Source organism: Castanea sativa, chromosome 5 (assembly GCF_040712315.1).
Source record: "Castanea sativa cultivar Marrone di Chiusa Pesio chromosome 5, ASM4071231v1".
In the NCBI taxonomy this organism is placed as follows: Eukaryota; Viridiplantae; Streptophyta; class Magnoliopsida; order Fagales; family Fagaceae; genus Castanea; species Castanea sativa.
In genome coordinates this window covers 46196269-46260036 of record NC_134017.1, presented here as the reverse complement: position 1 = coordinate 46260036, position 63768 = coordinate 46196269, and the positions used below count along the sequence as shown (strand labels likewise).

At 33.4% G+C, this 63768-nt stretch overlaps 6 protein-coding genes across 9 annotated transcripts; all 6 read right to left on the bottom strand.

The window, feature by feature from the left end:
• Positions 1–6430: 6430 nt before the first annotated feature.
• Positions 6431–8696, bottom strand: LOC142633925 (protein AGENET DOMAIN (AGD)-CONTAINING P1-like). Its single transcript, XM_075808186.1, has 2 exons — positions 8237–8696; positions 6431–6678 (listed from the first exon to the last, which is right to left on the bottom strand). The coding sequence occupies exons 1-2, from the start codon at positions 8689–8691 to the stop codon at positions 6672–6674; spliced, it is 462 nt and encodes a 153-aa protein (XP_075664301.1). The 5' UTR covers positions 8692–8696; the 3' UTR covers positions 6431–6671.
• A 9313-nt stretch (positions 8697–18009) lies between these two features.
• Positions 18010–18895, bottom strand: LOC142633547 (olee1-like protein). Its single transcript, XM_075807788.1, has 2 exons — positions 18742–18895; positions 18010–18532 (listed from the first exon to the last, which is right to left on the bottom strand). Exons 1-2 carry the CDS (start codon positions 18893–18895, stop codon positions 18189–18191), a joined length of 498 nt encoding a protein of 165 aa, XP_075663903.1. The 3' UTR covers positions 18010–18188.
• Positions 18896–22785: 3890 nt separating this feature from the next.
• On the bottom strand, positions 22786–27999 carry LOC142636753 (14-3-3-like protein B). Of its 2 annotated transcripts, none has more exons than XM_075811039.1 (7): positions 27726–27999; positions 27176–27482; positions 26982–27069; positions 25983–26092; positions 25721–25869; positions 23231–23289; positions 22786–23148 (listed from the first exon to the last, which is right to left on the bottom strand). In XM_075811039.1, the coding sequence occupies exons 1-7, from the start codon at positions 27796–27798 to the stop codon at positions 23146–23148; spliced, it is 789 nt and encodes a 262-aa protein (XP_075667154.1). In that variant the 5' UTR covers positions 27799–27999; the 3' UTR covers positions 22786–23145. The 2 variants fall into 2 exon arrangements, with proteins under 2 accessions (XP_075667154.1, XP_075667153.1); XM_075811038.1 differs by having other exon boundaries at positions 23231–23292; positions 27726–27997.
• Positions 28000–30948: 2949 nt separating this feature from the next.
• LOC142633768 (14-3-3 protein 9-like) lies at positions 30949–35882 on the bottom strand. Its single transcript, XM_075808018.1, has 7 exons — positions 35707–35882; positions 35266–35584; positions 35091–35178; positions 33606–33715; positions 33332–33480; positions 31323–31381; positions 30949–31234 (listed from the first exon to the last, which is right to left on the bottom strand). The coding sequence occupies exons 1-7, from the start codon at positions 35783–35785 to the stop codon at positions 31232–31234; spliced, it is 807 nt and encodes a 268-aa protein (XP_075664133.1). The 5' UTR covers positions 35786–35882; the 3' UTR covers positions 30949–31231.
• A 6248-nt stretch (positions 35883–42130) lies between these two features.
• On the bottom strand, positions 42131–49022 carry LOC142636201 (putative lipase YDL109C). 3 transcript variants are annotated; one of them, XM_075810330.1, is made up of 11 exons: positions 48481–49022; positions 47657–47807; positions 46435–46502; positions 45875–45945; positions 45498–45764; positions 44252–44415; positions 44110–44165; positions 43950–44002; positions 42726–42897; positions 42524–42621; positions 42131–42434 (listed from the first exon to the last, which is right to left on the bottom strand). In XM_075810330.1, the coding sequence occupies exons 1-11, from the start codon at positions 48680–48682 to the stop codon at positions 42330–42332; spliced, it is 1407 nt and encodes a 468-aa protein (XP_075666445.1). In that variant the 5' UTR covers positions 48683–49022; the 3' UTR covers positions 42131–42329. The 3 variants fall into 3 exon arrangements, with proteins under 3 accessions (XP_075666445.1, XP_075666447.1, XP_075666446.1); XM_075810332.1 differs by having other exon boundaries at positions 47657–47821; positions 48481–48611; XM_075810331.1 differs by lacking the exon at positions 42131–42434 and having other exon boundaries at positions 42524–42633; positions 48481–49015.
• Positions 49023–56741: 7719 nt separating this feature from the next.
• Positions 56742–59039, bottom strand: LOC142636686 (heavy metal-associated isoprenylated plant protein 28-like). The gene is made up of 3 exons (XM_075810967.1): positions 58951–59039; positions 58197–58272; positions 56742–57322 (listed from the first exon to the last, which is right to left on the bottom strand). The coding sequence occupies exons 1-3, from the start codon at positions 58954–58956 to the stop codon at positions 56943–56945; spliced, it is 462 nt and encodes a 153-aa protein (XP_075667082.1). The 5' UTR covers positions 58957–59039; the 3' UTR covers positions 56742–56942.
• Between the last annotated feature and the right edge of the window lie 4729 nt (positions 59040–63768).

Genomic DNA, 63768 nt, shown 5'->3' with positions numbered 1-63768 from the left:
GGTCATGCTAACGAGTGTCATTAGGGTATTGGTTAACAATTTATTTTAGGAAAATTTTGACATCACTCTTATGAAAAATGAAAAAAGCTGTCAAAACATTAATTGTTTTTCTTTTTTTCTCCATAAAAACTTTCTCTAAATGGATTATTAAACAATGCTCTAAGGGCATTCGTTAGCATTTTCCTTTTTAAAAAACTTCAAATTTACTATTTTATCAGCACAAACATTTAAAAAACACCTTACATCTAAAATTGCAAACGCAAGTTGCTACTAGTAGCAACTTGCTATTTTGTTTTATTCTTTTTTATTCTCTCTCTCTCTCTCTCTCTCTCTCTCAGTGTAATGATTTTTTATTATGTTTTTTATATTACTCTCTCCGTTCCAGTTTGTTTGTCCTCTATTTTATTTTGAGATGCCCCAAAATATTGTCCAGCTTCTAAAAATAAAAGTCATTAATTTACTAATATTCCTATTATACTCCTATTTTATTTTCAAACTAGCTATTTGAAAAGAAAACTAACAAATATTTAAAAAAATCAATCTAATTAAGGCACCTTTTTAGCTGATAAATTTATTTAAAGGTAGTTTTGTAAACTTATACATTTTTATAAGGCAGACAAGACAATACATGATATTCCCTTAAAAAGTTTGACTTTTCAAACAGGAAAAACAAAATAGGACGGAGGGAATATTTTATTGAGTTATTTATATTATTTTAATGGGTTGTATAAGTATGAGATGGGATGTACGGTGTATTATTAAGTGATATATTAAAATAGATAAAATTATTTTTTAATGTACTAAAAGCTAGGGGTGGCAAAATCTGACACAATCCGCGAATTCGACATTACTAACCCGTTTATAAATAGGTCATGGGTTGAGGTTAAACGGGTTCGGGTCATATTCGGGTTGACACAACTAACCCGTTTAATAAACGGGTCGTGTTCGTGTTTAATATGTGAACCCGTCTAACCCATTTGACCTGTTTAGCTTATAAAATTATTAGTTATTTAAATATTATTGCTTAATTAATGGTTTTTTTATATGTTTATTACTATATTTATAGTTGCAATTATATTTTAAATATAGATATATAGGAATTGAGAAAAATTATATAGATTTGGGATGACCTATTCATCAAGTAGATTATTAAATGAGTTATTTGTATTGACATTTACATGACTTGTTAATTAAACGAGTTAAAAGCGATCAAAGGTGACCGGGGTTGCTGGCCAAAAACCCTCTGATGACAAAGTTAGTTTTCTCTCTATATTCTTGGAGTTCCAACTTTTTGGGAGTAGTAAAAAACGTACCTTTCATTGGTCTGAATGAGTGTTTATATAGTGTCCTAGGAGCAGTTATTGGAATTGTAACCTCTCCTGGATTTGAGGAGGTCGGGGGTTCATGGATAACTCCTACAACTGTTTATGAGTTATATCTTCTCATACAACGGTCACCGAAAGTTATGCGTAAGTTACAGAGTAAAATGTACTTAGTAATTCCCAAGTGTAGAGGTCTCGTCCAGGAGTCTTCATGTGGACGAATCCCTTCAGGACGGGGCTGTGCGTTTCCCTTGGACGAGTGATGTAGATTTGTTTTCATCCAAGGACGACCATGGGCATTAGCCTCGTCTTGATGCTAACTTCTGGACGGTTGCTGGTGTGATGACCATGGACGGTTTGAGTATCTTCATCCCTCATCATATGGGAATTGAGAAAATTATATAGATTTGGGATGACCTATTCATCAAGTAGATTATTAAATGGGTTATTTATATTGACATTTACATGACTTGTTAATTAAACGAGTTAAAAGTGTTGGGTCAGGTTGACCTGTTTAATAAACAAGTCGCGTTTGGGTTGAAGATTTCTGACACATTTACTAAACAGGTCGGGTTTAGGTCAACCCATATAGCCAAATACTCATGGCTCAATACGACACAAACCCGACCTGCAAACACGAATAGCCACCCTTACTAAAAGCTAAATTTTTTAGCAAGCTAGATATGAATGCTCTAAATAAGTTAAACATAAACTCAAGTTTAAGCTTGGCTATTAAATAAACCAACTTTGAGCATAATAATATATTTATAAACATACTCATAAATATGAGACTTGATTTAAATATAAATATATATAAGATAATATTTTTATATTTATACTTTTATAAAAATATACTTTTTACACTCAAACTGGACGACGTTAACCTGATCTAAGAAGCGGGTCATTGGATCATTGGTTCAATTAATGGACCACCAGTTGAACCACAAGGTTAAATAAGAAATAATAAATATAAAAAATAAGTTTGAGAAATTATAAAATAAATATGTAAATTGAATAAAAAGTATCCCTAAATTACAAACTAAAAAAACCAAGCCACCTAAAATAATTAAAACTCAAGGTTTCTCAAGTAACACCACTAAATAATATAAAATTAAAGTTCATAAAATTTTAACCAATGCTTTACTAAATAAAATCTTATTATTTTAGGAATAAAAGCATATCTTAACTCAAAAGTCATGTTTATGCGTATTGTATATCTCACTATTTCTATAATCCCATGGATTACGATTTAAGTTAAAGCTTGAAACTCTATCTTAATTTTTTGAAAAGCCCAAAATCAACCTCAATATAAAATCTCTTATTTTCATTACATTCCAATAGGGGTGGAAATTCGTGTTCGCGGGTCGAGTTTGTGTCGTGTCGAGCCATGAGTATTTGGCTATATTGGTTGACCCGAACCCAACCTATTTAATAAATGTGTCAAGAATCCTCAACCCGAACACGACATGTTTATTAAACAGGTTGACCTAACTCGACATGTTTAACTCGTTTAATTAACAAGTCATGTAAATGTCAATACAAGTGACCCATTTAATAATCTATTTGATTAATAGGTCATACCAAACCTATATAATTTTTATCAATTCTCATATATCTAAAATTAAAATACAATTACAACTATAAATATAATAATAAACATATAAAAACAACCATTAATTAAGCAATAATATCAAAATAACTAATAATTTATAAGCTAAACGGGTCAAATGGGTTCGCATGTTGAACATGAACACGGCCCGTTTATTAAACGAGTTAACCGTGTTAACCCGAATATGACCCAAACTCACTTAGTCTCAACTCATGACCTGTTTATAAATGGGTTAATCATGTTGGGTTCGCAGGTCATGTTAAATTATGCCGCCCCTACATTCCAACTTTAGAAAATGGTACTACAAGCCTATAATGGTAATTTTGTTCAAAATTACGAAATTGACTAGATCAAAACAACCTGCCCCAGTTGCATGGCTTGCAAAAAAATGTTGTGTTTTACCGATTCAATTGCATAAGTGGTCTAATTAAACAACTAAACCAACTTACGTCCCTATTCACTGGGTTACAGATCTGATTGGCTGGGCAAAATTGGGCTTAATAACTAGGATTTATTGTATAAATTCATTGATTTGTGAAAGTGGTAAAAACTTTTAGTCATGGTTTTACTTTGAATAACAAAGTGAGCCGATCTGCTTTGATTCAAGACAAAGTATATATATTTTTATATGTATACTTGTCCAAAATATACTTATAGCGACTTGAGATTGCAATGTATAATTTTGTAAATTGGTTCATATGATCATATTATTATTTGTAGTTTATTAATAACATAAACAAGCCATTCATAGTAAAAATTTATAAATTGTAAAGAGGAAAAAGAAATTTAGTCATAGTTTTATTATATATGGGAAAGGAAAATAGTTTAGCTTTAAGCTAGTTTGAAATTAAACTTTTTTCAACCTACCATGTGGCAATTGAAGGGTCAATTCATGTATAGTTTTAGTTACAATAATTTTTTAATGAGACATGATTTTTTTAAATAGTACATATGGATAATCTTATTAATAGCATGTAATGGGTTATAGGAGATAGCTCTATAATGTTTACAGCAAAACTTTGTTCTATGGAAAAGAATGAATATATCAAGTAGCTCGAGTTTTCTCAATAAAAAAAATGGAGCAAACTTAAAAATGTAATTTTTTTTTTTATGATGAGCTTAACCTTAGCTTGTATTTAAAATCAAATTTTATAAACAAATCTAAACTCTTAATACTCAGATTGACTTGACTCGTTTACAACTTTACAAGAGATGTTGGCTTTGAATACTTTCAATACAAATTATCCACCTAAAATCAGTGTTTGGGAATTAATTGTTGTGTTTATTTTGTTTCGTTAAATTACATGTCATTTTGGAGAGTTCCATTTATATATGGATTGAGGATTTATTCATTTATTTTAATTCCTTCAGGTCGTATAGAGAACAAAAGTGAGGCTGAGGAGGCTGTAAAAAGTTTAGAAAAGGAAGTCGAACATTTGCATTTTATTATGCTTCTTTTTTAAAAATAGGACACCAGAGAAACCCCGTGACTCATACCACACAAAGCCATTAAGCCACAAACACATACCAGTAATTTGACACCATCATTTCAACATTGTATTTTGTCTTTTTAGTTGTTCTTTTACTTTACCGAGATGTTGTCAGGAGTGTAGACTCAATTACGCATCAATAATTGAATTGTTTTTTGATAATCGCATCAATAATTGAATTGGTTCGTACAAGTTGTTGCTAGATTCATTGAAAATTATGTCTAGAATTAAAGATTTGATCGATATTAATTGAAGGAATTTCTATCATCAAATTGCATATTGCATTTGTCTTTGATAATACGTAGTTTTCGTGACACGTTGATTATGATTTTTAAATGGTAAACGCTGAACCACGATGATCTTGATGTGTTCTTACTCTTCAACTTTCCCAACTATTCCTTTCCTTTTTTCATGTTAATATAACTTTATCGGTAACGATTGGGAATATCCAAATGTTGATTCGTTTCAATTGAGTTTAGTTTTAGTGTAAATGGTACTGCTTTTGAGAAATACTAAAACAGTACTTGGACTGGTTTGTGAAAAATGAACTGAATTTTTTTTTTTTTAATGCCTGCCGTAATTTTAGCATAGAAGTGACTGCCAAGTGTCAAGTTGCCAACCGAGCCCAACACCCTTGACTTTTACAAGATGCTTTATTAAATTAAGGGTCCGTTTGGATAGAACTTATTGCTGAAAATTGAAAACTGAAAATACTGTAGCAAAATAATTTTTAAAGGGATAAAAAACATTGTTCATTCCAAAAGTTACTATTCATTGGCCTACAATCACTGTTCATGGCCAATGAACAGTAACAAACACGCGTTGAAAAAAAAAAAAAAAACGTGGACGCAGCTAAAATGCTGGATCCAAACGTATTCTAAATTTCTTTCTAAACTACATTTTTTGCTGAATGAAAAAAATAGTGTGAGCTCATTGATTCCACGCCACGTGATTACAATAAATAATACCACGTGTACTACACGGGTTTTGTTAGGGCTACATTTGAGATGAATAAAATCAGGTTTGCTTAATTGCTTTCCTTTATTAAAATTTGCCTATGATAGTAGAAACTAGCTAGAAAGTATTAATAAGCAAATTGCAGAAGCCAATCTATACTTATATATACATGATATATATTTATATATATATATTGTTAAAAGAGATATGAATAGTTTGGAACATAATTAACTTTTGCTTTTGTAGATGCCCTTATCTTGAAATTGGGGCTCTTTGTCAATTAAAATCAAGTAATATCCCATTCATGAATTAATTTATCATCAATTGTGGCAATCACTACAAGGTTAAAAAATCACAATACCAACTTTACAAAGGGTATCATATCAGAGCACAAGCATGAGATTCTGTGACAAGAATGATGCACTATTGGAAAGCCAATTCATATGCGATAAAGAAAAGGTCAACTTTATTCTAGACATGCCTTTGGTCTAACAATTGCAATCTCGTAATCAATTGAAGAACGGATTTAATTAATCACCGATTAATATGACGAAAATGGCAATTAATCACCACGGTGTCATATGATATCAAGTGCGTGAATGAGATTCTACAGAGATTATTGTGCTTCCATAAAGGCCATTGTTAAGTACTGGAATAATTGAGAATTGAAGAACAAAATGATGCCACTATCGAAAATTGACAAATAGGGATTTTTGGAATTATTGCTTAAAGTGCTGCAAGCAATGAAAGATCAAGAATAAAGCAATTTTAATGAGAGGACAATCTTCACCATATTAGCTAACAGGACCAGTCATATTTCAGCACGTGAATATCGCATTTTTCTTTTTCTATTTAAAGGCTAACATCTGTGGAGGAAATTGTACTAAAATGTTGTAAATTGAAGCGACTCTATAATTATATGTTCGCATGGACATATTAGAAGTAAAATATCCATTTTCAATTATCAATTGCCTACGTATAATCTTCATCTTGATATTCAGTTAATATATATATATATTTATTTATATATCAGGAGTAAAAAAGACATTCCATTAAAAAAAAAAAAAAAAAACATATAATCTAATTAGTAATAATTCTAGACGGAAATTCTGAAGAATCTGAAACATTATAATGAGTTTTAAGTTTTTAACTTCTAAACCATCACGTACCAGACAAGCCCATATTGTCATAGATCTGTGAAAGATACGGAAAGGAAAATTTTGATGATGGGAGTCCTAATATATATGAAGTCAATGCTCGCCTGCACTTGCTTGGCTATATATATCACTTGTTTCAAGGCCTGACAAAAAAGAAAAAAAAAAAAAAAAAAAGTCACCAATTTTGGTTAATTAAGAGGAAGGCCTAACTAAAATCCAAGTTATAAATCGTCCACAGAGAATATTTGATAAGTAAACAATGCAAATAAATGATAAGGAAAATGACAAATGTTAAATTATTGGTGCATCAATGGTAGATGAGTAAAGAAGGCAATTTGTCTTTATCGATCAGTACCAAAAAAAATCTGTACGTCTCAACCAATCTAACCCATCAAATATGGAACCTAGGATTTGCAAACTTAACAAACCTTTGGTTCATAAGAAAAGAATATAACCAATTAAACCCTTCAACACTAAGATGTGGGTTCAATTAGGGCTGGTCTGGAATTCATTGGGCTTAAGAATTAGATTCTTTTGCGTCTGGTGCAAACAGATTGATTCAATTTTTTCAATTTCCCTCAGGTCAAATTGAGGCCCTTCTGCTTCATGCATGCTGCATATGCATATATGTCTACACTCTAAAATCTACAATGGTCAACTACATATATTTGGTTAATTCAAATGTCCAGCACTCTCCACTGCCAATTCAGAAGTACATACAAACTGGGAAGCAAACTCTGAAATTACAGACTCAAGAAGAAAGTTAGATGATCCAATACAAGAGTAACTTAAAGAAGCACTTTCTTTTTTCCTGAAAAAATAATCGATCTAGTTGAATAAAACATATGATAACAGAATTCTAATTTAGGATCGATCCTACCAAGAAAATCATAAGACAATATTAGATATGTGAATGGGACATATTATTATTATTTCAAAAGATTGAATTTTTTATTAGCATTTTTTTTTTGGGGGGACAAATTAATTGTATAACATTTCTTTGCAACAATATCAAATTATAAGACATTAGATTTGTTAATTAAATTAAGATAAATTTTTTTATAGAAGAAATTCAATACATATTTGCATAATACATTTCTAATTAAGGTAATATACATGAGATTTACCCAAGGTTTATTAGCATCCAAAGTGAAATATAGCGTGTAAATATGCTACTTGCAACATAGGTCTTGGCATGGATTTCAAATTTTATTAAAGAGAAAAAGAAGGATGAAAAAGAGAGAGAAGAATATACTAGAAGTCTACCAAAGTTAAAGTGATACAAGCAATTTACAAGAATTTAAACTAATAATTCTAGGACTACACTTTTTCACACGCTATTTGTTACAACTCAACCTGAGTTGTGAAGATAAAATAATAAATTTATATAAAAATAACAAAAAATTAATCACAATTTACCACATACAAAAATTACAAAATTAAATTTGTGTAATAAAGACTATGACCTTGGAATAAGATCTAAAAAGTTTCAAAGTAGGACAAAAGCTAGTCAATAAAGAATAGATAGACATGAGAGAAAACCAAAAAGAAATAGAAATAAAAATAATAATAATTAAAACAAACAAACAAGCAACCCATTAATAAAACCCCAAAGAAATTAAGCAAATTAAGTAACAAAAGCATATATGTGTGTATATAAACATCAAATCGAAAACAAGAAAAATTAATTAACCCACATACCTATTGGCAATGGTATTGGTATTGGGATTGGTGTTGGTGTTGGTGTTGGTGTTGGGGGGCGAAACCCATCTCCCATCTTGCCAATCAAGGTGAATCCTAAGTTTATATGAAGGGACTAGAAACTCAGTTCCATTAGTGTCCAAGCGCACGAAGTAACGAACATCATCAAGTCTCTGCACAACCTTTGCGACCCACCAAGCATTATTCACGTACGCATCAATCTTGTCAGACACGGAGAAGTCGGTGCATGAAATAGTCGGTGGCAAAGGCCTAACTTCATCGGCATCAACCACTTCACTCAACTGCCTTGTCTTACATTCAGTCCACCGGGTTTCGTATCGCACTATGTACCGATTTATTCCAACAGCAGCCAAAACCTTCCCGCTGTAATAAGACCCCAAGAAACCCTCTTGTTTCTTGCATATTTCCACGTTTTCTAAGATCCGAAACGCCATTACAGTTTAACTTTCAAGACACAGAGAGAGAGAGAGAGAGAGAGAGAGAGAGAGAGAGAGAGAGATGAGGGGTTGAGAGAAATTGAATGTGGTTTTTGTTGTGTTGTGGTACTGGTACTGTTTCTGAGAAGGTTTTTGGAGAAATATATAGTTAGTGGAAGAAAAGACCTAACGACACCTTTTTGTGCCGACTTAGAAAAAGGAACGGTTGATATTGGTTTGGTTACACTAGGAGACTACTTTAAGCCGTCGGATGTATTTCTTAAACCACGTGGGATTGGTTGACACTTGTCCTTGTAGTGATGTATAATTAATTATGGGGGTTCTCTTGAGTCTTGACGTATATGACATGGGACCAATGAATGGTGCATATATGGTTAATACTTAATATGTAAGCTATATATATTGCTCTCTTACTCATCTCATCTCTTGTGCGTGTTTTGAGGGTTTTTCTTATCGTAAATAAATTTCAAAAAAAATTATTTATCTAAATTTGAGGTTTATGTTTATGCTAATTACCAAAATAGATAAGAGTGTTATGAGATATATAGTTTCAAAAGGATGAACACATCTATGCTGAAGACAAAATAATGACTTCAATAATATTTCGGTATTCATTTTTTGGTACATAGATTTTAATACATTTTTATCTATTTTAGTGATTGGTAGACACATAAATCCTCAATTGAGATGAATGGAAAGTTTGAACATAAATAAATAAATAATGACTTTAACGACAAGTCCACCTACGGCGTGAGATAAGGTTAATTCCTACCACAAAAATTATTTGATCTTACGTGAAAGTAGCTAGGAAGAAACATTTACGAGTTACATATTCTTACTACCATTTCTCGTAGTATGATCATTACTATTAATTGATTAAAAATGAGATCTAAATAAAATTTTAAAATAAATATACATAATTTTATGTATTTAATTGAAAACAACTATTAGTTAATAGATTGATGCACGCATGACATGAATTCCAATTGCGTAGTAGTAAGAACTAAAAAGTAATAGATAAATAAAAAAGACTTCCAATTGACTAGTAATAAAATTTAGGTAAATTACAAATTTAGTCCTTAACATTTTTTTCTGTGTGTTAATTTGGTCTCTAATTTTTCAAATGCACTAATTTAGTATATAACCTTTTGGTATTCTGTCAAATTAGTCAATACAATTAAGTAGTGGATGAAAAATGCTGAAGCGGGTAACAAACAAAATAAAAAATATTTATTTTGTAGACAAATACCTCTCCAATATCTGTTGGGGGGCTGATCTCCGAGTCGAAACCCATGCACTGATTCGATTAGCGCCTTCAAGGAGAAGCACAAAGAATTTGTTCCAGAAAATCAAATGGGACTACATCTTTTTGCAACAACTTGAGGTTAGTTTGAACTTGAATGTTGTGATTTGAAAATGGAGGACGTCAATGTTTGTTTTGGTGAAATACTGGAATTGAATTTTATGTTCTTCCAGACAAGCAGATATCTTGATGTTCGAGACCACTACTCATCAGCTTCAAGTCTTCAACTACTCTCCTTTTTCTTTTTCTTTTTTCTTTTCTTTTTCTCTTTTTTTTTTTTCTCTTTCTTTTTTTTTTTTTTTTTTTTTTGCCAAATCATTGGATTTGGAAATTTTTTATTTTAGAGGCATCTATATATCCATTTTGAAGATTTATTTGATTAAAGTAAGCTAATTGGTTGCTACTGATTTGGCGGAATAGATATTATTTAAAAGATAATTACGTATATGAAAAGAATTGAATCAAGGGTAGTCCGCATATTTTGCAATTGCATTCCGGTTTGTTTGCTTTAGGTATTTGATAGATTACAAAACGCGAAGCAGATTGGGGTTGGGGCGTGTTTGATTCCAACCATGAGACTTCATTAAGCTGGTTTTTTTAGTTTAATCCTAATTAGAGTACATGTGTCATCTGATAGTGAAAAAATTATTTTTTATTTTGACAGTTAATCACATCAGTATTTTCCATCCGGATTCAGATCCTCTAGAGTTCTTAGGGTACTCTACCAGTAGAGTTCATTAAATCCTAACCACTCTTTAATGATTTAATGGTTTAGATTCTGCCATGTCAGCATTTCATTAATAATATTCTTGAAATAATAAAATAATGTTGTAAACAAAACAATTAAGATGATTGTTAATGAAATGCTGACATGGCAAAATCTAGACTATTAAATCATTAAAGAGTGGTTAGGATTTAATGAACTCTACTTGGTAGAGTACCCTAGGAACTCTAGAAGATCCAAATCCCATCCATCCATCTATTTACGGTAAGAACTAACTTGACACAATACCAAAATGTTAAGAATAAATTGATGTACTCGAAATATTAGGGGTCAAATTGACACCAAAAAAAAGTTAGGAACTAAATTTGTAATTTAATCTAAAATCTAATTAATAGATTAAAAATTATAATAAAAAAAAAACTATCAATTTCAATCATTTTAAAGGAATTCTTTTGATCTGGCTATCTCTTAACATCCCTCTCATCCCTCTTTTTGTCAAAGTGAACTTCGATGCAGTTATTACCTCATTTGTGATGAAAAAGCATACTTAGTTGTAGTGGAAATATCATTTGGAAAAAAAAAAACTTAATCTTTACTTAGATAGAATTGCCACAAGAAACAATACTTGGAGATGCACGTTCTCCCAATTTAAAAATCTTGCTCGAAATCTCGGATCCTATTGAACTATCAAACATATCATAGACGATACTAGAGTTGTTTTAAAATTTTCACTAGTTGAACGGTAAATTATACTTATAGGTCAAATTTTGTTGCCCATAATTTAGTAAAGTGGCTCTACAAGAGTTGTTTTAAAATTTTCATCTCATCATACATGCATGAATTTTGCCAGTTGCCACAAGATAGAGATTTCCTAAGAAACTATTAAGTTTTAGACCCCTTAATACAATATCTAATGTTAGGCTACTGGATATATGCAAGTGTATAACTAGATGCATTAGTTTACTTGTACATTGTTAGTTAGTTAGGCTTGGCTTAATTGGGTAGTACTTTTTGTAGAAAGGGAAAATTCCTGGCCTATCACAAGTTGACATATCATACTACCAAGTCCACAAAATACAACCAATTACAAAGCGCCACGTACTGCTGCTAGGTTTTGTTATCACTATTCAGAAACCAATAAAAATTTGCCAAGTGTCATTGAAATAGAGGCATGAAACGCATCAGCATGCGTAAGCGATGACACAAGCAGCCCTGCATGTGTAAGCAATGACACAAGCAATCTAGCACGTATAAGCGATGACATGAGCGAACCAATCAGGCTGTGACATGTGTCACCAATCAGACTCCGCCACGTGTCGCTCACCCACCCCCAAACTCCTATAAATAGAAGCCTTCCTAAGACATTTGGGAGAGACACAGAAAAAGATATCGTGAGTTCAGAAATCCAGAAGCTCTGCCGGAATCAAACCCCGAAGCCTCCAGGAACTTCAAAAACTTCAACCTCGAATATAAACAACATTCGAAGCAAAATCATCCAAACTACTTGTCTAGATCTCAAAGGTCACTAAAATCAAGCTCAAAAGCCTCTAGAAACCTCAACAAACCACAAATTAGCGAAGCTCTAAGGATTCTAGCCTCTAAAGCCCTAAAGAACTTCCATCACAAACCTTCAGAAAAGAAGAACGCACGAAAAACATGAAGAACACATGAAGAACACAAAGAACAAAGAATTTTTAACAAGCTCATAGCCAAATTCATTGTAATTCCGTTTCAAAGATCTTCAATCCATTCCTCAGCCAAATTGAAGGATATCTTGTGTTCGAATCAAAATTATATTACCACAATTCCAATTAACAAATCTTTTAAGGAGATCAAATCAGAGGATCACTCTTTTGTAATTACAGAGAATTGTACCACATATTCATCAATACAAATTCGCATTTGTGAAACTATTCGTCTACATTTTTATCTTAACTGTCAAGTCCAATTGTAATTCTGTTAGACTATTATCAGCCAAGTATAAAGGTTGATCTGATTGTAGTCTGATGGTATGAGAATGATAATGCAATCGATTAGTTTCTCATTGAGAGTCTAATTAAGAGGTTGATTCCCTTGAAAGAATCATTAGAGGCCTAGTTCTCTCTAAGAACTACCATAACTGTGAGATTGTGAGTTGAAGAACTAGAAGGTTCTTATCATTTAACCTAATAATAAGCCAAGTTTATTAACGAGTTTGTTAATTAAGTATAGGTTAAACAAATATGTGTAAAATAAAAAATAATGCGGAAAGTAAATAATACAAAGATCTGATGACTTAGGAAAACCAAACCGGTAAAAAACTTAAGGAGAATTTAACGTAGCTATCTTTAAAATAAAAATAAATCCACTATGAAAGAATTGAAGTTTGTACAATATGATTTAGACCACTAACATCCTATTACTACCTCGTGTAAAAAATTTACTACCACTACCACGACCACATGACAGCTCTGAGTCCTCAGACTATTTCTTTCCTTGATCTGCAGCAACCACAAGTTCACCTACTTGTGACTTTGAGACTCCATTCAAAGGTTTAAGATCTTCTTTAAAGTTCTTTATACAGAAATGGAAACAACCATCAAGTTCTTGATGTGAATTTTGATCTTGATAGTTCAAAGTGTATGTATGAAGGTAAACACCTCTAGATCTCACAAAAGATTCAACACACAACTCAACAAAAGACTTCTAAAACGTAGCTAGGGTCTTTCCTTTTATACTTGAAATAAAGCACTTAACCCTACATGTCATATGGGCTTGGGCTAGTTTGATAATATTGCAGAAAACGCTTGTTCTGCGAGATTCGATCGATCGAGTCTAATTTTCGATTGATCGAGCCTTGCAGAATTTGTCCATTGAATTCATGCAATTACTCGATTCAAACCTTATATAAAACCAACCTTTGAGCAAGTCTAAACCTAGACTAAATGTTTTTATCATGGTTTGCCAACATATACAAATTGAAGTTCTAATACATTAGTTCCTAAAATCTAAGAACCTAACAGAAATGATAGCTTTCTTACTGAATCTTAATCTTATTGATTAGAAAATGAAGAATGAGAAAAATTAATTAATAAAATGTACGGTCTCTGTTTTATATACAACTAATAGCTCTTTGAAGAAATCCTTTTTGTTTTGTGTAACACAATCACAGAGTTAAAAACCTAGATGTAGAGCAAGGTAAGATTTGTTTGTGAAGTGAGAAAGATTGATAGAAAGGAATAGAAAATGAGAGAAAGAGAAAGAACGAGAGAGAGAAATTGACAAAAGAGAAAATCTATATCTTTTGCATAATGATAAGGCTGGGAGTACAAGTATATTTATAATACACTGAGCCTATCTAACTGAATAACCAATAATCCAAACTATGCGGAATTATAACAGAATCTACACCAGAACAATAACTGAATTTGGTGCCAGAACCAACAACTCCAATCCACAATCAAGACGACATCATTTCTACCTTCAGAAGCTTAAATAACTGTCACATAAAATGGTGCGCAGTGTGTTAAGTGAAACGGTGCATTGCACTTTATGTTTGAAACACCAACAATAACCCCCAATTTGATCATCTTCAACCTCACGCCCACTGTGTGTAATTCAACCATTGTCATCCTGCTTTAGTTTCTTTGAATTAGAACTACCACGAACACTAACATCCCCTTCAAACAACTAGGAGAGGCATCCAATAGGAGTTTGCGACGTTGAAGGAGAAAAGAGGGAGAAGGCAAGGGCTTGGTGAACATATCAGCGAGGTTGTCCTTGCCTGAAACAAAACACGCACATAAATCACGATGCAACACCTTCTCACGAACATAGTGATAGTCAACCTCAATGTGTTTCGTGCGAGAATGAAACACAAGATTGGCAGAGAAGGCAATTGCTAAAGCATTATCACACCACAAAACAGGAACATGTGAGAGAAAAATATGCAATTCTTAGAAAAGAATGCGCAGCCAAGACACCTCCGCAGCAGTAGTAGCCAAAGCACGATACTCAGCTTCAATGGAAGAACTAGCAACAGTGGTCTGTTTCTTGGAATACCAAGTAATAGGAGAAGGACCAAGGAACACAAGAAGACCTTTTGTGGAATGACGATCAAAAGGATCACCAGCCTAGTCTACGACTGAGAAGGCAGTGAGAGTCAGCATCACAAAAGCCCTTAACTTGAAAGTCTGACTTAGCATGAAAGAAAAGTCCTTTGCCAGGAGAACTTTTACACATCGAAAAACTCTATGAGCAGCTTTCAAATGTGGTCTTCTAGGCGCATATGTAACATCTGGCCTTGTTAAAGTCAAATATAAAAGCCTACCAATCAATTTTCTATATTGACTTGAGTCTGCAATTGGCCTTCCTTCATCTTCCTTGGAGAGATGAAGATTCTACTCCATTAGAGTGTTAACTGGTTTAGAACCAATCAAACTTATGTCTTGTAAAATCTCTAATGCATATTTCCTCTGATTTAAGGTGATTATTCTTTCATTTCTTGCAAGATGAGATTTCCTATTTTATTGAAACTAGTCGACTTCCCGCACAGTATGTACTTGTTATTAGTTTCCTTCAATATTTCAATAATTTTTATAGCAAAAAATTGTAATCTTTAGTATCTTATTTTATAGATAAAATCGAAAGACAATAAGAGTGTGATTTGAACATACAATGTGTTTAAAAATTTAAAAATTGTATGATATAGTGATTGATAATAGGCATGTTTCACGCCTATTCAATAATCGAAATATCATTTTGATAAAATAAAAATGCAAATATTTTTCAATAATTTTTTAAAACTTTTTGATTGTGTCATTTTTTTTCCTTTTATTCTAATTTGTTTCAATTTTAAAAAATTTTTAAAATTGTATGATATAATGATTGATATAGGCATGTTTCATGCCTATTCAAGAATCCAAATATCATTTTGATAAAATAAAAATGTAAATATTCTTCAATAATTTTTCTTTTAACATTTTGATTATGTGTCATTTTTTTCCTTTTCGTCTAATTTGTTTCAACTATATTAAAAGGAACTAAATTTGAGCAAGAATATCATATTTTAAATGAATTTTTTCTCGTATAAATCTTAGAAAAAATAACATCAAAATTTCATAATACTTAAATAATTAGTGCACCACTTAAAATAATTAATAAAAAATATGTATTTATTAAATATTTTAAATTATGAGGAAGAATGTCGTATTTTAAATTAATAATTATTATTTCAAATAAAATTAGTTTTTATATAAATTTTATAAAATAATCATATAAATTCATTTAGTATAAATAATGTGGGAAGTAAAAAGACCCCGATGGAGATATGGGCCTTTGGGCCGTGCTAAGGAATGCCGACCTGCTCTTGAGTTTAGAACTTGTTAGTACTACGGGTCGGCCCATACGCCGAGGATCCAGCCGAGGGTGAATTTCTCTTCGGACGGACACCGGAGAACCCGGGACTTCATGATAAACGTTAGGCAATGACATGGTTAAAACCAATGGATAAAAGGGGTAAACCCTTGAATGTCCTAGAAGCACCGATGTTAGAGAAACACCAAGGATAAAGGCTGTCACCTCCACATTAAAGACCCTGCACCTACCACCCTGGCCGCATTAATGGGGAAGTGACACCTGAACAGTGGAAGGGAAACTTCTGGTTACTATTCAAAGGCACTGAGAAAAGAAATATCTAGGCTAAGGGGGAGTTGGGGCAACACGTGTACCAAGTATCAAAAAGAGGAGTATTTAATGAGCAACTTAGAACAGAAATGGGGATCCCCTCTTCTTTGTAACCTAAAAGAAAGAGAAAAAAGAGAGAGAAATAATATAAGAACAGTTCTCGGCTTACGTCCGAGCAGGTTGATTTACAGTATTCATTGTTGTTTTCAAGTGTTTACCATCTTTGGCTTGTCATTTAATCCTCAAACACTTCTAACCTGGGTTTCAAGCCCACGCTCTACAAATCATATTGTTTAAGGCTCATTGGGCCTGAGCCCGTAACTGTTCTTGGGGCCAGGTGCAATTTTGCACTTACAAATAATTAATGCACAACTATAAATATTTAATATATGCATTTATTTCATTGGCTAAGTCAATAAACTAAGTAAATGAAATATCAAAAAATGTACCACATGGCAAAACCTTATACTCTATTGCATAAGTGTGTGTGTGTGTGTGTGTGTGTATATATATATATATATTTTTAAATAATTATAATAAGCTACTAAACCTGCAACTCGAACCCTTCCTCCTCCCATTCTTAAACCCTCAAGCACTTTTTACATGGAAAAGTGCTAATTCATCTACAATCCCCTGGCTATACATATATATTGATTGATTGATTATTGTCTTATTCAAGTAAAAGTAAAATAAATAAAAAATCTTAATCTAAACTTTTAAAAATTAGTGATTCCATTCCTCTTTGGGGGAAAAAAGTGATTCTAATCTAGTATAATTCTACTAATAGAATTCTTTGTCTATAACAAAGTCAACAAATAGGATTTTTACTAAATGGAACAAAAAAAAAAAATATGGTAATTGAAATATTATTTTAAACAAATTCATAACATCAATGTAGTTTATAAAAGAGAAATGTGTTTCAAACATCTACTATGGCATTTGAAGAAGTAATATCCCTATCTTTCCCAGCAAGATAGGAAAACAAGAAAGAAACCCAATATAAAATAAATAAATAAATAACCAAAAGATATTTTGTTTTTAGAGAACTTAGATCTTTTGGTTTGGAGAAAAAGCTGCTTCACACCCTTGCCTTAGTTGCTTCACAAGCTTGCTTTGTTTTTAGTTGATCTCTTCTTTTACTTTGAAAATGAGAGTTCTGCTGCTCGACCTGTTCTTACTTTAGAAAGGATATTAAATTTGTATCTTACAAGTCCCCAATGCATATCTTTTAATTTATAAAATATTGATTATTTCTACTTCCTTGTATTTGATATATAGGCATATTGGAATTCATTTGTAAAGTCATCATTGAGCTCGGTTTGACCTTTGGAATTGTCATATATAAATACACATTAAGATATGTTGATCGTTTTTCTTTTCTTTGTTGATTCCACTCGATGAAATTTGCCATGTTTTTGAAAAAAAAAAAGAAAGATAAATTGTACACTATGAATTATAATTTGAATAAAGAGCAACAATGGGACTAACAACCACGAACAAATTAGAATCCCTTGTGCATTACTTGCAGATATGAAGCTGGTATACTCACAATACACGCCATGGATGGCATAAACCAAACAATTATAGATTAATCATTCCAACCCCACAAACTACAATCAAAGGAATACTAGGCTGCTAGCCCACAATACAATTATAGGTAGGGAGTTAGACTATAGAACCCCCCACATACATATGATTCTCACGGTACTTTATAAAAACCAAAAGAAAAAAAAAAAACAATGCTTATTCAATCAATTGGTATAACAAATTAAAGGGATATCCCCATTGTCAAATTAATTTTGTTTATAGGATGTCAGAAGCAGTGAGCCCAAGCTCTTTAAGGACCTCAGCACATTGGGGAAGAGCTTCCTTCTTCAAGAAACCAAGAGGATTGGCAAGGCGAACTGAGCTTGAAATGCCATTGTTGCTTGTGAGGCTGACCCTAGCACTCTTCTTGAGGAATGGATCCTTGCTCACCTCACTGCAGTCAGGGTTGGTACTCTTAATTAGGGATACTGCGCAAATGTCTTCCTCATGCTCTTCTTCGACTGCTAGTTTGTAGCTTCCCGATGCGTCGGTCACAGCGGTACCGCTGTGTGTTATGCTGCCGCCTTCACGGTCCCTGCACTCTATGCCCACAGTTGCACCTACACCAACAACAACACATAGTTAATTTCATTCTTACATTGTCACATAAGTCAATAATTCACTAACGTGATAATTAATATAATTGATGTCACGTCAACAATATAATAAGCTACATATTTTGTAGTAATAAACGAAAAAAATGTTGCTACTTTGTTATATGAATGTGTTTTAAGAAAGTGACAATGAAATTGAATTGTTAAGTAATTACCTTGCATGTACTCGCTGACCCTTGTTACAAACTGGATACGGCAAGTGTCACAGTAAACCTTGCCCTCAACGGAGAAAAGGCTTTGGCAGTGAGCAAAGCCAAGGAGGGACAAGAAGCAAAGGGCAGATGCAAGGGAGATGATAGACTTTGCCATTTTTTTTTCCTGCTTGTCTTTTTTCTTCTTTGGATGGGGGTTTTAATTCATAGAAATAAGTACAAAGAAAAGGGAGAGATGAAGTTATTTTTGGGGTTTGTTAAGAACTCTTTGTTAGCTGTAATATTTTGTGAGGTTGTGATTTTTCCCTTCCGTTGCATGCGGTTGAGAAATTATTTGACCCGCTCATATGTTCCTTGAATCTCTCTTTGTCATGAATAATAAGTTTCTCTATTTAAAAAAAAATTTCAATTAAATATTGAGCGTTAATAATAATCCCTAAGGATAGGGATCAAGATTTTTTAGATTTCTTAACATGTAGTTCTTAATAATTTTTGCATTTCTTTAATGATTAAATGGTTAGGATTGTGCCATATCACCAAATAATAACAGTAAATTAATATTTTTTTTTAAAAGAAACACAAATTTATTTGCGTTAAATTTGTCAAAGGAATCATCATACAAACAAAACAAACAAACAAACAAAAAATCTGTCAGGCCACTCTAAAATAACTAAATTCTGTCAAAGCGGAAACAACCCAAAAACTACCCTCTCTTTCTCTTCCCTAATCCCACGGCCAGTCTCCAGTTCTCGAAGAAATATACCCTGTTATGAGTGTATATTTTCTCTCTCCCACGACTAATAATAGGGCGTATGTGAAACATACACTGTATTTTTCCCCAGCCCTCCTACTCCATTTTTGCGTTAAGGGTGCACTTTTCAGAATCCAAAAGCAGTTTCCATTGGCTGATAAAATATAAAATAATAAAATAAAAGAAGAAGAAGAAAAGTAAACATGTGTCACTTGATCTTAGCCAAAAGATTGAGAAAGGAAATGGTGAGGGCACTGCCACACGGCCCACAATAACTTTCCCACAATAACAATATAATACACTATAATAATGTACAAAATTCTTGTTATTGGACTAAAACGAATATTACATACGCACCTTAGATTATTTGGACCCAAAACTCAATAAAAGACAGTTCTTTAGTTTGCTAAGCTACAGAATTGAAGAAAGAGAGTACCCCTACCAATCGGAGTCTAGAATGAGGGAGTGACAATCCCTGCCTATCTTTTGGATTTGTTTTTTAATTAAACTTGTTTCTTCAAGTTATATGGATTTATTTTAACTTCTTGATATATATATTTTTTTGTACTCAATCTCAGGAAAATGGTTTTGGTTGCTTCTTTTGCCATAAACGGTGATAATTTTTCCTGTTTATGTTAACTTAATTTTTACTTTATGATGATGATATTGGAATGGTGACGTGAAATAATCTTAAACTTATATTATAAAAGGAACGTGAGATTTAAAGAACTCTATTAGATAGAGTATTTGAGAAACACTAAAAGATCGTCATTTAAATGATTTTCATTTTCCAGCTTATTGGTATGTCTATTGGGATGATCAACCAAAGATACATAGTCCACCCTACCTACTTGCTTTTCATTTTACTTCTAAAGGCCTGATTTCAAAGAAAAAAAATCAATGGAGGTGTTCAAGATAATTCATCCATGTTGTTTTTCTCAACCTATTTTCTCAACTAATCCTGAGGCCCTTTTCTAAAATCTTCCTCTTAGCATTAGATAGTGAGAGATGAAATTGCTAGTCAGAACAAATAAATGAAAAACAAAATTGAACGGTTCTGGAGGCTGAATATTTTTACCAATCTGCCTAATTCACCTCCCGAATTTTGTCAAAATTAACGGGGTTAATAGGACTCTGAAGCTATTGTAATCAAATTTTAATAAAGCGGTTTATTTCTTTGTCCGGAGTACAAGATGAATAATTTCCCAATATTCATTTCTTCTCTCTCCCCCAATGAAGGCCAATAAATTGTTGTTAAATTGAAGAATGGTAAGCTAGGAGCATTACAATTTTAGTAATATTCCCTCTCAAAATCGAATCTCATCAGTAAAAGAGTAATGCTAAGAAATATACATAAAAGTTTTTGTTTTTGGATCAAATAATGAATAATTTTCAATTGGTGGGAAACTTGGCAAATGTGCCAAGAACATAGAGAATATGTAATTTAAAAGTGAGAATTTCAAAATTTTAATTAGATACAAACTTATAGTTACACCATATGTAACTTAATTCTAACCTTGCTAAGAATATTACAATTTTAGTAATTATAAATTACAAATTAATTTATTAACTTTGAAATCAAATAAAAAATAATTCAAAATAACTATTATACTTATTATGCGATTCCAATCACATTTTATGTCTATTTACAATTTTTTTTTTTTAATAGAAAAATTGACACTAACTTTATCATTTTCCTGGGCAAAAGAGCACAGTATTTATTGGACTCCTATGTCAACCAAAACAATGACTATGATTTATTATAACTTTAAATGCAAATTATATTTTTTCACCTTGAACGATTCTCCCAATTATCAAGAGCCTTATATCTCAACTGTCAAAAGCCTTATATCTCAACGCACCTCCTGGAGTTTCCAAATTTTACATACAGGGTTTAAGTCCCCCTCATTACCAACTATCAATGTGTGTGTGTGTGTATATGTATCTCCCATTACACTTAATCCCTTAAAGTATTGAAATGTACAATCAACTCCAGTTTTAAAAAGGGAAAAACTTTATTGCAGAAAAACTTTGTTGCATACAAGGTCGTGCAGCAACAAAAAGAAAAGAAAAGGACATGTGTCCAAGATTAATGTGCAATACACGACTAGATGGACCCTTGGACATTTATCCCCTTCTTTTTTCTACCACATAACCCTGTATGCAGCAAAACCTCTCTTTTAAAAATACATTACACTTGACCACCTACTATTTGTCTTGCTGCTAACTCTAACAGAATTTAGCATTGAATGACCAATTTACCCCTAAGAGCAACCACATCAGTTTGTAAAAAATTTTGCAAGATAGAAAAAGTTACTAATTTTACACAATCTAAGCAAAAAAACACCCACATCAATGGGTGTAAACTTATGTATAAATGCAAATTACTACAATAACCGTGCAAATATGCACGGTTACTGTAACATGTGCATATAATATATTAATAATTTTTTCTCTCTCCTCTTTGTACTAACTCTCAGCTCCCTCTCTCTAAGGCGCACAACTCTCTCCTTATCTCATCTCATCAATCTTTCTTCCTCTAGCTTCCTCTTTCTTCCTTTGTTTCTCGTTATTTTCGGGTTGAATGGACTTGATCAGTGGGTTTCAAGTTGAATGGGGTTGAATGTCTCTTGCCATCGCCATCGCCATCGCCATCGCCATCGCTTGCCTTTGTTTCTCGTTGTTGCACAGTGGAGGCGTTGATCTTGTTTCTTGTTCTCACCATTGCCACCAGAGGGGCCGATCTTGTTGCTCAAGGCGGGGCGTCGATCTTGATAAGTGGGTTTTGATCCATTTTTTATTTTGCTGGGTTTGTTTTTTTGGTTTTTTGCTGGTAAGTTGTGTAGATTCCGATGTGATACCAGTGTGGATTGTGGGTGTGGGTCAGTGGCTGTGTAGGTAAAGAAATGAATATTTTATTTAAATAAATGTGTATAATGGAAAAACTGATATAGGCATTTTGTATGAAAGTGTAAAATAGAAAAAGTAAGTTTCAAATGTGCAAAATGGAAAAATTTTTGCATCAACTAATGCAATTGCTCTAATCCATTTGTTTTGGAGAGAGGTAAATTGGTCTTCTAATGCTAAATCCCGTTAGACTAGATACCATGACAAACGATAAAGCAAGGAGATAGTTTAGTATAGAAAAGTGTAATTTGCCCAAACTCTTTCCCTCTCTCTCCTACCAAATCAGAGTGGAGATGGGGCCCCCACTTAACATTGAGTGGCTCCACCCCTGCAATTTTTAGAATGCTATGACCAAAAAAATCATAAAGATTAAAGAACACAAGCCCACGGATCTACAAAAACAAGACAATTGATACGACACCGTCTAAATGGTGTCACATGTTCGTCAAACAGAAAAATATGACAAGAAGGCCTCAAGAAACCTTTAAAAGCCTTCAGATTAAACCAATAGCTAACAACATACAGTATGAAGTAACCACTTCGGGGTTGCAAATGGTCTGATAATCCAAAGAGAAACTACAGTCACAAAGACAAACCTACAACAAAAACGAGTGATAGAACTAGAATTACCCTTGTGACAGAGTGTGAGAGAGAGCGAAAAAAGTAAAAAGCACCCTTGAGTTTAGCAGGCATCAACAATTTTCACCATCTACAGATTTCTAATTCCCAAGTTTTGAAGCTGCTTCAGTTCACTGCCAAAGAATAGATAAACACATGAGAGTTCAAAAAACTCAAAAGTTTAACAAGAGGATTGTCAAAATGCAAATAAGCTACCTCTGCATCTTCACCTCCACCTGCCTTGGCAGAACTGTTCAGCTTCGGGGCTTCTTCCACTGCTATGCAAAAAACAACATAAATACCAACTCATTCAAAACAAAAAATATATATATAACTAAATATTTGATCTTTTGCAGTAAAAGGTCCCATGAAAGGACCTGATAGAAGAGCAAACAGAATGGACTAGTAGAGGATTTGGAGCAATAATGAGAGACAGAGAAACCAAGTTCAGATCACAGTTCCACAAGATATTGACACAGAATTATGATATTATTCCCCTAAGAACCCAAATCAATCATCCATTTCATGCAAACATGAATAACCTAAATTCATTCCTTAGAGATGAAAGGTTCTGAAAATTGTACAAAAATCCAGGAGTACTGGGGAAAAAATTCATGTCACTTTTTAGATAATTATGAAATAAACACTAGTTTTTTTCAAGCACTTTTTACATTTTGCAACTCTCTAGTTTTTTTTTTTTGATAAGTAATAAAGTCATTGATATTAAAAAGAGTCACCCAAGTATACAGGGAGTATACAAGGGGGAACAAATCAAAGACGAACATTACAAAAGTCAAGTAAATCCAAAATAGAAGAAAAATGATGGCTTCTCCACACTGAGAACCAGTCAAGTAAGGTTCGGAAAAGAAGAAGTTTGAGATCAGGCATGGAACTCTCGATGTCTTCAAAACACCTACTATTTCTCTCCTTCCAAATACACCACAACAAACAATGAGGAACGGCCTTCCATATATCTCCATTACAATGGCGACTAAAACGACCTTGCCAGCAAGCCAATACCTCAACAACAGACCTTGGCATAACCCAACAAACTTCCAATAAACCGAAAACCATATCCCACAACTCCATGGCAACTCTCTAGTTTTCCCTCAACTAACAAATCCCCTCCTCCCTCCCTTGCCCACCACACCCCCCTCCCCCCCCCCCCCCAAAAAAAAATAAAACCTGATTTGTCAACATAACAGACCAACTGTCCATAATGAATAAGACTCTTAGTCCAATTAATCATTTTGGATGACATCTGATGCAATGTTTTTTGGGTGCTAAGTCAACTTGAAAGATATGTATAGATGAGACCAACTAAGCATAATGGCCCACCTTGAAAGGAATACTCTTTAGAAATAATATTCAACATGTCCAACCAACAGATACAATGTTTAAGCAAAAATAAAAACAACAAAAAGTAACATGGCAGGCTTCCTAAAATAGACTCAATAGAATAAGAAAGGAAAACATATAAACCTCTCAAAAGAAGAGGAGAAAAATAACATTTTCTTTTTATTATGATTCCAATTCATAATTTAGGCAAATTAATGTCACAATTGTGAACCTCACATTATCATCTACAAGAAAATCTTTGTGGCATCAATAAAGGCGTTTAACTCTCATATTCAGCACAGTTCTGATCGTTGAAAAATTATATTAGGTGGCTTTGGAGAATAATGCAAAAAGTTTTTTTGGGTGCATGATACAATAATAAGATAGCACAACTATACTTATATGCTCTCCAAAAAATAAAGCATAGAAGAAAATTTGGGATATTGTACTTGTGGTATTATATTTTCCACTATAACTTGCCAGTGAGCTGTAGCTCAACTAGCACCTCCTGCCCTTACAAGTACTAGGTGGAGAGAAAGATCATGGCTTCAAGACCCACTGGGTGCGTGTGTTACCAATAAAAAAAATATACATAAGAAGATGAACAATTATAACTTCAAACTATCTTAAATGAAATTAATATAATGAACGATAAGATAGAGATGAAAATGATAATATAATCGATTAAAGGGTCAAAATCTGATTTTTTTTACCCAACACCATGCACATGTTTCAAACACTGGTTGGGACCAAAGAATCCACCTCAATCTGCTCTAAAAGGACATCAAAGAAATTATCACGACTGTAAACTCATACCAATCTCACCACCACCCCCCCCCCCTGCGGCAAGAAAGAAACTCTTCTCTCTCATCTTTCTCTAAACCATAATCCAATTATTAATTTCCTTAATAAGACCATCTTTGATTAATATTCACCAAGGCATGAACGTAACTGAACAGTACAGTCAGTACTCAAATTTACAAATTCAATTCAGGAGCCTGTAATAACAGATGGATGTTTTCTATATCTGTATCTAGAAGTCTTCTCCTACTTTCCTCCATCTTCAAAACATCATGTAACGTTTTGAGATCTCATATTCAACTTGACTCGAAGATTTTACCTCCAGATAATGTCACATGTAACTTATTGTCAACACTGTTCAACTAAAAAAAACTGTTGAATCTGTGTAACATAAATATTCATGACATACAAATGCAAAAATGATAGACAAATCCCAGCCTTTTTGTGAATACAACATATATAGATAAATTATCCAAGTAACTGCGGAAATTTAACGGTTGTCACCAAAGTTTCTTCAAGAGTGTAATTCTAGGTAAGATTAATTATCCTAAAAGATCTACAAGTTACCTTCATTCTCTGGGATATCAGAAGTCCACAACGTGAGGTTGTCCCTCAAGAGTTGCATGATTAATGTGCTGTCTTTGTAAGATTCTTCGCTCAAACTATCCAACTCTGAGATAGCTTCATCAAAAGCTTGCTTTGCCAGGGCGCAGGCCCTGGGATAAAAAATATCACGCAAGAACAAGTAAATCATCTCTCTCTCTTTCTCTCAAAACCAAAACAATTTACCAATAAATAAATTACAAAAGAGGAAAGGATGCCATCATACCTTTCAGGAGAGTTCATGATTTCATAATAAAATACAGAGAAATTCAAGGCCAAACCCAATCTGATGGGATGCGTAGGAGGTAATTCAGCCTCTGCTGTAGTAGAAGCTGCCTAAAAGAAGAAACACACAACAAGTGAACAGATTGAACCCAACCAAAATAGCATTCTACAGCATAAAGCTGATAGTTTATGTCCATTAAACCAGTAAAACCCTTTGAAGATGCTTTCTAATTTTCTCATCAGTCGTCACCCAAGATGACTGGTTAAAAGCAAAATTTCAAAATTACATGAAAAGGCATAAGAAAAGCACTGAGAAACACATGAACTCTTTGGTCAAGAGAAAGAAATAACATCAAATAGGCACAATGAACAAATAAACCACACAATTCTACCATGTCAAGAAATACACAGCACTCATCATCCTTACACAATCGATTACCAAGTTTGGCTCACAAACTATTCGTTATTATTAACTTCATAACCATGTAATGCTTTCAATGCGGAAATTTAGTTAGAGCATTACTAGTCATCCCAATCCAACACAAACTTTTCTTAGGTAACACCCAAATTTAAATAACAGAACAGACAGTTGAATATGTTTGCATTTTTCAGACACCCATTAAAATCAATTAATCCCCCATTCAAATCCATATAAAGAGAAGTCCAGAATTGAAAGCTTTTGATTTCTTTTATTTTCTCTACACACTCTTAACAAGTATAAAAGTGAAATTTATTAGGGACTCCTGGTACTATTTCCTCTCATATGAAAATGGAAACCACAATGAATTTAATTAGTAAAGCCCACTATTACTCGAGAGGAACGAATACTGTGCCGTCGTACTCTCTTAGAGTACTTAATAATTACTCTACGCCAAGAGCCTTGTAGCTCAACTGGTTGGAACCTACTAGTGTGTTTCAAATCACACCCCCAAGTATCAAATTAAAGCACAAACTGAAACCCAAAACCAAAAGCATAGAAAACCAAAACAAAATTATCAACCTGATAAGCTTTCATTGACAGATCAGCAGTCTCTTTCCTCTCATCATCAGCCCTGAACTCGGCCAAATATCGATAGTAATCCCCTTTCCTGCAACCACCCCCAAAAAAAAAGCACATAAACAGAAAAAGTAAGAAGCAAAACCCTACTTCCTAAAAAAATCCAAACCCTAAATTAGAAACCCTAATTGACAGACATTTTGTAGAAAAAGACGGGTGATTCTCCAACGGAGCAAGAGGGGATGAGATGCTCATCGATGAGGGCGATAATGTCGGCGCAAACTCGGGAGAGCTCGGATTCGATCTCGTGCCTGTAATTCTTGATCCGCTTCGCGTTCAGATCGTTCCCTTTGGACTCCTCCTTCTGCTCCAGCGAAGATAGGATCCTCCACGAGGCTCTGCGAGCTCCAACCACGTTCTTGTACGCAACGGAGAGTAGGTTCCTCTCTTCCACGCTCAGTTCCACGTCCATATTCGCCACTTTCGTCATCGCATCCACCATTTCTGCACATAAAATTTTTCAAAAAAAAATTCATGTATGGCTGCCGAGAAAATAAAGTAGAAGTTAACAAACGTAAAATACTACTAGACATTTAACCGGGAACCGAGAAGAGGAAAGAGAAAATTGCTCAAACATCGTATTTAGCTTTTTTACTCCGTCGATTTTCTCGGAAACCAAACAGAGGAAGAAAAACAAAAGAGAGAGAGAGAAGAAGAAGAAGGTTTGAGAGAGGGAGAGAGAAAGACCGTCGTAGCGCTCGGCCTGTTCGGCAAGCTTGGCGATGTAGACGTGGTTCTCTCTTTCTTTATCGATCGCCATGGCTAATCTCTCTCAGTATCTAGCCTCTAGTCTCAGTCTCGACCACACAAATAAAATGAAATGAAATGAAGAAAGAAAGAAATGAAAGTAAAGTAAAGAGAGAGTAAAGTTTGAATCTGTTTCTGTGGGTTGTGAAGAGGACGTGTCCCGACAAACACAGACTTGGATGCTCACTCCCCCACGCGCGTTGACCGCCGGGGTGAGAGGAAAGAGAAGTGCAAATATGTATTTAACTAATGGGCGGCAAGAAAATTGATTATTTTAGAATAAATTTTTAATATTGATTTTTTTTTAATTTAATATTAATTTTATGAAAAATATAAAATTTTATAAAAAAAAATTTACTTTTATCTTTTTCTATAAATAATTTTTTAAAATATGGTCTAAATCAATGCAATTAGGATATATATAAAATTTCCCCTTTAACTAATTAATGATTATTGGTATGAACACACAAGTTGAAATCGTGTTGATTTTATCTAAAATTATGAAATCATGTTTTTATTTTCTCATTTTACAATTATATTTGAAATCAAGTTTTAAATACACCATTTTACAAGTGTGAAACAATAATTAGCCTAACAAAAACAAAAATAAAAACAAAAATCTACCATAGTTTTATAGGTTTGAATGGAAAATTGCACCATCTTGCATTTAGCAAAAAGAATGGATAATTTGCATTAACCTTGCCTTAAATTTTCAGTGTTATACTTGTCCTTCTTCTAGTTTGAATAAGATACTCACCTCATCTAAAATGTAAATTATTTATACTGGCCTCTTTTAAGATACATGTATAGTCAATTGATGCTAGAAAGGTGATTGTTATTTAAGAAGAACTTAGGTGTAAACGAGTGTCTTATTTCAAACTAGATGAAAGATGAGTGTAATAACCAAAAATTTAAATGGAAGATAATGCCATTTCCCCAGTTTTGAATGTAGTAAGGCAAAATGTTACACTCTTGTGCATCTCATTAATTAAATTTATGAGATGTAGAAAAAAAGTGTTTTTGACTACTAAATAATGTTCATTTTTTTTTAATTACCCATAATTCAGTAGTGGCATGAACTTTTGTGCAATTAAGTAGGTTGTAATTCAGTAGTGGCATGAACTGTTGTGCAATTAAGTAGGTTATTTATTAAATAATAAAATATGTTGATTCGGTAATTAGGAGCATTACAAACAAAGGAGTGGTTTGATAATTTGTGGTTTCATCAGTCTTCTTGTGTACAATAAAATATTAAAATTTTAAACTTTATAATGGTTGTTTTATAAATAGAAGAAGGAAAATGTTAACAAATACCATAAAAGTATTGGTTCAAAAATTATTGTTATAAATATTTTATAGGAAAATGATAAAATAATTAATTTTTTGGTCAGTTTTTATATTTTATATGAAAGTTGTGTTAAAACTTTTCTAATATAGTTTATTAACAATTTCTCTAAGGGTACCTGTTAACATAATCCATTGATTAAATATTAACTATAAAGCCAAAATAAAAAATAATGAGGTTTATTTATCAAAAAAGAAAAAGAGAAAGAAAATAGGTCAACCCATGCGAGAATGGGTTAACATTTTTTTTTAATGACATGTAGGGCACTAGTCAGGCCCATTGCCATACACATTTTTACACTTTGAGTTGAAACAGGTATATAAAATTCGATTATGGGGAAAAGAAGTATATAAAATTCTATGTTCCACATTTCCTCTTTTTGGGGAGTCTATTCCACCGTACCTTTCTAACTATTATGTTGCAAATTCTCCCCCCTTTATTTAAATAAAATTGAGGTATCTTGTTTTTTAAATACTATAAGCTAACTTGTGCTATGCACAGAAATTTACCTATTTGTGAGGTAGATTAAAATAATTTTATAAAATCGTAAATTGATTAAAAAACTACACCATTACATAATTTGCTCTTGTATGATTTCAATTTGTATTATAATTTAATAAAGAAGTCATTGCTTCAACGTGCAATGGCTTACAAAAAATTTGTTAGATAATTTCAGATACTACAAAAAATAACTTAAAATTAAATTCAAATAATAAAACTACTGAAAGACGAAAAAATATTAAACAATCAAATGATTAATGGCTTAGAAATTATTGAAACAAAACAAAATATATATAACTAAAAAATATAAAAATATAAGAAAAAAATTGGGTTACATTAAAAAAAAAAATTCATGGCTATAAGTTTGCACCTTATCATAAAATATCACATTAGTGAAGTAGAGATATGATAATAATAATAATAATAATAATAATAATAATAATAATAATAATAATAATGTCAACATTTGAGTTTGAGTTGGACTTATTAGAGAAATAGAGTTTCACTCCTTGTTAAATTTGAATTAAACAAAAATATTTTTTTTTTTTAATGATGAGTTTGAGTTTAAGTTAGACTTATTAAAAAGATAGAACAATTTTTTTAAAAAAATAAAATGATAATTTTATTTAAATATTGAGTTGACTTGAAAAATTATTAGAACTTCAGATGCTTCGGTTATATATATATATATATATATATATATTATAAAATAAAAAAAAATCTATATCCCACTTTTTATATTCCACTTTATGCCACCAATCATAGTATGCCATGTATTTATTTTACTTTCGTCGTAAACTTATCATTTTGTCCAATTTGTTGTGTTTCACTTTATACTCTATCAATCATACTTTTTATATTTCACTTTATACTCCACCGTCCAACCATGTATGTCATGTATTTTTTTTCCTTTCCCTGTAAACCCATCATTTTAAGGGGTCCAATTTTATCACAAATCCAAAAATCTCCTTCCCATACATGTTTTTATACTTTGAGTTGAAACAAGTTACGTGTCTTGCATATAAAATACGAATAGACAGACAATCTAAAATGTCTTGCCGACAAATCAAGATATTTCAATAGCCGAAAGCCTACCCTGGACAACCAAATTCATTATGCATCACACGGTTTCTTATTACACAAAGATTTGTCAAAATTCAAAGGCAATAGGATTTGGGTGGATTTTGATAAGCATGTTGATTATGACGGGAATTCAAGTACTTTTGATAGATGAGAATATTTTAGATACCATAGGCTCATCATATTATTGTAATTTTTTTTGTTGGATATGAATATTATTGTAATTTTAAACATGTGTTATGTGTTATGTAGCCCAGGAAAAGAATGGTATACCTAGAGAAACCTTTAAAAACCTTCAGATTAAGCCAACAAGCTGACAATCCAAAGAAAAACAACAATCATAAAGGATAAAACCCACAACAATAAAAAGAGTGATAGAACTAAAATTTCCCTTGTGACACAGAGCTAGAGAGACAAAGAGAGAGGGCAAAGGTAAAGCGCCCAAGACTTTAGCACTTTAGCAGGCATCATTTTTCTCCGTCTACATGTTTTGAATTGCCAAGTCTTGGACTGCTTCAGTTCACTGCCAAAGATTAAAGTTATAAACAAATAGAGTTCAAAAAACTAAAAAAATATAAGAAAAAAGTTGTCAAATAAGTGAATAAAGCTACCTCTGCATCTTCACCTGCACCTACTTTAGCAGATATGTCCAGCTTTTGGGCTTCTTCTGCTGCAATACAAAAAACAACAGAAATGCCGACTCAACCAAAACAAAAAATATAACTATTAATCTTTTATTAATGGATGCTAGTAAAATCCTATAACTAATATTTGATCTTTTCATGTAGGTCACATGAAAGGACCTGACAGGAGAGCAAACAGAACAGAATATAGAGGATTTGGAACAAAAAGGAGAGAGAGAGAGAGACCATGTTCAAATCACAGTTCCACAAGATATTGACAGAATTATGAGATTATTCATCTAAGTATCCAAATCAATCATCTATTTCATGCAATATGCATAACCTAAATTCATTCCTTGTAGATGAATGGTTCCAAAAATCATTCTAAAATCCAGGAATACAGCAAAAATATCTTATGTCATTTTTTAAAACTTATGAAATAAAGACCATCTTTTTTCAAATACATTTTACTTTTTTTCAACTCTCTAGGTTTTCCTCAACCAACAAATTCCCCCCAAAAAACAACGGACAGATCGACCAAAAAAACAAACAAACCAACCAACCAGATAATTTTTCAAACATATCTTATGTCATTTTTTAAAACTTATGAAATAAAGACTAGCTTTTTTCAAATACATTTTACTTTTTTTTAACTCTCTAGGTTTTCCTCAACCAACAAATTCCCCCCAAAAAACAACTGACGGACCAAAAAACACAAACAAGCCAACCAACCTAATAATTTTTTCAAACATAACTGACCAGCTCTCCATGACAAAATAAGACTCTAATCCATTATACTCATTTTGGATGATACCCAATGCAAAGTGCCTTCCACTAAAAGTGATGGATTGCGGGTTCAAGTCTACAAATCAACCTCTCCAAAAAAAAAAGGGGGGGGGGGGGGGTGCTAGTTACCTCTAGATGAGACCAATTAAGCATAATCCCAACCCATATTGATAGGTATACTCTTTAGAAATGGTATTCAACATGTCACACCAACAAATACAACAAGAAGTATTATGGCAGACTTCCTAAAATGGACTCAATAAGTTGGGAAAGCAAAACATACAAACCTCTCAAAAGGAGAGGGGAAAAAGTTTACATGATCATCTTCAAGAAAATCTTTGTGACATCCATAAGGTGGTAAACTTTCAAATCTATACATGGGAACACAGTCTCATATTCAGCATAGTTCTGTCCGTGCAAAATAAATTATATTAAGTGGCTTTGGTACATAATCCACTAATAAAACAGAATAACTATACTGATATGTCATGTTTTCCAAGCATATAATAAAATTTGGGATATTGTACTTATATTCTCCACTAAAAGCTGAAAGTAACGATATGATAGAGACGAAAACTATAATAATAGATTAAAGGGTCAAAACCTGACATTTTTTACCTAACACAATGCAAATGTTTCAAACACAGGTTGGGAGCAAAGAATCCACCTCAATCTGCTCTAAAAAGACATCAAAGAAATTATCATGGCTTGTAAGACTGCTACCATCCCCACGGCCCCCCCCCCCCCTTCCCAACCCAAAAAAACCTCCTCTCTGGTCCTTTCTCTAAACTATAATCCAATTATTACTTTCCTTAAAAAGATCCTCTTTGATTAATTTTATAGGACCTGTAATAACAAATGCGTGTTTTTTGAATCTGAATCTAAAAGGCTACTTTACTTTCTCCTGTTTTCAAAACATTATGCACCTTCTTGGGATCTCATATTCAATTTGACTCCAAGACTTACATTACCTCCTGATATTGTCACTACTGTTCAACTAAAAAATGGTAGATCTGTTTAACATAAATATACAAGTCATGGAAACTTGAAAATGATAGACAAAACCCAGCCTCTTTGTCACATTAACGTATATAGACTGATTCCTTTACCCAAGCAGATGTTAACTGAAACAATAATGGTTGTCACTAAAGTTTCATCAAGAGTAAAATTCTAGGCAAGATTGATTTATCCTACAAAGATCTACAAGTTACCTTCATTCTCTGGGATGTCAGAAGTCCACAATGTGAGGTTATCCCTCAAGAGCTGCATAATTAAAGTGCTATCTTTGTAAGATTCCTCATTCAAAGTATCCAACTCCGAGATAGCTTCATCAAAAGCTTGCTTTGCCAGGTAGCAGGCCCTGGGATAAAAATTAACATGCAAGAACAAGTAAATCATCTTCCTCTTTCTCTCTCTCTCTAAACAATAACAAAGCAATGTACCAATATATGAATAACAAGAAAGGAAAGGATATCATATGCATACCTTTCAGGAGAGTTCATAATTTCATAATGAAATACAGAGAAATTCAAGGCCAAACCCAGTCTGATGGGATGTGTAGGAGGTAATTCAGCTTCTGCTGTCCTAGAAGCTGCCTGCAAAAAGAAATACACAACTAAATGTACAGATTGGACCAACTCAAATGAATAAAGTTAGAAAACCAAAATAGCATTCTACACAAGCTGATAGTTTATGTCCACTGAACTAGTACAACTCTTTGAAGATCTCTCTACTTTTCTCATCACCCAACAGTCAATGTACAAAAGACAAGGGTCAAAAGCAAAATTTGAAAATTACATGAAAGGTTATAAGTAGTAAAAAAGAAATTCAACAAACACCATGATCTCTTCAGTCAACAAATAACATCAAATGGGCACAATGCACAAGGAAAACTACAGAGTCTACCATGTCAAGAAATGCAGAAAATACTCATCATCATAACACAATCAATAACCAAATTTGGCTCATAAATTATTCATTATTATTAACTTCATAACCTCATAATGTTTCAATGTATAACTTTAGCTATAAGATTACTAGTCATTCCAATCCACAAGAACTAGTCTTAGACAACACCCATATTTAAATAACAGACCAAACAATCGAATATTTTTGCATTTGCAATTTCAGACACCCATTAAAATCAAAACTCTAATCCTCCATTTGATTCTATGTAAAGAGAAACCCAGAAATCATAGCTTTGATTTGTTTTCTTTTCTCTACACTCTCTTAGCAAACAAACAAAAAGGGGAAATTATTACTGCTAAGAAACACTAAAAATTTTATACTATTGTTTTACAAACTAACGTGTCACCAATCTAATTTTGACATTCATTTATCATTTTTTTAAATTCACCAATCACATTCATTTTCACATCAACTTGTAATGGCAAAACATTGGACCAGTTACAATGGTGACACATGTCCCTTTTTGGCCACATGTCATCATCCCAACAGGTCCAATGCACTCGATGCGTTGGACCCAAGCCTAACTCAATTTGTAAAGCTCATGTACTAAAATTGTAGTAATTTTAGCAATTTTTAAATTATTAAGTACTCATGGAGGGCACCCCATCACTCCCTTCATAGAGAAATTATTAGGTACCCCGGGAGAATTACTAAAGTGGACCTCCTGATCCTTCTAACCAATAAAAAGTTGTCATTTATGCAAATGTGACATCACGTAATGGTTTTTTATTTTCAATTCTTACGTTGATTAGAAATCTGACACACACATTTGCATAACTGGCATTATTTTATCGGTTGAGATGACCACTTCATCAGTCTTCCAAATGAACCTAATAATTTCTCCCCTTCTTCACGTGGTACTCTCTTTTTTAATGTCACATGAATTAAATTAGTATAACCCGACTATAAAGTATTGAATAATTACTTTAACAAAAACAGCACAAACACAAACTCAAACTCAAAACCAATAGCATACAATACCAAAACAACATAATTACCTACCTGGTAAGCTTTCATTGACAGATCAGCAGTCTCTTTCTTCTCATCATCAGCCTTAAACTCCGCCAAATACCGATAATAGTCCCCTTTCCTGCAACCACACCCCAAAACAAACATAAAAATAAATAAATAAAAACCATAAACCCTTAATAAAAAGTAAAAACCTTAAGCCACTGACATTTTGTTGAAAAAGACGGTGGGCTCTCCGGTGGAGCAAGCCGGGATGAGATGATGGTCGATGAGGGAGATGATGTCGGCGCAAATGTCAGAGAGCTCGGACTCGACCTTGTGCCTATACTCCTTGATCCGCTTCAGGTTCTGATCGTTCCCTTTCAATTCTTCCTTCTGCTCGAGCGAGGATAGTATCCTCCACGAGGCTCTGCGAGCTCCCACCATGTTCTTGTACGCAACGGAGAACAGGTTCCTCTCTTCCACGCTCAGTTCCATGCCGGGTTCTGCGCTCTTCGTCACCCTTTTCTTCATCTGTTCCACCATATCTGCATTCATTTTTTCAAAGTGAAATAAGTTTATAAAAAACCTTGAGTTTAAAAGCTCTGTTTATCATTGTTTTTTTTTCTCAGAAACGAAACAGAGTATAATGGCTAAGCTTTAAAAAGACCTTCGTAGCGCTCAGCTTGCTCGGCAAGCTTAGCCATGTAGATGTGGTTCTCTCTTTCTTTGGTGGACGCCATGGCCATGGGAAAGAAATCTCTTTAGTCTCTCACTCTCACTCTTACGCACTATGTTTTGAAATGAAAATGAAAGTGAGAGTAATGAAGATTGAAGAGTGGCGGTGGAGGTGGTGGACCGATTGAAGAAGATGGGGACTTTAAAACTTGAGAAAGAAAACCAGGTGCGCGGGGACAGAGCAACAGGGACCCTCATTGTTCACTGCCCTGCCCCCACGCGTGCTTCTTAGAGGTGGAGTATCACTTCCAGTTTCTTGAATTCTGATTGGGAGGTGTTGCTAACGGAGTTGCAGAAGCGGGTGAGGTTAGATGGGAATGTTTTAAATGGTGGAGGGATGGGCCAGTTTTCAATATTCATCCATCATGTATTCATGTTGGAATTTTCAGCTACAAATTTTTCTTTGTTTTTTGTTTTTGTTTTGTTTTTTGATTTGGACCGGTGCAATGCAATTACCCCATTTGATCTCGTAATTTTTTTTACTACTCTCACTTTTTAATTTTTAATTTTACAAATTTTATCTCTTTTTTTAATTTAATAATTAAAATTAAAAGTTCATTTTTTTTCAAATCTCAATCTAAACTATCTATTACATAAGGTGTATGCTTAATTTTTTTTTTTAAAACTGTTTTATGGCTTTTAAAAAATGCGGTTAAAATCATGACTTTTTTTTTGGTATTCTAAAATTATGTTTTCTCTTTTCCATCCAAACAATTTATACTCTGGCCCACAAAGAAGATTTAAAAAAAAAAAAAAAAAAACCAAGGTCAACCAAGCTCAAGTGGTCAACTGTTTCTTACTAAACAAGGTTGCAATAGCATGAAGCCTTTTGTGTCCAAAAATAGAATTTGAGATTGTGCCTATTCATTATCATTTTCAATATTTTAAAAAGGTCAAAATGCAAGAATACCCCTAGGTTTTAATCAGTTGCAAAAATACCGTCCACGATTTTAATTCCTCTTTATAAGTTATAATTCTTTGAGGTTTTCATATTCACCAAATTGACTCAAAGACTAACTTTTGTTAACTTTTATGGACAAAAAAAATCACATAAACATTGATGGAACTGACCAACACCCCTTCTTTGGACAACATCATCTAATATACTCGTCTACCTTGGCACAGCACGGACGAACACAGGTGAATCATTAATAAGAGCATTTAATGCCTCAGACGGTTACCAATCAGGTAGCAGACCGTTGGAACCTCATCAAATTCCATATTCATGAGCCCTGAGATGTTACAAAAAGGGCACTAAAGCCACAATTAAGGCCACAATGGTTAGGAACCATGAAGTTGTATATATACAGCTTGAACAGAGATAAACCGGGTACAAAATTTGACCCTAAAAATACTCTTAGACATATATCCCTGATACTTAGAACTTTCTTATTTCTCTAAAAGTTTCTATATTCTAACTTTAGCATCGGAGGCGTTGTGGCAAGCACCACACCGGTGACCACCCTTGGAGGACCTTTGTCCTACGTTCGCAGGGATAGTGACTAGAATTCGACATCATCTGGACGAACTTATAGAACTGACGATTCACGCATCATCAGTTTGATACTGTTTGTAGGAACGACATTTTTGCACTAAGGTTCGAGAGTATAGTTCCAGTCATTTTCTAAGTTCAAATAGAGTCCAACCAAAAGACCCTGCACCAAACTTTGCGCGACTCGCCCCTCTTGGCCGTGGGACCAGGCACTTGCACTAGTAGATGCCAGCAGGGGCCCATCTCTGAGCTTGAAGGTAGGTTGCCAAACCACCTCAGGCTGGGAGGAGGACACCACATCCGTGCCGGTTTGGGGAGTTGATCGGGGGTCACCCACCGGTTCCTGGATAATAACCCCAGTAGATACTCGGGGAGGGGTTCTCGAGGCAATATTAGTCGGAATCTTGGTTTATTGGTCGACGAGACATTGTTTCTTTTTGGCACAGCCGGATGGAGGAAGAGAGGGAGTACGGTCCCCAGCTTGGGCTTGCTAAGGCTGAGCTGAAGATCCGGAGCCAGACAAAAATCGGTCGACAGTGAGCTTCCTCCTTGTTACCGTTTTTGCCTCTTGTTCCTCCTCAGCTACTTCTCGCTCAGCTGCTTGGACTTGGGTTTCGTTCCCTTCGACGAGAATGTGTTCTTGGTCTCTGAGAGCCTGGGAAACTCGTTCAACTGACTCGTCCCTGACTGGGGCAAGGTCTTCGACAGTTATGTAGCGAGGACCGAGATCTTAGGCTTCCCCGGTGGTCAATGTGGGGGGGAGGAAGTTGGCATGTCGGATGTCAATATTAGACAGCAGCGGACTGTCTACTCAAAAGGCTTGTTGGCTGAAAGGTTGCCAAGTCCTGTACATGGGGGTGCAGCTGAGTATGAGGTGCGATGCCCAGAGCTGCCCGTTGGTATGAACGAATATTTCGGACTTAAGCACAAAATTCAGGTCTTTTATGTGCACCACTCTAAGATCCGGGGTAAATACTCTACCTTTTACAACAAAGGAATACAACAAGTTAGTATTCAGATAAAAAAAAAAAGAAAAAAGGAAAGAGAAAAGCAAGTTAGTGATCAGTACGAATCAACTTCGCGTTGCGAGAGGGGGTAAGGGATTTCACCGGCAAACCAGTTGCCGCTCACCTGGACGAATTCCCCGACAGAATTCCTGTTAGAATCGGGTAGGCATGAAATTAGCCGTACCCGCATATCTCTAACTTTCAAGTAATAATTGGTTTTCTTATTCCCACACAGACTGTACATGTAATTTATATTGTGATGGCTCAATTGCAAACCGTATATCTGATTCAACCTACTGACACAACTAACTACCTGGTGAAAATTGGGAGGAAGTTGGTCCGGACACAAACTATAAAACATAAGTGTATTGAGTAGGAGGGGATCTACGAGAAACCTAACCCCATCCTCCAAGATCAACATCAAAGGGAAAAAAGCAGTGTTAGACCCTTTGTAGAGAGAAATTTCGCTCTCGTGGCAGTACGCCACATTCACATCCTCAGGGATGTTGAATGTCTGCCTAAAGGTGGCTAAGGACGCCTCAGTGTTTAGAAGGTGAGCATAACCCATTCTAAACTCCAAGATTGAAGGAAGAAACTAAAATAAAAGAAAGAGGCAGAGGACTTACTTTGGACTCTAGGAAAGGGGTATTCTAGGCTAAAGGATAAGCATGCAGATGAATACACAGCAGAGAGGAGATTCAGAAAGTGAAGAACGTAAAAATGAAAGAATGATTCAGAATGAAATATTTGTAGGAGCCAGAAGGGAAAGGATAAATGCTATTTAATAAATGAGAAGAGGGAAACCCTACGAATCCCCACCTCAACTCCCACACGCGTGCCACCTCGGTTCGCGAACCGTCAGACAATGATGATGGCTGAGCCAATAGTCTTGTGCAACGCACCTTTTTATGGCATATTAAAGGGACCCTTAGCTGCCTGGTATCAACTCGTTGAACTTCCTAGGGTAGTTTCTGTCCCTTGGCTTCCTTGATTCATTCTCAGGGGCCGGGCACAATCAAGGGGGGGCTAATGTACAACACTAGGCTCCCCAGGCCTATTTGGGCCTTTGATCTTGAACCCCAGCCTTACAGCATGGCCCATGGGCCCAACCTTCTTGTTTAAAGCTTAGCCCCGAACCGAATAAAGCTAAGGGACTGGACCTCATGTCATTTTGCTCGGCCCAAAACCCATTGACCAGGCCATTGTCATACGTGCACATCATCGTCTATAGTTTGGGAATTGTTCGGCAAAGTACATCCCAAGCGGAAGCATATTCAGAAACGTTATACACCGGTTATCTGGTGCCACCTTAAGGAGTATATATCAACGCCGAACATCCCTCATGAAGTGGGGAGCCAGTTCCAATGCCACTCTCATCGCACCCTATTCCTAACTAAAACATCCTTTTAGCAACGATAACATTAGACCTCCAATACCACTAACCACAAGAGTAATCATGACTCACCACTAACTATGAGGCTATAAATATGAGAAGCTAAAGGAAGAGTGGGGGTTTTTTTTAGGGGGGGGAGAGGGAACTGAAAATTAGAAATGGCAACGGGTCGGGTTCGGGCTGGGTTTTACTATACCCGGACTCAACCCGCGGGCTGAAACCTGTGACTCGAACCCGGTCCGTTTAATAAACGGATTTTTTATTCGGGCTCCAAATCCTCCCCGCCGGGCCCCATCCATCTAGGCCAGATTAGTCCTAATTCTTGGCCCAAATCATGGCCTAATCACAATCTTTTTTTTTTAAGATGCCCAGATGCCAAAAATAGGCCCAATCAGCTTAAAATATGAAGAAAAAAAAAGTAGGAAAAATCTTACACTATAGCATAATTAAGAACCCATGATGCATATACTTATACTGGATTGTCAAACCACATTAAAAAAAAAAAATGCTGGATTGTCAAAAATATATAGAAACACAAATCAACTTGTTTTTTTTTTTTGCTCTTCTTTGTCAATACAGATTTTTCCCTCATAAAAAAAAATACAAATACAAATCACAATCCCAAACATAAATAGAAACACAAATTAGCTTTTTTTTGCACTTCTCTGTTAATACAAATTTTTTACTCAAAAAAAAAAAAAAAACACAAATCACCAACAGAAAACACAATCTTGCTCTCTGATAATCTCATCTCTCTTAGATCTGATCTAACAATCCCATGCTCCTCCTTGAAAACAGAAGCCACTATAAGATTCGTGCTCCTCCGTGACTAGGTGAGGGTCAGTTGAGAGAAAACAAGAGTGAGAATGAGAGAGGACCAAGATGAGAGGTAAAGGGTGGCAAGGCTGTGTGAGACCGTGGGGCTGAACGAGGTGAGGAGCGTGAGGTTGAACAAGGTTGTGAAGCGAGCGTCTAAGGCCGAGAGGGTGGTCGACAGTGAGAGCTTGAGAGAGAGAGAGAGAGAGAGAGAGGGTGGCAAAGATCTTGAGAGCTTGAGAAAGAGAGAGAGAGAGGAGGTGGCTGAGAGTTAAAAAAATGAAGGCTGAAAGAAAGAAAGAGAGTATTTATATTAGGGTATTAAAATTTTTTTAATATTATATGTATACGGGTTGGGTTTGGGCTAGGTATGGCTAAAACTTGGACCCGACCTGGACCCGTTTCGGGTTTAAAAAAAAACCCATACCTGATCCTATTATTTATCAGGCCGGGTAAAGTCTGATCCATTAGGGTCGGGCTGGACCGGGTACATACAGATCGGGCTTAAATTGCCATCCCTACTAAAAATAGAGGGAGAAAGAGAATAGCAGAAGCGTGGTAGCAGCGAAATGGGTAAACTTCATAAGGAGTAGTGTCTTTATTGGGTCTATGTGTCACGAACTACCCAAAGTAGGAAATTCAAAGCCCACATTATAAATAAATTGTGAGCCCAAGTGAGAACCAACCCATCAACCTCACTTTTGGCGCGCACATCTTAAGTTATGATTAATTTTATAGCTAAATTTTGTCCTTAAATTTTATCACATTATCAATTTTTGATTGTATACCAAAACAATGTGTCAAAATAATTCATAATATCAAACCCAATTTCAACATAATAAATCAGTGTTAACCATATCAAGGGTGAAAATGTTTGCCATGTCCCATGAATATGACATAAATTTTTTCAAGTTAATATTTAGTGTAATGGGTCAATTTTATGTTGACGAGCTTAACTTGCATTCAACTTGGAATAACTCAATTCGTCATCAGTGATTTTTGGCTTCAATGGAATCTGAGTGCCACATATGAGAGAGCCAACTGTCAAGATTGTGACTGTTCACGATTGATGGTGATTCGATTCTTAATGTTCCTCACTTGACGTTGTTGGGTCGGACTCGAATTTCAGTTTGAGCCCCGGACTGACTTGACCCGGCCTCAGGCCTAATAATGATAATTTTTGCAGGGTTGAGGGCGTCCTCATTTTCAACCATATTTTTATTCTAAATAGTAAAGAGAATTTAGAAAAAAGAAATACAAGTGCGAAAAAGTTAAAAAGGTTTCTGATGAAAGCCGCATGCTTGTTCATATCATATGATATCATGATTAAAGCAAACTCCCAAAATCAGACCTTCCGATATTTCAGTTAAATGCATACATATTTATTTTATTTTATTTTAAATAAACCCATCTTAGGGGAAGATTAAAAAAATAAAATAAAAGAAAAATTCCCGCATTATTGCCCAAAACCAATGTAGTCAGCAATAGGGCTAAACATTTTTTTAAAAAAAGAAGCTTGGAAACCTGTAAAATTTTACTCCCATGAGACCATGACTCTCTTGATTACACTTCTGTCATTAAGTTGTTTTCTTTGTTAAGTGCTTTGGTAAGTCAGCAACAGTGTGCTTGCGCACCCCATTTCATGTATGCAAGAAACTAGTTTGAAATATATGCGAGGAACCAATGTGGTTTCACTGTGAGAAACATGTACCAATGACCAATGGAAGTACTAATGCTTGAATCATGTGACTGTTCCACAAGTATCAACTATAATGCACTTAAGAGAGATAGAGAGAAGGGGGAGGGGTTATGATGCACTTATTATATTGCTATATACACTTTAATTGCTACAGGCTGGCAGCAATGACTGAGGAAGATTCTTGTTGTTTTAGGCTGTCTGCAACATGAGCAACCACTCCAGCACCAGCATTGTGTAGCCACTCATTTTTCACCTAAATCCAGAGCAACTATCAGATAAAAAACTAAAAACTGAGGAGCAATCATTGCCAAATGAAAAAGTTGGGTGGGGTGGAGTCAGTACATGAATGTTGTTATGGGCAAAGAAGGGCCAGAATGCAGAATGAAAGCTGACATCGACCTTTTTCCATCCTAATTGCTGTAATCCGCTTATCATTTCCTCTGTTTAACAAACTAAAACTATCGTTATTTATTGTCATGTAACACAGTAAGAATCTCTTTAAATAATTGTCACATTATCAGTTTCTATGGCCAATTGATGTTACCTTCCACAATTTCATGATATTCGGCTGTGTTTTGCATGCTTGGTGCGTTTTGTGCTGCTTCCTTTGCTTTGGCTGCTGCCGGAGGAAATTGGGGGCCATCGGAGGGAACTGGGGGACAATACTCAACATCTACAACATGCTTGTAACCATCCAAAGATCTTCGAGGGGGATTCTAATTAAGTAAAAAAACATCAGGATGATGCATGAATGTAAGGGCAGACTCTCGACTTAAAGTTTATATTTCAACAATTAGCTTGAGAACATTCTTGCAATTAACAATTTTAAGTTGCTTGTTACCAACAAAAACTATAAGATCTAAACTATAAAGGGCTTAAACAGTATAAAACCTTACCATATTAGCAAGAAAAAAATTGATATGATATTATTAGCTCTATAAAAAGATCAAGAATTACAGGATCAAAAGAATATTAGCGTCCAGAAAAGATGCCATTTTTTTTATTAAAAAAAGAAAGATCTTTGCATATATTTGCACCACAAATCTCAAAATGCAACTCCCAACAATCAAACAAGATTCCAAAGAACAATGAATTGTTTGCCTATGGACAAGTGCTTTGCCACTGTTGCCTGAGACATATTTTTGTTCTGTATGTCTAACAGCTGGATTTGGTTCAAGCGATAAGCTGCATTTCTTACCATTAATGTAGTTCAAACTAGCTTATATATTTCAAAATCAAGAAATTGCTACTATAACGCTGCTACAACAAAAATTGCTTGAATGGGTTGCTAAAGTGAAGTTTCCAATATGATACAGTCTCTTTAAATTTGCATTCTTTTTTATACCATCAAGACATCAACTCCATTAATTATATACCTGGTTGTTCATACGCATTTCTTACCATAAAAGCATTGTTCAAATGGTTTTTAATTTCTCATGTTGTGTTCCCATCTATTGAAATCCTATTAGAATTAGCCAAAACATTTTTAAAATTCCGGTGTTCCTCTAATAGCAAACTGATTGACAATTGCTCAAGGAATAAAATTATTTAGGGGAAAGAAATAGAGATCATAATGAGCCAATAATTGATGAGAGAATAATATATAAAACACTATGAAAGTAATAAAAAGGACACACACACACACACATATCCTTTTTAATTTCTCTATCTCTGTCCTTAATAGAATGCTCAGTCTTGAATAATAGATCAATCAGCACTTAAAACATCAGCACATTATGTAGTTCAAGAAGAAAAATTACAAACTCACCTTAGAAAGTTCTGACTCCCTCCTTATCGAAGATGTGCGCCAACCAACCATATCTATGTGATGTTAAAGATATTGATATAATGATGATAGCATAAATAAGAAGAAAGTTTACACAGCCAGCTCATTTAGCTAAGAAAGGAATAAGAATGCAGTGGGATACGATCATAAGATACATTAGCATATAGGATGCGACTCCTGAAAGTGCCAAGGGCTGATCTGTAAATTGAAACAGATTAGAACCATTAGATTACTGGAAGAGAAGTAAATATCTTTAGCATCTATAAATTCCTTTTACAACTTACATAAATTTTCCATCTTCACAATCAGAGGCCATTCTTAATAGAAGAGGTGGTTTCTCGGGTTTACCATCAGTGAGGAACAGCTGACTACCGGTTTGGCCAACAATTATAGGAGCTAGTGGTAGAGCCAATTTCTCTAATATTGGAAGTCCAAAGAGGAATGGGAGCTGAAGAAGAACAGAAAAAGATTACTTAAAAAAACAAAACAAGAAAGGGAAATGAACTGTGTGGTTTCAGGAGACACAAGTCCCGATACTAGTACTAGCAATCATTAACTCTTTAGTAATTAATTTGTTGTTTCTATGAAATTCTAGAATCATCAACATAAGGGATAACAGGATCTCATATGACCATTAAGCACTTAAATTTTAAAAAGAAAGAACTTCCGTTTCTATCTTTTTGGTTTCTTGCTAATGAATCTAGTAGACTACCGGTCTGAAGGGAGTCTTTATTAGTAATATATGAATTCTTTAACAGTTTAAAATTATTATTATCATTATCATTTTCATATTAAACTCACAACCTCATCATAATGCTATGTTTCTACCTTATTCTTATCAATAGACTTATGTATTTTATTATATGTGTGTGTGTGTGTGTGTGTGTGTGTGAATTTCAATTTTAGCAGCATTATAAGTGATATTTTTTTTAGGCGCATTATAAGTGTTATTGATCATACCATTTGCCAATAAGTCATAACTCAAATGCAAACTCCTTCCCCCATGAGAAAGGAGTGAACCATAAGGTCATGGATTCAAGACCTGGAGTGTGTGTGGAACTCACCAAATCCTCAAAAAAAGATACTACATTGGGATTAATATTAATAATGAAAAAAAAGGGGTCAAGCAAACAAGCATATAAACAACTCAAGCATTTTGACTTTATGGAACTCTTGAATGTCAGGGAATAAAATCTTAAGCTTCTATAATTGAAACATTTTTATCCTTCTACAAGTTTATACTCCTATACTTTTCTAGTACAAACCAGACAACTGAGATATAATTTTAAAAAATTACTAAAATTTTAACAATTCAGCTAACAGAAATGAAACTTAACTTTTTCTTCTCCATTCACACACTTCACACAAAACCCAGTAGTGCAATAAAATGAGCATATACATGTAAGAATAACGTAAAATTTGAACACAACATGAAAAACAGAAGGTGGAATAGAAGAGCTCAGATTGGCATCAATAGAGGGTGATCATGATGTAAAATGAACGCAATAAGCTATACCCTCAAAGACAAACCTGCTTTCTTCCTCTCACCCCAAGATGTGGAGTTGCCAAGGTAATAAAATTGATTGGCTCCAATCCAGCAATCCTACCTCGTCTTGAAGAGCATTCTGCTTGTGAAATTTCCACATTAGAACTGCTGGGATCATCAGGTTTGCCACTACTTGAGCCATGTGGTGTATAAAGAACAGAAATAGCATATCTTGCAAACAAACCACCAAGAGAATGGGCCAAAAATGAGATCCTTTTCAGGCTCTCTGTCTTTTGCACAACTTGCATAACCTATTTATAACAACTAAATTAAGTCATTTCCAAACAAAGCCATAGGCTATATTAAACATAAATGGATCTATAATTTTTAAAAAAGTTTTTGCAAAGATTTGAAGGCTCACTTCATCTGCTAGTCGCTTTCCAGCTCCATCAATCCCAGAAAAGGTTTTGGTAAAGGTGTTAGATGAACTCGCTGCACACAAAAAAAACAAAGCTAACACTGGGCTTCTGAAGGGAAAATCTTGTGCAAAAGTCCTAACATCTTAGTGTGAGATTTCATGTCACAATGCAAACACATTTGTGCCATTGTTCATGAAGAACAAAGTTTAAGAATATGAAAATTTCCAAACCAAGACCAACTCTGACCTGGTTCTTTCCGGTCATTTGTTCCTATTAACACCCTAAAAATACAATTACTTCCTTTGAGTGGTGTGATTATCATTCTTCTTTTATGGCATCCAACTTCTCTAAGTTAGTTGCTCCTATCTTATCACATACCGAGGATAGACCAAGCTTTGCTTAATTGTTCTAAATTTAGGTTATATATGTCACATGTCATATAATGGTTGAACCTTTTAGTTCGACTCAATTCAACTAATGAAAAGGAGCTCTCCCAAAAAACGGATTTATGAATTGAGTTGAGTTACATTAAAAACAGGAAAGAGAGATTGAGTGAACATACCATAAATTAAAAAGTTTCTTCCAAGACGCTTCTTTAACTCTGCTTCTACATACAACCAGTCACTTGGGCTGCACTACTCAGAAAATCAGTCAACTTGATACACTTTAGAGATAAAAGCCCAAAAGAAACATAACTGCGAAGTAATTGGCAGGAAAACATAACTATGAAAGACCCTACCTTCATACTCATTTGATCTATCAGCTAAGTGTGAGAATCATTTCTTAATAGAAATAGTTTAAGTAAGAAAATCAAAGAAACAATAGCTTATAAGAACATCCAACAGTGCACAAGAGAAGAAAAAATAAGGAAATTTTGAAACTTATATCAAGTTGTACAGAAGCTCACTATCCACTTTCAAAGGACTTTTTTACTTCTTACAAATAAAATTTACATCTTTCATTAAAATCGCTTCCAATTAACATCTAATCAAGCTACCAAATTCTACCAAACTGGACTAACAATGTATCAGCAGATCAAAATATGCATATTCTTAAGTTTAACGAGGCAGAACACATGTAACAAGATTAATAGCAATAATACTTTTTTAGATGAGTATGGATTAAGCCAGCAAAAGTAATTAGTGCACCAGCAAGTACAGAGGCTTCCAAAGTAGGAGAGGCTAAAATAATGAAATCTGACCTATGCCACTAGTCCTACGATCATACTTTATCTAAGCAATGAATCAAACACAAGCATTGAGTCAAAAGCGAGCTACTCAGGCAAACACTTAAATAGACCCACTTTGTAAAAAACCCACCCCATCCCCCCTTCTTTCTCTTTTTCTGCTTGTATATCTTTGCTAACGGGAATCATTGATGCAACATTCAATTCATTCCTTTAAAATTATTTTTGGGGGCTTCCCATGCATACTATAAACACTGCAATTATAAATCACAACAAAGTAGTTAATGGAGGAAAAGGGATTCAGATTCTTGAACTTATAGAAACTAAAATATCAACTAGCAGTGAGAAAATCGATTAAAAAAAAAAGAATATGCTGAAGGAAATTCAGAGAAGGAAAATTTTAATGAATGCTAGTGTGCATAATTTAGAATGAAGTTTAAAAATATGGAGCTCTTTCTTCAACCGAACAACAACCATACCACATACAAATAGCACATGTTATCCATTTATTACATTCTTTCTATCCTTTAGCTCTCACTTCCTCAATCTCTACCCTAGGTATGTGCTATTTTGAGCATAGTCTTTGTCCAACATATACCTAGCCATGATGCCATGAACTAGGACAAGAAGATGATCGGGTTCATTTTTCCCATTCGCAATGTGCTTGGTTGATGCAACATTTCCCCACTGGGTGGTGGTACCCATTGCTTGAGCTTTAAGGCCTTGATGTCTCCAACTATTACTTGTGCCTGCACGAGTTTATCTAGCATCCTCAACCAAAATGAAAATCTGAGCAGACTCACTCAAGGTATGATGATATATAACGGATACAAGAGTTGACTTGATATTAATAATCAAGATTGAAGAAAGCATCCATTACATTTACAGAAGGAATAAATGCCGAAATGTTGATCAGATTCTTCTCTTGGCACCAAATTATAGTACCAACTCATTATAATTCTATAGCATTATAATTCTATAATTATAACTCATTGGAGCATTGGTCTGCAGGCCAAGGACAATTTAGACACACTATATATGCAGTACTCTTTCTTCGCCACTGTCGTCTATGTTTTTCATTCGTTGGTGATACTAAATTAAAATTAGTGATTGTTTATGGCAATAGGGTCCAAACTAACATATACTACTCACTTATAAAATAAAATGAAAAAACAAGTACTTGTCAGCTACAAGCTAATGTTTTTGAATCTGGAATATGAAAGTTCATATGTTGCCAGATTAATTAACTTAAAAAAAAATTAAAATTTCAAAACACTTAATTACAAACAAATTGAATATATACTATTCATATTATCAAAATTCAGATACATACAAAATAGGAACAAAATTCAAAAAACCCACTTGCAGAAATACGAAATAGAAACAAAGAAATGAATGAAAGGGAAAAAAAAAAGTAGTTACCGGAAGAGAAGCTCAATCCATGACCATGATTGAAGGACGAAGACGAAGAAGAAGAAGAAGAAGAAGAGGAGGAGGAAGAGGAGGAGGAATAGGATGAGGAAGAAGAAGTCGTTGAGGATGGGGTGTAGTAGTTACTGCGGTTACAACTACTAAATCTTGGTGAATAAGCACAGCGCGCGTGAATCAGAGGCGCGGAAGCCATTTTGCTAAGTGTAACTACACTTGCTATATATAGAAAGCTCAAAGGAGGGGGGGGCAGAGGGAAAAAAAGTACACCAAAAGAAAAAGAAAAAAAGGGGGAACCCAATTTCCTTGAGAATCCTAATTCCTCGATTGAATCAAGGTGAAGTCAGCATCGATGCCATAACGATCCACAAAGACGGAAAAGTCCCATGCTGATGCCGTGCGGGGAATCATTTTTCCTTTAATTCGTTCATTTGCACGGTTAGGCAATGAGAGAGAGATGATGAGGTAAGATTTGGACTTGGACCCTATATTTTCGTTCACGCCATGGCCTAAGCCTATGGGTGGGTTCAGGGTTCAGACAAATATGTCCATTTTTTTTAAAGATGTAGAGGGCAAAAGAGAAAAATTTTGTGATTGGGAACTAGGAGACAAAAAGGAAAATGTTTATCCAGGAAATTTCTTCTCCAACCCCGTTTACTTCAAATCACATATACAAACAGAAATGTTGCTTATTCAAAATAATACACCAAGAATGATATTATGAGACGCGTAATTAACTCTTTGATTAAAAAAAAAAAAAAAAGATTCTTTGTCATGTTATAGTAATATAGAACATTCATATGCAAATTTTCTATCTATTTTAATATAAAAATCTATATTTTATAGTACATTTCATTAAAATATAATTTTTTAATTATTGTTCTCCCTTTACACGCAATAACTACTATTTACTCTTTTTTATTTTTAAGGATATGTAAAGAAATACTAACTAAAAATTAAATATAAATTAAATAGTGTCAATGTAATTTATATAATTATTGTAACAATTATATAATTTTACACAACTATACATGATATGTTGATGAATTTAAACTTAATTAACTAAATCATGATACATTTTATCTATTATAAAAATATTAATGGAAGTGATGTTAGAATGAATAACTTTATGTAGGCAAAAACTGTTGAAAGTTAAAAGTCTAACGTATCCGTTGGGTCACCAACCAACGGGTTTAGGTTATTGGGGGATGAAGGACGAGGTGTTTTGGTAATTTACTAACAATAGGGTGTCCAATGACTTTTCATAACAAAAAAAAATGGGGATTTCGTGCCTTGATGGTCTCGCAAAGTATGTGTGGCTGCCACTGTAGTCGACAGTCGTGATGTCGTCGTTATACGGCAGGCTAAATTATTGGCTCATCGTTATCTTGTGTGCACCTCATTTATGTTAACTTTTATTCTTTGGGATGGATCACTATAATTAATTAAAGTTTACTTTTATGGTTATTGTTTCTTAGAATAAAACTAGCCTTAGTGCATGCATAAAGCCAGGGGTTCAAGACTTTTCTATTTTTTTTGGGATAAAAATTAATAATTTACTTTTATTATAATTTGGGGTTACTATATTTATTAAAGATAAAGTTAAGGTACAAAATTAGTAATAATCTAAAATTATAACATTTCTCAATATCTTTTTATTAGAGGTGAATTTTAACAAATTCATCATTGGATTACATTTTCTTTTTATACCCTTCATACTTGCAAAATTTCTAGGAAATTAAAAATCAATAGTTATATCATCAATAAATTATTTAAATTGTAAATTTTTGTAATTTAAAATTATGCATAAAATATAATGTAGGGACACAATTTGCACCTAAGCCTAAAACAGGAAGAGAATAGGCCTAAAAAGCCCAATGCAATGAATTTGTAGAGAGTAAGTTTGAAATCTAGATTCTAATAAGTTTGTCTATCAATTGCAATGGACCAAGATGACCAAAAAAATAAAGATGAAACAATTTTATACAAGGAAAATCGTCCTCGGACTCAATTCGAGAAGGCTAGTTCTTCTGTACATCTCACTTAAAGATAGATTACAAATATTGTTCTGTGGTCTACAATGTTTGTGATTGAAAAATATAGTAGTCTCAAATTATAATTGATTCAAATTATTAACATTCACCAAAAAAATAGAAAAGCCTCTGAGCACGTGCGTGAACGCGTGCTTAGAGGTTAAAAAGTGGATAAAGCAGTTTGAAAACCAACTGGAGATTGGTTCTATTTTGTAGGTATTTTTTTAGTAGGAATTAAAGATGTATTTTTACCAAATTTTGTCCATACTTAAACGTAGGCTGTAGGGGTATTTGGGAACAAAAAAATGTTCAATTCAAATAAAGGAACCCCTTAAATAGTAGTATAAATAGAAACTTTCCATGGTTGTTTGAAGGTTGGTTTTTGGCCTTCGGCCCCGCCTAATTTGCTTTCAAAAGTGTACGAATTTGGTGGCCCATTTATTTGTTGGAGCGAAAGGAAAGGAAAAGAAGAAGAAGAAAGAGTTGGTCCATGATTTTCACTTCGTGAATGAAAAGAATTGGGACTAGAAAAGAAGAATTTTCTAATGTGTATCAATTAAGAAAGTAAAGTCTAAAGAGTCTTGACATAGATTGTTTTCTTTCCTTCCTTTTTCTTTTTTTTTTCTTTTTTTTTTGGGTACCAAAAAATGTGTAGGAGGAAGGGTGGCAATATTACGTGCTTAAGGCAACACAAAGAGAGTTGGACATCAATGTGCTCACTATTCTTGACTCTTGACACAACTTGTTTTCTTTTATTCGGAGATTTGGGTTTCAAATCAAAGGCCGAGCCACATTGCCTTGGAACAAAATTTTACATATAATTTTTGTTTGACCACCCTAAAAGAAACCCAATAACAAAACAATTCAATGCCAATCTTTATCTTGGTTTTTTTAAACAACAACAAAAATTACTAATTTGTAGATCTTAAATATTAGAAAAGAAAATTAAGTGAATAGTAAAGTGTAAATTCTAAAAGACAATTAAATGTGAGGTAGTGGAAGTGGTGTGTGGGACAATGGGAGTGAAGAAAATTTTTGTTTTTTGTTTTTAATGATTGTATTGTGTTGATACTTGATACTCATTTTTGACAAAAGGCCAACAAAAGAAAAAAAACCCAATAGTGAAAGAAGATGAAGGAGGAAAAGAATGAAAGAAACACGATAGAAGCAAATGGGCCATTGGAGCCCGAGGAAAGAGATAAAATCCCAATGGGCCAACATGACATAAAGTGATAGCCAATAGGCCCATTAGCACAACAAGAAGTAAAAGTAAAGCAAATGGGCCATGAGAACCTAAGAGAAGAGGTAAAAGTCTAATGAGCTAATATAGCAGGTATTGACATATTGTTGTATTGAATTGTTAATAAAGTAATGTTAAAGACACAACACAATTTTTTTTTTTAATGACTTACATAGATCAATAAGTTATCAAAGTTGATTTAAGTTGTTAAATAAAATAATTGAAAAGAGTAAAGACAAAACTAATTAATAATAAATCAAAGTATTCTAAGAAATAATAATTAAAGTTTACTTAACAACAATAATTAATCTTAACAACAATGATTAATAACTTTACTATAGCAATGATTAATAACTTAATTATAGTAAGAGACAATATATGATTTTTAAGATTTAATCTTAGCAACAATAATTAATATCATCATTCTAGTAAGAAACAATATACCCAATAAACTTAAGATTTATCTTTTATTCTCTTGCTAGTACTGAAGATAAATTTTTGACAAGGAAATCATGTGTACCACAAGATTCATCTACTACCTAAGATTCATCTTTTAAGAGAACTCGTGTTAACTTGAAAAATCTTCTATTGAATCATGAGTTACGAGAAAATATCTCATCTTATAATCCTAATGATCAAAATGAAATTAAAAAAAATATTATTTACAAAAAAGTCCTTATCAACCTCTTCAACCACAAATTTGAATGAACCCCTAAAAACTATTCACGAAACTAAAAATAGGCCATACTATGGACAATATTTAAGAGAACTTGTGATGACTTGAAAAATCTTCTATTCAATCATGAGTTACGAGAAAAGGTCTCATCTTATTATCCTAGCTAGTTATCAAGATGAAGTAAGAAAATATTATTTAAAAGCTCATTGTCAACCTCTTCCATACGAATTTGAATGACCCCTAAAAAATATTATTAGAGCTGCCACTGTTTCAAATACCCTCCATACTATGGACACTATTTATTTTACTAGCATACAAGCACTTAATGTCAATTCTACCACGCCAACTACTCAACCACATGTTTCTTAAAAAGAAGAATAAAACCCTACTCACATCAATGACAATAATTGGATTTTTAATAATTGTTTTAATTTTTTTTTTTTAAAAACCCTTCTTCCACTTCTTATATGGTGTTGAAAACAAATTTTTTTTTATAATTCGATAATTGTTTAAAAATTAATAATAAAAATAACTTTTTTGATATTGATTCTAAAAAAAAAAAAGAAGTAATGTTGATTATCCAAAAAAAAGTATAATATAATATTTTTTTTTGATAATTTGATAATAATGGAGGATTTGAACCCTAAATGTCATAAAAATACTAAGAAGTGTCACCTAGTTAAACTACAAGGCTTTTGACAAGTATAACATAATATTGAAAATATAAAATAAATATATATAAAAAAATGCCTTTAGTCATAGATTAATATCCTAAACTCTAAATATCAAACCCAAAATGACAAGTGTGCCATATTTGGATATCTTTCTCTCTTTGAACATTTCAACCATGTAATTTTTGTGCATAAAAAATTTCTAAAATAATTTTTCTAACTTATTTAAAGTTAAATATCTAAAAATATTAAATACGAAAATTGTGGCAGCGCATTGGATTGATGCATATAATGGGACTAGAGTCTCTCCATGAGACTTTATAGCTTCCTTTATTGGCAGGAATAGGCCAACATTATTGTAAAGTAGTCTCCAACAATCTATTTGATTATAAGCACCCAAATATATAAAGTCCAACAATCACTAAGACACTAACTTTATAAATTTTCTAAAATAAAAACCCATTATTAACTCTATGAGATAAACTTTAAAAATGGCCATCGATCTACATCTTCCTTTATTCTTATCTTCACCAAATGGTGTATCAATCCCCATCATCTTTTTGATCACTGACGGTTGGATGGGCTTATAACAAAGCTAAAAAAAATTACATTATTTAGGTTATGGGAAAAGATCTCGTTTTTAAAAATGACTCTCCGAATTCGACTTTAAGTCTAATGGCCAGTTGGCCACTCTATTTTTGGTTGCTTGTCATAGACTTCCCCTAGGGCTAGCAATATGTCCAAGAAAACCAATTGATGCATAATGCTGAAACCAGTGATCACACGGTTGTATAAGGTTGCACACGAGTGAGCCTGGAGTACTTAATTGTTGGAGGAGATAAACACATTGGGGAGACCAATCGAGTAGTTAATAAAATATATAGAGACACATTTGATCTAAAAGACATTTAAGCCCAATGAATATGAGCTTAACTATGTTACATTAACCGCTTATTCTTTTCATAATTATTCAATGCAGGAATGGAGCCAGGACTTGGAGTTAGGGGCCTGGCTTTTTTGTGTGCGGCTACTCCGACCTCTAACTCTATTGTTACTTTGCCGCTTAAGAGTTTTATGTGTGTGTGTGTGTGTGTGTGTGTGTGTGTGTGAGACATTGATGCTGCTACTAGTAAGGACAAAATAATTTTATTTTAAATTTTTTTTAAGAGTCGGGTTGTTTGTTTTGAATAAAATTGGTTGATTAGACTTAATTTGTTTTAGATTTACTATTAGTAATTTTTTTTTGTGCTAATTTTTTGGGATTATATATTTTGTTTTAGATCTTAGATCTATAGATTTTTTTATGGTCTTTACAAGGAGGAATGCTAGAGCTACAGATGTTTTTACAAATTGTTGATGTAGTGAGTAGTTATTGGTAAGTAAAAAAGTAGTGTAAGTGGTGGGCCAAGTACAAATCAATATGAATTTGCTACTTCAACAGTTTGTAAAAATGTTGTAAAAAAATTTGTTGCAAAAACATTACTTTTAAAAGAATTAATGATATTATTAAAGGGAAGTAAAGTGTAACTATATAGAACAAAATTGCTAAAATTAGTACCAAGTATATACTAATATTTTTTAGGGGTGGGGGGCGGGGGGCATAGTCTCCCCACGTCAAAGCATGCCTTCATCCTTGATTCAATGTGAGACTTTACTCACACGTGTATACCTAACAATCTCCCTTTTGCGTATGAGTCTTTGCTTCTTTGTCGGCTTCAAGACCTCTCTGTGGTCCATGGACAAGTCCCGCTTGCTCCCTTTTACCTTATGAGCTTTTTTCATTCCTTTTTCAACATGTCATCCATGGGCCTCTCATACATCATTCATGAGAACCATGTCTTAACCCTGCACACTAATTCATGGGAACCCTGCACATCCATGTCCATAGGAGCCTCGCACTTCAATGTTTATTTAGCATTATTAGCAATACTCCTTTATTGAGTCTTTTTTCAAGATCATTTGTGTGGGTTTTATGAGCTTGCCTTATGTGCGTAATATTGTTCTTGCTCCGACTGCAAAAAGGACCTCAATAATCTTGTTATCTTTGCCGCACACCACACCATGAGCTCTAATACCAATTTTTGGAGAAATAACACCTTGAGAAGTCACCAATTGAGTAATTAAAATAACATATAGAAATACTACTTGACCCAAAAGACTTTAAGCCTTATGGGTAATATTAGCTCATCCATGTAATATTAACTACCCATTTTTCTCATCATTATTTAAGGTAGGATTTCACTTACACACGTGTATACCCAACAAGAGTTGACATCGGTGTGGTGTTAGTTAAAACTTCTTTGATACTGAAGTTAACACTCATAATGGTGATATATTTTGTATACATTATGTTGGTTAGTTGGTTGGTTTTTTTTTTTTTTTTTTTTTTTTGCATACATTGGCAAGTGTAGTATCAATTTTTTATGTAGGACTTTGACAATTACCCCATGATCTTTGCCATATCCCATATTTGGATCATGCAACAAATATGTTTGGATGAACATCTCAAGTCGTGCTCCACCATTAATCTAGCAAGCTAATGGCTCGTAAATATGGTGCCTTACATGCTAGTTTGGGTGACACCTCGGTGTCCTCCACCCTTGAATTAAGCAGGTTGAGATTGGCTCTCTTCCTGCTGCTTGCTAGCAGCTGGGCTACGCACTTCAACTTCTTGTTTCAAATGGTTTCCTCTTCCCCCTTTTGAGGGGGAATGATTATCGAGACATTGTTTTAGGAGCATTCTCTTTGGTTCCTGGTTTGGCCTGGTCCTAGTGAGCTCTTGGACAATATCGATGAGAATCTGAAGTTGCCATTCTATTAGGGGCATCTCTTAAGGCTCCGAGTTTTTGAAGCCAATGATTCTTCTGGCATCCATTGTTCGGGTCTAGACCATGTAACCTTTTTGTGTCAAAGGACTAGTAGATATGACCTACAAGTTTCCCACACACAATGATCAATTAATGATGCTAAATATTCGTGATCATATTTCTACAAGAGTTTTGGAAGACTTGCAAGAACAAAATCACACAAAGCTTGGAGTCGACATCAATGTTTTGCCAATCAAAACTTCTCCAATGTTTAGGTTAGCAATCACAATGGTGATATATTTTGCATACACTGTGTTAGGTGCGTTTCTTTTACCTTGGCGTGAGTAGTACTATCGGGTGTTTATATTGAACTTTGGCCGTTACCCCATGGCCTTTGCCATATCCCACGATTAGGGCCTTGGAGCATGTTTAGGCGAAGGTTTGGTTGGATATCTGGGTCACGTGTCCACCGTTAATGTGGGCATGGCACGCAAATATTTCTTATTTACTCTCATAACCTTGCCTTTCCAAATGGGATTAGGTTATCTAAGACTCTTCTTTTCTTGGTCATGTTTTGTAGTGCTAACTAAATTTTGATGAGCGTCTTAGATGAGTTAGGAAATGTAAATAATATTAAGTGTACGATCGTGATCCTATTAGGGGTGCATTTAGGAATTATTGTTTTTTTTTTTTTTGCAAATAACCTAGTTTTTAATTTTTTGTAGATATAAATTAAATATTAGTTTTTTTTAACACTTTAACGTAAAAATTATCAAAAATTATATCTTTTAATAAATAATATACATATAAGCTATTGAAAACAAACCATTTCCAAACAAACACCATATATTACATCCTATCAGGTACTAACCTATACAAATGCTCCCTTGAAACTGTTGCTTTTAAAGTTCAAGCTACATGACAAGGATTGAGCATATAGTGTCTTTCATTCTCAGGAAAAGTACATTAAAAAAACTACGAAAATACATACATGAATAAACAGTACAATATCTATTGTGCCAATTGCCATTACATTATAGCACAAGCGTGAGGATTTTCGTCACTGAACATGGCGCTTGCCTGCGAATCATAGACGACTGTCGAATAATTATAAGGCACTACTTGATAATGACCATAGGCTTGGGCATCATAGCCATTTTTGCGGTTTTTGTAGGAAGAGGAAGACGGAATTGAATAATAGTTTACTGATTGGCTCTTATGATGGTACTGCTGCTGCTGCGGCTGGTAATTATGTTGGATAAAGTTTTGATGTTGTGGGTTATAAGGATATGGCCACAGCTCAGCCCTCCGACCCGTTTTTCTCACTGTCTTCAGAACTTTCTCTTGATCTACCCATCCCATGACAGTCACCTTTTGCAAGGACATGTCTATATCAACTTCATCAACTCCTGAAATATATGCAGATCCATTTATTAAAAAAATTATTTAGGAAAAAAGGATACTTGTGATAATGACACTGAAAGTTCCCATTAACATTTTCTTAGTTGGCCAAATAATGAAGAGGTATGGTGTTTCCATTCTATATATTTGAGTCATTGACTAATGGGGTCTCTAACAAGCAAGTGTTTGTGTTGAATTGAAATTTTCAGTGATTTCAATTTAATCTTTATGTTATTGATTTTCTTAATAAAACTTATAATATTATGAATTGTTAATTTGTTGAATTGTTAATTTGTTATAAATATAATATAATTCCTAACAAGAGTCCAATTATGGTTATCAAATTTTCCTAAGTGGCACCTGTTTTATGACATGTAACAATTAAAAATCCAAGTGATTCTATCATCTTTACTCAAAAAAATCCAGGTGATAAATTAGAGAAGTAAAATTTATCAAAAAGTTTTAACATATATTGGGATGATAGATTGTGACCGGTGTAGATGTTTGAAAAATATTGAGATTAATGTACATTGAAAATAATATCGATGTTAAGTATAAATGATGTTGCATTAATAAGTCCTAATCGACCACCTTAAATATAATGGAAAATTTTGTAGAATTTGTTGTGTTGAATGGTTGGAAGTTAGAACATTAATTTATTCACATCCAAGTCATCCACGTGACTTTTCCTCAAAAAAAAAAAAAAAAAGTTATCCACGTGACTTGAATGTGAGCCGTAGTGGCTACACGTACGTATATTACCATGTCAACCTTCCATCAACGCCACATCAATTGTTGGATGTAGCCTCATATCATCTAGGATTTTCTTTTCCTAAACATAACCAAATAAATTAATAAAAACAGAAGTCCAGTTTAACATACCATCTAGTTTGTTAAGAGCTTTCTTTATCTTGCTTTCACAACCAGCACAGTCCATGTGAACTATCATCTCTATTATCTGTGAAAAAAGAAACCAAATATTAGTACCATCCACTAGGCATATCTGACTCTGTTGTGTATGCAACTAGTTTTAGCTTCGTTTGGCAGAAGAAGAAGAAGAAGAAGAAGAGAGAAAAGTTCGTATTTTCGTTTAATATATACCATAAATTCATCGTAAGACATTGCATAGCATGAAACATAATTGGCTTTACTCATTTAGTGATCCTTAACGTTGAAATATGCCTTGTGGTTGCATGATTTTGATCTCTAGCTAATCCCACGAAGTGCAGAATCGTACACTGATTTAGATTAATAAAAGTCCTTTTCTTTTAAGGATGAGTGAAGTTTTATTCAACAGAAACAAACTAAAAATAAGAACATACATTAAAAGATGAACACGTAGAAAAAGAGCTGCAAACTAGTGCACCGATTTAGTTTAACTTATTTGTATATATACTGTTTTTTAAAATCTCTCTTTTTTTTTTTCCTTAGGTATAAGTGTACGCAACTTTTACTTAGTGAAAAAACTAATCCAGACAGTACAGACAGCCCAGCGACATCAACCTATTCAAGCAATCCTGTTTGAGTATCTTATTGTGGGACAATGAGATTTTTTACGTGCATGGAAATTAACTTACATACAAAGACATGTCAAAAACACATACAGAGAAAGAGGGTACTAAGAGAAATTTCTTACCGACATGTTGGGATTTGAGAATTCTTAAGACTTTCCTTGCTGAAATATATGAATATATGTGAGACACTAAGAATGAAAAGAAACGAATGAGATTACAGTCAATTTATAGAGAGCTAGCCAGCTAGGAGCATCTTTCGGAAACAAAGGGGGATAAGGAAGAATATTTTACTGACCAAGCAGTCCCCACAATAGATGATAGATCTTTTATTTTTTTTCTACAACTTGCTTCAATGTGACAAAACTTGCCCGGAGACTATTGGAAAGTGCATTGCAGATGCTTAGAAATTTGAAAGCTTTCTCAAAAGCTATCTTAATTTGCAAGTAAAATATTCCTTAGTGAAAGACTCAATTGGGGTCAAATATATAAATACAATGGAAACACATAAATAAAAAATAGAAATATTTGCAATGATTTTCAATAAGAGAGTTAATCGTCATCTTGTCATCGTCATCATTTTCATCATCATAATTATTAAATACATGTTAATTCATTGTCATGGAAACTTTGTGATCTTCTTAATTATTAAAAACATGTTTAGGTCTCTGTGTTTTTTTTGGTCTGACACTGTTGTATCTTCAATCTCATCACCTTGTTCAAAAGATGCTCCGAATGAAATTCCAAAAACAGCATCCAACAACTTAAGGGTGTAATTAGATAAATAAATTTTTTAAAGAGAGATGCAATACATACAAACAAGTCTGTAACAAATAAAATAATTTTCTTTATTTCAAGGACTATGTCAGACACGCATAAAATTTCCACGACGGTCTGCCAATATGAAAGCTTGGATGGCAAGATAGACTTGTTGAAATGAAATTAATACCTTGGAGCCTTATTAATTATGATAACTGGTTTGTAACCATATACATATGCATAAATATACTTAAAAGATATACACTAACATGCATAATATAATTCTTACATATATAATTTAAATATTATTGATAGTATTTTTTATATTTTTTTCAACTCTTCAAAAAATCTTGTAAGAATATTATTAAATAGAAAAATGTAAATTGTTCATTTAATTTAATTTTTTTTTTTATGTTTACTAATTCTAGACTCTTTAGTTTTTGTATGCAATAACTTATTTGAATGAATATTTATGATATGGTCCCACATTTAATTTCAAAATTAAGAAATAAAACTCTCTCTAAAAATAAATAATTTAAGACACATGGCGCAAAATTAAACTTTAATTGTAAAATCTAATTGAATTTTCTCTAAACTTTACACACACATACACTTGTGTGTGTATATATATATAGATTCAATAGAAGTACAAAGCTTTTCCTGGTAATTTCCAATGGGAGTTTAGATCTTAGAGGACAAGTTGGAGTAGCAGAACACGTATTGTTTAATAAATAACTAAAAATTTTACAAGATCGAGAAGTACTCACGGTCCTCCAGGTTCACAACTATAGAATTGCTATTGTTTTATATACAGTATTTACAAACAATATAATACCAAGTTTGGTAAAGGTTGATCTTTCTTGCAATTCAAGTTAGCTGCACAAGCAGTTGTAAGTAGTTAGAGAGTTGAACAATTAAGGATTTTTTTTTTTCAGAACAAAAATTCTGAAAAGCCTAATTTTATTTCCCATAACAAAAATTCCTAGACAGAGGCAAGAAGTAAACTCCGTAGGAGAGATTATGCCTCTTATATCCATGGTTGCATGAGTAGTGTAATTACCAGGGGAAAGAAAAAAAAATTGATTGGCCAAAAATCATAATTAATTAGTCCTTAAATTTTTTATTTTTTATTTTTCAATTTCGTTCCTAAAGTCTAAAACGAGTTATTGAATCTTTGAATTTAATTTCAGCCATATGTTAATTAGAGGCTGATGGGTCATCTAAACGAGCACAATAATAATAATAATAATAATAAATGTCTAGATAGCTTAAAAAGATACATGCAAGCAACCCAAGTGGATTAAAATTTAAAAGTGATCGCTATCAAACCAGCTGAATTGTATTATAGTTTTGGTTTGGAAAAAGTCTATAGACATAAAAATTTGATAAGATTCTTCAGAATTATTGATGTGACAAATTATTAGTGGAAGGAAAAAAAATTATATCAGACGAAATGGAACCAAAATTCCAACCTGGGGGGCCACGTTTAAGCTTGTTGAATTTTATTGATGGTGTCTTTTCAAAATTTTGTTCGATTATTTTTAGAAGTTAAAACATTAGGTTGGCAACACTAAATTCTTCACCATTAGCTTCTAAATTATTTGTTTTTTTGTTGTTGAAAGAATTAAACATTGTAAGTGACTTTTCCATGATCTACAAATCAAATAAAAATCACATCACTTATAAGGATTCATCTTATATCTACAAAACAATTGAAATAATTTCTTGATTTTTAAAGTTGTGATACTTCGTCCTATATTCTAAATTTCGTTCCATTTTTTTTTGAGTTTTCATTCCATTATTTGTTTATTTAATTTTAGGATGCTTTATTATTTTCCTATCTTATAAATATTTTGTACCAAAAAATTGTCCCAAACAAAAAACTAAAAAAAAAGTGCCCCACAAATCGCAATAATATTAATCTTAATAATTTATTGATACAACAATGTCTCAACAAAATTAATGTTAATTTTTTTTAATATATATAAAGAGTAATGTAAAATACACAACATTTTCACAACAAATTATAGAAAGCAATTTGTTATTGGTGACTTAAAAAGTGATGTCAGTAATAAACTAGATTAGAACTATTTAAACCTTACCATATAAGATTTATTTTAAAGTTGTGAAAAATATTGTGAAAATAGTATTACTATTGTTTAAAACATCAAAACTAAACGACTACAATAAGAAAGCAAAAAAGAAAGAACTTTGTTGAAATAGATAATATTGTTTAAAACATCAAAACTAAATGTTACAATAAAGAAAGCAAAAAAAGAAGAAGAAAGTTATGATACAACACCAATTACAAAATTGTTTTGTACTGATGTTCCACTAGCTCCCTCTACAAATTACAACTTTTTTTTAATTAAATAAATTAGATATTAACCATAGCCACAAGTTTTTTTTTTTTTTTTTTAATGGAAAAAGTTAACAGGTGCCGTAAGGGCATTAGTTTATGAACTATTTTTAAAATCTTTTTATAGAAAAATAAGTAACTAATTTTTTTGACAGTTTTATATATATATATATATATATATATATATATATATATATATATATATTTCATAAAAGTAGTATTAAAAATTTTCAAAAATAATCTATTAATAATTACGCCCTAAGGGCACTCATCGACAATACCATTTTTTTATCATCAAAAGTTAAAGGCCTCACGTTCTTACTCACTCTTCACACGTATTAGCACTACTTGCTTTCATGGATCAAAACATTTATCACAATTTAGAAGAGAGAGAAGATAGAGATCAATTATTAGGGAGAGGTAGAGAGCACAAAAGAGAAAAGAGAAAGTGAGAGAAGGTTTCATAAAAATTAAAAATGGGTAGAGCCTTGACCATAACAAGAGAGAGAGAGAGAGATCATATTGAGACATTTAGGCAAAAAGGTAGGCCAGTTTTTTTTTTGGTTGCATGGTTCTATTTGTAAATTTTTTTTTGAAGAGGGGGGCAAGAAATATCAATTTTGGGGACAAGTATAAAAAATATAAAAAATTCTATATTTATATATATACAAGTGTAACTTTTAAAAAAATTGGGGGTTTAAGCCCCATTAGGCCCCAACATAGTTTCATCTCTGATTATTAGTGAATTGAACTCAGATGCAAACTAGTAAAAAATTGTCATCTCAATTGCTGTAATTTTTTTTTTTTTTTAGTATAAGTTTGGACCACTCTTTTATAAGAGGATTTGGAATTTGAGTGCTTGAAATTTGGTACCACGTAACATCATACTATCATAGTGTCAGTTGGTCCAATGGTGAGGAACTTTCACTCTAGCTAGGCTCATCCTATGTAATTTTTTAAGTCATCAAAACATATATTTCTTTCGGAAAATATGGCCAATGTTGACAGATCAGGTCCGTATCCATTTTGGAGTAGGCACTTTTTATTGATTGTTAGTTTTTAAACTCTTAGGACGAAATTGAAATATCGAACAGAACTTTTAAGGATCAAATAACAAATAGAGTGTTTGTTCTTAAATCTTTTTAGGAGTGGAAATCCAAACTCCACCGATGAATTGGAATTGAAGCCCAACTTCCTTAGGTTTATTGTACAATATGGTATTTGGTTTTACAATTCTATGGAGAATATTTCTTTGGTTGTGCAGAAAAGAAATAAGATTAATTTACAAATTTTTACTGCAAAATCAATTTATTAAACCAATTCTTAACACAGATTTGTTGAGTTATTTTATTTTAAGTTAAAGTGTAAATTACATTTTTAGAATTAAGGAGTCTTTAAGTTTTACTTCATAAAATTTCAGAATTTAGATTTTACGCCTTGAAATTATATTTAGTTTGCATCAACAACTCTTCCATCTATATTTTTCATTAATTGCCACATAAATTTGTCATGCATATTTATTTCGTCCAATAAAATAATGTCATATCATTTTCATCACAAATTATTTTTGTAGCTTAAAAGAAATTTAAATAATTTATTGACGTGGCACTTAACCAAAAAATAGAAAAAACAGTCATAGAGAAGTTACTGATGCAAAAGAAATATAACTTGAAGGTGTACAATTTATTTCTAAAAATTCAAAGTGTAAAATTAAAATGCCCCCTCCAAAATTTATGGGGGTAAAATTAAAGAGGCTTTGCTCATATGTTGAGGGATATTCTATTAAGCTTTAACTGGAGTAGGTATTAGGTATGAGTAGCATGCT

Coding starts and splice junctions, on each gene's coding strand:
- LOC142633925 (XM_075808186.1), bottom strand. CDS start 8,691: ATGGCGTTTCGGATCTTAGAAAACGTGGAAATATGCAAGAAACAAGAG.
- LOC142633547 (XM_075807788.1), bottom strand. CDS start 18,895: ATGGCAAAGTCTATCATCTCCCTTGCATCTGCCCTTTGCTTCTTGTCC. Junction 18,533..18,741: donor GGTCAGCGAGTACATGCAAG/GTAATTACTTAA, acceptor TTGTTGGTGTAG/GTGCAACTGTGGGCATAGAG.
- LOC142636753 (XM_075811038.1), bottom strand. CDS start 27,798: ATGGCGATCGATAAAGAAAGAGAGAACCACGTCTACATCGCCAAGCTT. Junction 26,093..26,981: donor TGTCAATGAAAGCTTATCAG/GTTGATAATTTT, acceptor TTCTTCTTTTAG/GCAGCTTCTACTACAGCAGA. Junction 23,293..25,720: donor TGATATCCCAGAGAATGAAG/GTAACTTGTAGA, acceptor TTTTTTGCATAG/CAGTGGAAGAAGCCCCGAAG.
- LOC142633768 (XM_075808018.1), bottom strand. CDS start 35,785: ATGGCCATGGCGTCCACCAAAGAAAGAGAGAACCACATCTACATGGCT. Junction 35,585..35,706: donor GCAAGCTGAGCGCTACGAAG/GTCTTTTTAAAG, acceptor AAATGAATGCAG/ATATGGTGGAACAGATGAAG. Junction 33,716..35,090: donor TGTCAATGAAAGCTTACCAG/GTAGGTAATTAT, acceptor TTCTTTTTGCAG/GCAGCTTCTAGGACAGCAGA.
- LOC142636201 (XM_075810330.1), bottom strand. CDS start 48,682: ATGGCTTCCGCGCCTCTGATTCACGCGCGCTGTGCTTATTCACCAAGA. Junction 42,898..43,949: donor GGGAGTCAGAACTTTCTAAG/GTGAGTTTGTAA, acceptor TTACTTAATTAG/AATCCCCCTCGAAGATCTTT. Junction 42,435..42,523: donor TTGCCCATAACAACATTCAT/GTACTGACTCCA, acceptor CTCTGGATTTAG/GTGAAAAATGAGTGGCTACA.
- LOC142636686 (XM_075810967.1), bottom strand. Junction 57,323..58,196: donor AGCTCTTAACAAACTAGATG/GTATGTTAAACT, acceptor CATATATTTCAG/GAGTTGATGAAGTTGATATA.